The sequence below is a fragment of the Diuraphis noxia genome, unplaced genomic scaffold (assembly GCF_037042655.1).
Source record: "Diuraphis noxia isolate RWA-SAM2 unplaced genomic scaffold, SU_Dnox_SAM2 contig0003, whole genome shotgun sequence".
NCBI classification, from domain to species: domain Eukaryota; kingdom Metazoa; phylum Arthropoda; class Insecta; order Hemiptera; family Aphididae; genus Diuraphis; species Diuraphis noxia.
Window position 1 is genome coordinate 1 of NW_028301713.1, and position 72,089 is coordinate 72,089.

The following is a 72,089-nucleotide window of genomic DNA, read 5'->3' on the forward strand; positions in this document are numbered from 1 at the left end:
AACCTAACCTAACCTAACCTAACCTAACCTAACCTAACCTAACCTAACCTAACCTAACCTAACCTAACCTAACCTAACCTAACCTAACCTAACCTAACCTAACCTAACCTAACCTAACCTAACCTAACCTAACCTAACCTAACCTAACCTAACCTAACCTAACCTAACCTAACCTAACCTAACCTAACCTAACCTAACCTACCTAACCTAACCTAACCTAACCTAACTAACCTAACCTAACCTAACCTAACCTAACCTAACCTAACCTAACCTAACCTAACCTAACCTAACCTAACCTAACCTAACCTAACCTAACCTAACTAACCTAACCTAACCTAACCTAACCTAACCTAACCTAACCTAACCTAACCTAACCTAACCTAACCTAACCTAACCTAACCTAACCTAACCTAACCTAACCTAACCTAACCTAACCTAACCTAACCTAACCTAACCTAACCTAACCTAACCTAACCTAACCTAACCTAACCTAACCTAACCTAACCTAACCTAACCTAACCTAACCTAACCTAACCTAACCTAACCTAACCTAACCTAACCTTTCCCGATCGCCTGGAAGAGGGCTCGGCTCGTGCTGCTAAGGAAGGGAGACAAACCACTGCACGACCCATCATCCTACCGACCGCTCTGTCTGCTGGATAGCACGACAAAACTATTTGAGAAGATCATCGACCACCGGATTAGGAATCACTTAGACAACACTAACGGTCTCAGCGACCGTCAGTTTGGCTTTCGCAGCGGCAGATCCACCACCGATGCCGTGAGTCTGCTTATGTCTATCGCGCAGGGCAGTGGCCCAAAGAGCATGACAGGGGTCCTCACACTAGACATAAAAAATGCATTCAACTCAGCACCCTGGGCCAAGATACTTGATGCCCTCCGCGAAAAGGACACACCCGTGTACCTATGCAAATTGATTGATAGCTACTTGTCTGGGCGATCCATCACGTACACCACCACAGGAGGACAGACGATCACGGAGCTGTCCAGTGGCGTTCCACAGGGATCGGTTCTCGGACCCACCTTGTGGAACGTTCTTTATGACGATCTCCTGAACGTCAGACTCCCACGCTCCGTCACTCCCATCGCTTTCGCTGACGACATCGCCCTTGTGTCCAAGGCCAACGATAACTACACCATTGAGAGCGACCTGACGGAAGCAGCCAAACGATCCTGCAGCTGGCTGAAGGACGTAGGACTCCGGATCGCTGCTCAGAAATCCGAAGCACTGGTCATCACGACCAGAAGAACCCACACCGAAGTGAACGTTGCGGTAGAAGATTCCTTCGTGCAAGCTAAAAAGAGTATTAGATACCTGGGTATTCAAATTGACTCCAAGCTTTGCTTTACTGAGCACGCTATAAATGCCTCAGCAAAAGCCAGCATGGCTTGCCAGAAGCTCAGCAGAATCATGCCGAACATTAGCGCTGCCACGGCCAGAAAGAGGAGACTACTCGGAAACGTAGTCCACTCACTACTACTTTTTGGCGCCCCAACCTGGGCAGATCGCATGAGTGCCAAAGGTACAGCGGAGATGGCTAAAGTTCAGCGGAAAACGGCGCTCAGGGTGGCGTCCGCATACTGCACCGTCTCGACGAGCGCGGCACTCGTTGTGGCTTCCATGCCGCCGATCGACTTACTCGCCAAAGAACGCCTTTTCATCTTTTCGTGCAAGGACGACCCAGAAGCCAGAGGAAAGGCCAGATACGGCACCCTCGAGTCATGGCAAACGCGGTGGGATCAACCCGGTCCAGGAAGATGGACTCATCGTCTGATACCGTCTATCACTCATTGGATGAACAGGAGGCACGGCGACGTTGACTTCCACCTCACGCAATTTCTAACCGGCCACGGATGTTTCCCGGAGTACTTACACAGGTTTGGAAAGTTAGGCTCTCCCGAGTGTTGGTACTGCGGTCACGCGGTAGACGATGCACTGCACACCATCTTTAAATGCGACGCCTGGGAAATCAAACCTAACCTAACCTAACCTAACCTAACCTAACCTAACCTAACCTAACCTAACCTAACCTAACCTAACCTAACCTAACCTAACCTAACCTAACCTAACCTAACCTAACCTAACCTAACCTAACCTAACCTAACCTAACCTAACCTAACCTAACCTAACCTAACCTAACCTAACCTAACCTAACCTAACCTAACCTAACCTAACCTAACCTAACCTAACCTAACCTAACCTAACCTAACCTAACCTAACCTAACCTAACCTAACCTAACCTAACCTAACCTAACCTAACCTAACCTAACCTAACCTAACCTAACCTAACCTAACCTAACCTAACCTAACCTAACCTAACCTAACCTAACCTAACCTAACCTAACCTAACCTAACCTAACCTAACCTAACCTAACCTAACCTAACCTAACCTAACCTAACCTAACCTAACCTAACCTAACCTAACCTAACCTAACCTAACCTAACCTAACCTAACCTAACCTAACCTAACCTAACCTAACCTAACCTAACCTAACCTAACCTAACCTAACCATTTATATAAAATATATATATATATTTGCTATTATAAATAATAATGTATAATTTTTTAAAAAATGCGATCAATATATTGAAAGATCTCAATATAAAACTTTTTTACCTGTGAATAATTCACAACTTAATACACCTAATAAAACTACAATTTTTAGAATATATAAATACGGATGATTTTCTGAGCATTAAAGATGCAAAGTTTTATATTTATGGTAGATATTTGCAAAAAGATGGAAAAGATTATCCTAAAGAATCAAAAATACAACTAATTGATAATTTTCCTGCATTTTTATTTACTAGAATTGAAGTTAAAAAACATGGTAAAGTCTTGGATGAAATCGAAAATCCAGGAGTTGCTAGTACAATCCAAACGGACTAATTATAAACTCAGGATTTTCAAGCAAATATAAAGGTGGAGGTCGTTTTAATGTTATGGGTAAATTATCACAATTCGGATTAGGATGGTTTAAAGACCAAATATATCCTGTTTTCCAAGGTGATATTAATACAATATCTATTACATTTTTCACAATATATTCTATTTTTCGTACTACTCAAATGTTCAAATCTCGTACCAAAATCTGTACATAATTTACATACATTGTATTCTTTAACACATTTATGTTTATCTTTATTTTTATATGGTTCATCACACTTTTCACAATAATAAGAAGATCCGTAGAATCCTTTAGCTGATGTAATAACACCAAAATGATTACCATTTTTATACAAATAAATTTTAGTTTATTTATCATCGCCCTTATAAATTAAAGTATTTAAATTTTCAGCACAAATAACATTTATTTGTATATCTAGTGCAAGTTCCACATTCTTAATATCATTCAATGTAAAACCTTCTTCGTTATATTCTGTTAACATATTACATAATTCTAATGCTAAATCTTTTTGAATTTTTCTATCCATCTTCAATTGTTTAATTTTATTGGAATCGAATTCATATCCTAAAATATTATTTGTTTGAGTAGATAATGCAACAACAATAGCTCTGGGACAACATAAATTATCATTGTTCTTAATCTGAATACTACTATTTTTCGTTTTTATATTTTCTGATAAATTTATTATTTAAGTTCGATTTGAACCTCTTGGTATTTTTACTAATTGAACTTGAAAAGTAGTTTCTGTAATATCAATTGTTTCAGCTGAAGTTAATATGTCACCGATTATTTTTTTTAAGTTTGATAAAAAATTGTCAGATTTCATTCCAGTAGAAATAGTATTATATAAATTTGGATTCATTACTATAATATTTATTTGATCACCTTTTTCGTAATTTGAATTTTTTTGGACAAGGTTTAACATCTCCTCTAGAGCTTTAACCTAACCTAACCTACGGAACGTCCCCCCTAACTTTTAATGAAAAAGCTACAATTTATATAAATGAATGTGGGATATTTAATTTAAATAATTCTACTCAAAATGGCTCTCATTGAGTTGCATGGAAAAAAATAAAAAATTATAAAATATATTTTGATTCATTTTCGAGTACTCCTCCTCCTGAAATTTTAAATTATTTAGGTGATGATAATCTGTGGTATAACAATGACAAGTTTCAAAACTATAATGATCCTCCTATATGTGGTCATTTGTGTTTAGAATTTATTGAAAATTATAAAAAATGCATTTAAATATATCTAATATATTAAAATATTTTTAATAGAAATATTTCTATTAAATATAATGATTATTAAAATGTTACACATACTTAAAACAATTGTATTTCACGTTCTTTGATTTGATTTTCTAACAGTTTAAAAAATTCACCATCGTTATTACCTTGTATCCAAAAACTATCATCAAATTTTCCAAATTTCCTAATAAAACTTTTAGCATCTGTATACGCTCTAACTAAAGGCTAATTCGAAGGACCACTCGAAACATTTGAGAACAATTTTACCAATGAGTTCGCCACAGTAGTAACCAATCAACGCTGCAAAAGAAACGGATAGGCAAACAAACGCTTTCGCCCGAAATGTGGCGTGTAGGCAAATTCATACACACTAACGACGACTTACGGGAACAACCCTGGTAGGAATTTGGATGTGCAAGTTAGTTATGGGGAGGGTGCGCTGTGGTCGAGTCGGTGTGGTGCAATGATCACAGAGTCTACAAATGCCGGGACAAGACTTAAGCTTAAAACTTAAGCTACGGAAGTCCGGTTACGATGGTGATCAGCCGCAGACGTGGAATACTCTCGACGACCTGGGCGGCCTCTCACACAACGATCGGTTGCTGGCGGACTTACGCAACGGATGGCTCAATCGCTGATGCAAAAGGGGCCTGACAGCTGCGATAATGCGACACCCAATACTCGGTTAGGTACATATATTATGCACTTAATGCAACTTATCATGACAACAAATTATACATATGCGCTTAATGCGACTTACAATAAAATCATCGAACGAAGTATAATATAAAAAAGATACGAAACCGCTGCAATAGCGGAAGAAAAAATAACTTACGTACAAAATATTCGTTGTCGCTTTAATAGCGAACAACACCGACGGCAAAAAACGACACAACGGCAGACAGTTTGACGCCAACAACAAAAAAAAAAAAACAACAACGATAAATAGGGCGTTGGCCGCATAATAAAAACAATAATAATAATAATCATAATAATTAATACGGCAACAAAACTGTCCAATAATTTACATAGATAACATATAAACCAAAGAAAACAAATGAACAAATAATTCAACAATTAATGACGGAGTGGTGCATGAAGGAGAAGGGAAACGATTAAGAAGGTAGGTAAGATAAGTAGATTGGTTGTCGTGCACATCAGCGTATAATTTGTTTGGCGCGAACAGCATCATTTTTATCATCCATAAATGTACGTAATGTCAATACATTTTTAGAAGATTCCGAGAAAATTTAGAAAATTCCGAGACAACTAACATAAATGTGGAGCCTTCAAAGTACTCCAATAATGATTTTGTGTATAATGTGTTCTATTTAATGCATAATATGACACACATAATATTACTTAATAATATGAACTAGGTACTATATAATAATATAATATAATATTGAATGCAATATTTATTAAATACTCAATTATACACTTAGTAAAATATTTGAATTACCATTATTATTAGTTTAACAATTTGTAGGATTCTTCGTTATTTATTAATACTTACTACCTATATAAAATAGGTTGTAATGTTGTATAACAAATAATAATTAGTATTAATTACAATATATAAGAAAAAAAGCGTAACGTTATTAAGTAGTAAGTACTTATTATCATTAATGGTGAAGATAAAAGTAATCTAAATATATCTTAAAATAATTAAAATAATAATAATAATTATTATTATTATTAGCGGAAATTATCATCGTTAATGGTTATAATAAAATAATTGTAATAATAGGCCCCTTTTTCTTGGGGATGATGAGACTATATAAATTGACTATGATGTGAAAAAATTAAATTATAAAATAAAATAAAATATATATAATATATATAAATATATTATAAAATAACTTAGCACAAAGTGTCGCTAATAATCAAGCAAACGCTAAATGTCATTAGACAAACAAATTTAATAACTATTAAATATACCTACCTATATTCCAGTTTCATGTTCACCTACTTAAAATTTTTTATTTGAAATATAAAACAAAATGCTAATAACAAGTTTTGTATTTTTAATAATTTGTTAACAATTTATTGAACTTTTAAAGTGAGTATATAATATATTATGTATATTGTATTCCATTGTAATAATACGCCCCTTTTTCTTGGGGTTAATGAATTTATAGTAAATAATGAATTTATAATAAATAAAAAATTTCAATTCAATTCAAAAACGTACCTACATTTGAAAAATACGCGGCCAGGCTTAGGCAAGCGAGTCAGCGCAGAGATCACTCATCATGTCGACTATATAGTAGGAAAATTTAGTCCTTGATACAATATATTATGACGTGTGAAGGTGATGTTCGCTCTGATGTGATACAATAGTCGAGCGAGGCTCCAGACTGGCAGCGCGTAGCTACTGCCGGTGTACCTACACGTTGAAAATACACGGGTTATTAATTCCAAATACATGGTTAGTAGCTAAGTCCAAGTAAAAACATAATGAATATTTATTTTTATGTTTTTAGAATAAATGTTAACTACATTTTTTATCGAATTTTATCCATTCCTAAATAAAAATAATTTAAAAGCATAATAATGCACTAAACATCGTCAAAAAACGCTCTTAAAAAGTAAATATAATATATAAATTATACCCCTTCCACAATCTGAATTTTGCAATTTTTTGGGCCAATAATAAATTAGTATTCAGTTTATGTGAATTCCTGACCAGCTTTTTATAATTCCTGTCTGATAAATTTCCCGGAAATTCGATTTTCCCCTAGGTGTGGCTGGGATAGCGTTACACGAGGGCATTATATTATAAAATAATATAAGTAATAAAATACATACCAACCTAAAGGCCTATCTAATAATTTAATATTTTTAGAGTGGGCAACGATTGGGCTTAGGGAGAGCAATTCTCCCTATGCCGACTGTTGGTGACACGAAAAGTAACCCCTCTTTACCACGACACGCTACTGCTACCCTACCCGATAGCCATTGGTTCTAAACCACATAGCGCGTGGCTATCGCAGTGCTGCTCATAATGTATAACATTACTAACCCCCGCACCGCGGTGAACTGGCGCTAGATTCGTGGCGGCCAGTGGATGCTTCTCGTGTCGCTGACTTTAAACAGTAATTTTGTTATATTATCAGCTATCGCTTATGTGCTGTGACAACAATCATTATGTAATCAACAAGAATAACTCCTAAATACAATTTCTCATGAAAAAAAAAATATATATTTATTTATTTAATAAATTATTTATATAACACATAACTTTTTTTCCATATTGTTTCATTGAAAACGACCTAAGGTCTTTGCCATTGCGTATCTTAAATGAATAGTAAGGAGATTATGTGATCTATTTATATATGTATATATCATTATCCCTAACCTATATATATTACTCCCTAACTCCAAGAGGTGACATATGCGGTCTTTACTTATAGTGGAGTGGAACCTAGTTGGAAACTGGATGACGCAATCGGACGGTATCATGGGAAATTTGTGATCGCGTAAAACCACGCAATTTTTTTAAAACTTTTCTATGACTCAATCGATGACTGTGTGAGTCACAATCAACTACGCTACTCCGGTCCCACTTATAATTTAAGTATTTAACCCAAATAAGTTCAAAAAAAAAAATAAGATTTTCAAACATATCTTGGGGGGTTATCATCCACCAAATAGACCACTGGTAGAGTCCGGGGTATCATAATATTGTATTGAGCGTCATTTGAGCATCATGTGCTTTAATAAAATTTATCAAAATTGAGAAATTTAGTGATATTAATACCTATAAATTGTATTTTATTCTATAATCTAAAAGTACCAAATACATTTTTAAATATTATTTGCTGGTTTATGATTGTTGAAAATGTGAATATTGTCATTTATAAAATAATAACAATCAGTTTGTTAAACCTAATACACTCAATCACAAAATGTAATATGCATTTATTTTTCAGAATCCCCTCAAGATGAACCAGTTAAACACTTCTGTGAAAATATGGTTACCAAAAAAGATTTCAAATCTTTTTTTGAAAGCATATTAAATCTTACAACAATATTAAGCGATTCTGATATTGATATATAATCAATTAAGAAATATTTAAATTTGATTCTTGTTATATTGTTAAGTTTTTGTAAACTCCCAATGGATATGTATTTTAAGTTGTGGCTAAAATTAATTTACACGTTTATAGCATTAATATTTTGAATTTTAATGATTATAATACAATGGATTTTTTTTGTTCCACAATGTTTTACAACAAAACATAATATACATTTATGACGAGGGAGAAAAACTGTTTTATTTTTTCCCGATAATTATCATTTATGTCCAGGTCGTAACCTATATTTATATTAATCTTTAAAATATTTCTTTATAATGTACGTTTCTTAATTAAAATTAAAATTTATAAGATGCAATCTATAAAATCTATCAAATTTATATATTAAAAACAAATTGTACATTTAAAATGTTTAAAATTATACAACTATTTTATAATTTTCAAATTCTATAACTATTAATAAATTTATTGGGTTTTAAAATTATTTATATAATTTATTTAATTTTTTTAAGTTATACTTCTAATGTAAAAGTGAATTTATTTTAAAGTCCATCATAATTGTTTTTGTCCCAATTTAAATATAACACAATGCGTACTTCCAATTTTTACACTCCAAATTTCTAAAAGCTACACCTATATATATATATATATATATATATATATATATAGTGACATTTTTTATAAATATAATATACAGTTTTTATTGGTTATTGGTCTCTATTTCTTTAAACTTTATAGTTTCTAATCTATATGATTATATCTATACACTATACAGTCTTGCACATCCAACCACCCTGGACTTTGATTTTGGTTGAGGCATGGACCAACAAATAGAGCATGATGAACTGATGTATATAGTCAATGAGTACCACTCGTGTTTCACCAAAAGGCTGTTGGAACTAGGATGCCGATGATGAATGATTATTATATTATTATATTACTAGCTGCTTGTGTAATTCGATTCCGGGCATTGTGGAAGCCGCCTCCGGTGCCTTCGTGGTGGTCAAGCGAAAATAGTTTCACCAGAAATTCAAAATGAAACCGAAAACTGTGACTTTGAGTGTCTAGCGGTCTTTCCTCTTCTGGTATAATACACTTATCCTGTCGCATGCCCGGTTCTGTTTTGACTGTATAAGCAACTAGGAAATGCGAATAATTGTAATATAAAGTCTAGCTATCAATCATCACTGTATGCAAATAACTGCGGGATATGGCATCCACGTATGGCGGATTGCATGTATATATATATATATCCCGTCGCATGCAAGATGTAAGTGAAAATCGGGGGCCTGTGGCTTTGAGTGGGTACCAATAGGGTATAGACACTGTATGTAATGGCAAAATCTGGTGACTGTGGCCTTGAACACGGTCTTCAGGAGAGCGTGGCATGCATTATCACTTAAATAAATAATATCATTATTATTGTGGTGATACGGCGTAGTATCACCACTTGCAACATTGTACCAACGTTACCACCTGTCCTCTTGCTTTGTATATATTTTTCGATGTATCTGCTTTCGCGAGCAGCCGTGAGTAATATTTATGTTCCTTGCACCGACCGACCGAACTCGCGTCAGGTCCCCTTCACGTCCCGCCAGCTCGACCCGCGCGGCGCAACGGGGTGCATATCACCAAAGTGTACATGGTCTCAGCACTAGCTACAAAATAAATCATTTTCATTGGCCCGTTCAAAATATTATATTTACCACGCTTTCCGTCACCGATATTTTGATAATACGTCATAATAATAAATAATCATAGACTTTATACACATAGACGGAACAAGCTAGTAGTTCCCGCGGTAAACGGTTGCTGTGCTGCACATGTTGTTCCATACTTCTTCAACTGTAACTTTCAAAATAATGATTTGTGAGAATTTTGGAATAAGACTTTTGTGTTCAGTGCTTTAAACACACACACACATTTTGGAGGGGATAAAAATCGAAAACATCGCGTGGGAACTAAACTGCATTTAAACAGACTGAAAATTTTGTTACGTTTGTCTGCTGCTTTTGGTTGTCAAAAATTGTAGAGCGATAGCTGTATTTGATTGTCTAGCTATCAGTCATCAAATCACTTAGGTAGGCAATCCGACTGCGATGGATTGCGGACCCCGTTACGTGCGTAGGTATAAGTGAAGGAAGGAAATAAAGTTTATGGTCAATATATATATTATGTACCTAATAATAATGATAAAATCCGCGTGAAAACACGAAAAGTGATAGCGGTAAGAGGGAGAAAAGAGAGCGACGTCGCGAATATAGTCGTGGTGGTCAAGTGAAAATCGATTCACCGGAAATTCAAAAATTTAAGTCATACCGAAAACTGTGACTTTGAGTGTCTAACGGTCTTTCCTCATCTGGTGTAATGCCGTGTCCTGCTACATGCCCAGTTCTTTTTTGAATGTATATACAATAAGGAAATACGAATAATTCAAATAATTTTAATCGAATGTCTAGCTATCAATCATCACTGTATGCAAATCTGTGCGGGATAGAACATCCGCGTATGGATTGGATGCATATAACGTCGCATGTCCGGTTCTTTGTGCGTGCAAAATGAATAAACGCATAACGTAAAGTATAATTGTGTGTCTAGCTTTCAGTTCTCAACCGGTAAAAATTAATACGTGTGCTGGGCATACCTCCTAACGTCGATAGTTTGATATTGTATTATTATAGGAGAAACTGTTAAAGCCGAATCTCAATTGAATAAAAAGGTTAAGGCAACCAGGTATTTAGGTGTCTGGTTGCGAACGACGTGTGCGTAGTAAGTGTAATTGAAATGTTCCATAAACTTGATAATAAATGCTATACATTATTTATATAGACACCTGGTTAGGTGTATCACAACATTATTATTGTTTATAGGTAATTAAGTACATAGTTGTTAGATGCATATTGCATATAATATGTGTAGCCTATAAAACATCAATTAAATGTAATGTATCCTATTATATATTATAATATAATATGTGTGTTGTACACATGCTTATAGTTTTTGGTTTTAATATTATCAATCACAATCTTTTACAATTTTAGTTTTAATAAGTAGTACCTAATAAAATAATAATAATAATAATAATAATAATGATTGATAAATATGATCATTGATGATTTGATAGACATTTTGAACAATATTAAAATACATAAATTAAACACTGTACTTAACGTTGCAATTCTTATAGTCATTAGTTAGGTACCTATATTTAAAAAAATAAAAATAATAATTCTAATTAATTAACCAACTTGTGCGTTGACAGCAATACATAGATATCAAACATAATATTATACATATACAACGAAATTGAAAATCAGTTACAAACATTGGCCATAGTAGGTATGTGCTTTTGAAATTATAATAATTTGTGTATGAAACTTACTATATTTTAAGATCACAAAAATAAATTATTTAATCAATTTAAATTTATATATATATGCATGTGTGATATCAGTTAGAAATTCAGAATGAATAATAATAAAGTATTAAGTGAATTAAGAAATTAATGAATATAACAAATAAAATGGTGTGCATGCCGTGTAGAAATTCTTATGATTAATAGAGTATGGTTTAGTCACAAATTAGTAATAAGTATTAGTATAGTATAGATGTACCATTCCTGGCGCACTTTTATTATATCAGTAAAAGATCACAAAGAAAACAATGTGCAAAAAGATCAGACAATTGAAATGCAATAATTATTAAAATATTTTCCATAGAACTTATAATATTAATAATTGAAAATTTAAATGCAATATACATTCGTAAAATATTTTTTATTTTTTTTACAAAACTTATGATATTAATAATTAAAAAGCGGGTAAGTCGTGTATGTCGCTTTGATGTACAGTAGGTTACAAGTGGGTTACTGTAATGGATGGAATTAAATTTGAATCCAATGATATTGTTCGCACTAGGAGCTCCTGTCTCTGCGGTTAGCACCTAGAACTCGCACACCCTGGACTAGATACAATGAGCTAATAAATATAATAAATGTACAAGATAATTATAACAACAATATACAAATGGTTTATTACACATGAATAACAATATTAATTTAACCGAGGTGATCAGTCCCAGTTAAATAATACAAATTAATAATGACAACAAATATTCTGTCCCATACCAGAATATTGATTTATTTACATATGGCCAATGCCAAAGATAACGAACAACTAAACAGTACAATATATATATATACAAGGGAGAAGATGTTGAACGTTGTCTTGAGTTGACCGGAACAAAGATTATGTTTTCCACTAGATATGCAAACTGCAATCAATAATGAACAGTGAACTGCTGGAGCGAAGCGAGCTGCTGATGGTCAACAGACCAACAACTAAATATAATAATATTTATTTGTTATGAACTGGTAAAGGAACCACGAGGTTTAGATCCGAGCTGGACGGTGTGAATAGGATCCGCCTTCACGCTGCGAACTGCAGTATGTGCACGAGCGGACTAACACCGAACGTGCGTTATGGTCAACGAGACCGACAACACTTGAACTAGAACGAGTTCGCAAGTGGACCTAGCAATTTTGCACGGACCAAAAATGACTATTAAATCAAAAATGTAATACAAAAGCAGTTGCGAACGGCAACGAGCATGGAGACTTGCGTGCTACAACAGTAAAAGAACGACGACGCACACACACCCGGTCGAAAACACACCCGCGACCGTTGCGAGTTGCAGACCGGCGACCGGGGTGGAGAGGAGCGTCTCTCCGGCAGTGTTACCAACCTGGGGCAGAGGGACATAACAGCGTGAACAGGTTGACGAAGTCCGAACATACTCCCCCTTGGGATACGCAGCGTGTATCACAACATGATCTTCGGACTGATGGTCATGAGGTTGGAACTTGCGAGCTGCTGGAACTGGAGCTTTAATCGAACTGATTGTAGCCGAACTGGAACCGTAGCCGAATCCGAACTATCCAAACGATGATAGAACTTATCTTGAGCTGCAGGGGAGGGAATACATTTTTTTTTTTTTTAACAATTGAACAGCTGTCCGTAACTATACAAAACAAAGTGGCATTTTATAATACAAAAGAATAAACAACATGAGACATATCATATTAACATAACAAAATGAATATAATAATAAAAAAAATGAATAAAATAGCAAACATTGTCCTGGCCCAAGGACGACCGAATTAAGAACCAACCCGAGCCCAAGGAGTCCTAGCACGACATTATATAAACACCATACAAAAAAAATTAAAAAAAAAATATCAATTATGCGGAATTATGTGTATACAAGAAAATTGAATGTGTTATTAATGAGCAATTATAACATTATGCAAGTAAACCTTAATGGTAATAATTTTAGAAAATTTAATTATTGATTAACATAGCACTAAAATATAAATATCTAACTACATATTAAAAAAAAGGAAAAATAGAAAAGTGAATGTATACTGAAATAAAAACTACTGAGTAGGGAGCGGAACTAATTTCACTACGGGTCTTGTAGTGATACCTTGCTTAGTAAGCAACTTGACTACTCTCACGATCCCGTCTGGACCGGGTAACAGTTCTTGGACTCGACCTAGTCTCCAAACTAACGGCGAGGAACAATTCTCCCTAATTATTACCCATATTATTGTAAAATCCCGCAATACGCCTACCCTGACCTTCCCTACTACGACATCAATTGCGACAACAACGGCCAGCGACCGGACACCATTCGCCAGCCATCTTCACTTTTTAAACCAACGTATTCCCGTCAAGACGTAACGAACACCACCGGCCCACTCATTCTGCGGTCCGATCATCCTCGTGGTCAATAGTCCACTTATAGTTTTTTGCATTGTCATCCATACTCATAATGTACGAAATGATGGGCTAAGCGACGACGTCGGGCCCGATGTCGGGCGAAGCCTCCGTTTTCCCAATGACCGACGCCGATGGGCCATGTCGACCACGTGTCTTGGGGGTCGACGGCCAACTGGCCAGCCTATCCCAGCCGTCGGTCATCCACACTTTCGTCATCCAGCCACAACTCAAGTCATCATCATTTGTGTAATGTACAAAACTATTCCCCCCTTTTCATTTTGATTATGTATCACAACTTTTTCTTTTCTTTTTTCATTTTGATTATGTATCACTACAACGTATTTCTATTTATACTCCATTTTTTCCTCATCGGAGCCCCAGTAACCGTCATGCGGAGCCGTGGGTATTTTCCTTTAACACATGTAATAGTATAATGTGTCATACCGACGTATGATGATTATTCCGTGCCGGTAACCGCTTGTCGGAGCCGTAGCATTATATTATTCTCCCTGTATTTTGTGCATGTTGCCATGTGCATTATATTATATTCTTTTCCCTGTAATTTGTGCATTTTGCCATGTGCATTATATTATATACTTCTCCCTGTATTTTGTGCATGTTGCCATGTGCATTATATTATATTCTTTTCCCTGTAATTTGTGTATTTTGCCATGTGCATTATATTATATACTTCTCCCTGTATTTTGTGCATTTTGCCATGTGCATTATATTATATACTTCTCCCTGTAATTTGTGTATTTTGCCATGTGCATTATATTATATACTTCTCCCTGTATTTTGTGCATTTTGCCATGTGCATTATATTATATATTATTTATTACAACCATGTAAAATATATCCCCATAGTTATCCTAAGACTTTACGCCTATTATTTTATTAATATAAAATTTTTTGTTTGTTTTCCCCCCTCTAAATAAATCTTTGGCGTTCATTCGCCACTGCGTGTATCAAAGCCTGCGAGTTCCACCGACTTGACCCTCGGGTCTCACGCGGTGCGGCTCACAGGTCACGAGGAAAGTGTTCCCCTTTGCTCGTGGGTGGTTTACGGAGCCCTAAAAAGCTCCGTAATCTCACAAATAACAGGATCAAACAAACCAATTTTTAATACATAATGTTTTTAAAAAAATATAAACGGTGTTATATTTAGCCAAACAAAAAAATTTGATAAAATATATAAAACTGAAATTGAAGGTAACTTCAATTGATCAATTGAATAGTTTATTACCTTCAAATATCAAATTACAAAATGATAATAATTTTATTAAATTAACTTCAAAAAATACTTGTTTGATAGACGAAAATTTAAAATTAAGTTTAGGGATTGATAAAAATGTTTATATAAACATGTAGGAGATTCTGAAAAATTATATAATAATATAAATAAACAACTATTAGAAGTACATTGCAACATAATTTATTGAAAACTCTGTTTCATCTATTGATGAAAAAGTTATCGAAGAGAAACATTTGTTTGTTTTTTATTATGATTCAAATAATCTTTTTATAAGATGTAATCCAATAATGTACAGACAAGTAAATGTAAGAACAATTCAAAAGATAAATATATATATTCTTGATCAAAATGGTGATATTGTTAATTTTGGTGATGATTTTATTGTTTATCTTGATCTAATTGAAGAAAAACAAAATAAATATTAAAATTATTTTTCAATAGAAATATTTCTATTGAAAACACAAAAATTTATTCCAGAAAGAGGTGGAGTACTATTATTGTTGTCAGAAAGACATGAAAATAATTGTCCTAAAAGAAGTGTAAATCTATTATCTAATTTAATCAGTAATAGATCCTTCAATTGTTCCTTTTTCAATATCAAATAAAAATTCATCATTTCTGACGATAAATACAAATTGTACTTTTAGGTAAATCTTCATTGAAATCCACATGTAAAATAATATTTTGTTTAGTTACAGAAATATTTGTTGGTTGTCTATCATGTTTACAAGATAGTAAAGAAAAATCTTTATTTGAAATACCTTCACGAGTTTTAGTGGTAGGAGCATCTGGCTGTGGTAAAACAACTTTGTTGTATAATATGATTATAAGTTATTGGATTCCATATAAAAATCTATATATTTTTATAAAAAATATTGATCAGCCAGTTTATAAAAAATTAAAAAAAATATTTGATGGAATATCTTCTATAAACATTCATTTTTCTAATGGTGATATAATATCTGTTGATGATTGTGAACCTAATAGTGTAGTGGTTATTGATGATTTTCTTTTAGAAGATCAAAAGTTGATAATAGAATATTTTATAAGATCGAGATCAAAGACTATTAGTGTTATTTATTTAACACAAAGCTATACTTCAGTAGATATAAAAACAATAAGAAATAATATAACTGTTATAATTGTTTTTAATCAGTCAAATTATTATATTGAAAAAATATGGTCCGATTTTATTAGCAAAATTATACCATTAGACAAATTTAAAGACATTTTTAGAACTTATTGTAAAACATATGATAAAAAAAATAAAATAAAAACATATGGTTTCATAACAATAGACATAATAAAAAATTTTATCTATGACAATAGAGGTAATGATATTTTAAGTATTGATGAACGATGAAAATTATTTTTTATGTAATAAATGGATATCAAACAAATTCAAAATGAATTAAAAAATAAAATTAAAAAAAATATAACATTTGAAGACCAAAACAATTCCAAGGTCGGAAATAACTTAGAAAACGAAACAGAAAAAATGAAACAATTAATTCATCTTAGACAAAATTTACAAAAAACTTTAAAAAAATCAAATTTTAAAATTTAAAATTTAATAAAAAAAGATGAAGATGAAGATGAAGGTGAAGATGAAGGTGACAACAATAACGCGTCCCCTATTCAGGGACACGTTGAATATACACCAAAAAATATCCAAAAAATAATTAATGTTAAAAAAAATTTACAAAATAACTATAGAAAAACAGTTTGAAACGATAAATATACATCAGAAGAAAAAGTAAAACATTATGAACCAATATTAAAAGCCTTATCAAATGTTGAATCATCTGTTAATGATGTTAAAGAGGTTGCTATTAAAACCGATAATGATATTCAAAAGATGATAATACCTACTCCTTATAAACCTACTTATACAACTTAAAGGTGTATATTAATAAGCAAATTAAAGGTGGATTTTTACCATTAATTTTACCTTTTCTAGAAGCTGCAGCAGTAGCTACTCCAGCTTTAATTGCATTGTATGATAGTTATAAAGATAGTAAACATAAGAAAAAAATAGAAGAGTAAATAATTCGACACAATAAAGAAATGGAAAAAAATAAAGGTTCTGGATTGAAGACAAATAAAAAAAAAAATCGAAAAAATGATTAATTTCGATATACCTATCAACATTTAGAAAAAAATTAAAAATTATCCAGGTTGTTATACAACTTTTTGGGGTAAAGTTAAAAATATAAATATCGAACCGTTTAGTAATTTTGATATAATAAAATTTGGAAATAATATAAAAAAATTTAGAGGTTGTTTCATGATAAATGGGTACCTGAAAACTCTTGGTTAAATGAATGTGGGATATTTAATTTAAATAATTCTACTCAAAATGGTTCTCATTGGGTTGCATGGAAAAAAATAAAAAATTATAAAATATATTTTTATGTAATTCGTTTTTTTGTTAATATAGAAATTATATAATTCAAAGTAATTTTTCAATTGCATCAAAAAAACCAAGCAGTAATAATTTATTATCATATTTTACAACAAATAAAAAAGCACGCACAGATTCATATGAAAATAATGAGGTAAGTCTAATTTATTAAATTTTAAATGCATACATTTACATTGCAATATAATAAAATATATTTTAATTGTATGTAACAAATACACTTGCTAAATAATATTTTTGTATAGTTCAATTTATTATATAGTTATTAAAAATATTTTGAGTTGTTGGAAACATGTTTCTTCTGAAATCTTTTTTTTTATAAGCTTTAAAATATATTTTAATTGTATGTAACAAATACACTTGCTAAATAATATATTTGTATAGTTCAATTTATTATTTAGTTATTAAAAATATTTTAAGTTGTTGGAAACATGTTTCTTCTGAAATCTTTTTTTTTATAAGCTTTTAATTTATGCTATTTCTATATTCATGCTATTTCTTACATTTTAATTATTAATTAAGGCTGATTTTGGTTGTGGAAGTAAAGATGAAAAAACACTAGCCAGTCCCAATAATGATATTGGATTTATAGTGGATAAAGTAGTATTGACAGATGCTGATAAAAAGCTTGTAAGTTCATTCTTGAAGCAAATTTACAAAGTACTGTAATTATTTAAATACATTTCGAGTTTTCACTAATATACTACATTTTTACCTCATTTAGGTGCTTTCTAATTTGTGGGTACCAGATGATTTTTACAAATTCCCATTACTGGAAAAAAATAAGGAACGTGGCCTACGGTTTCAACATAAGTGGCTGAAAGAGTTTAATTGGTTGGCATATTCTAATGTAAAAAATGGTACTTTTTGTAAATACTGTATCCTGTTCGCCAGAAATGGTGGGATTGGAAGTCAACCTTTAGGAAATCTTGTTACTGTCGCATTCACTAACTGGAAGAAAGCAAAAGAGGTTTATAATTTATTCATATTATCATACATAACTTTTTTGTTTTAATTTTAATTACAAATATTCCAGGTATATAGAGTTCATTCCAATTTAAAATATCATATTTCATCTGTACTAGATTCTGAGCAATTTTTGAAAATAATGGAAAAAAAGAACCTTCTATAATCGAACGTTTAGATAAAAATAGGTAATTTAAAGTAGTAGTTTTATGTAATAGTAGTTATATCTCTTTAAACTATATAAATTTATAAATTTAATGTTATTTTAGAGCACTACAAATAGAAGAAAATAGATAAAGAATTAAACCAATTATTGAATGAATTATATTATGTGGTAAAGAAGAATTGGCTCTAAGAGGTAGTAAAGATTTTGGTCCAATCAATGTTGATGGTTAGTAAAAATGTTAAGCAAAGTAACTTGTTAATTAGCACTTATGGTATTTTGAATTTTTAGATGATATAAGACAAGGTCATTTTCGTGCCTTATTGAAGTATAGAGCCAAAGGAGACGACTTTCTACGTACTGTTCTGGAAGGTTCAGGTAAACGTAATAAGTACACTAGTCCAGTCATTCAAAACGAAATAATCCAGGTGTGCAATACAATATTACTACGAAAAATAGTAAATAAAGTTAACAAATCAAAATGTTTCTCGGTTCTCGCCGATGAAACAACGGATATATCCACAAAAGAGCAGCTCTCTATTTGTGTCCGTTATATTGATGAACAAAATATGCTACATGAGGACTTTTTACAGTTCTTTGAAATTAAAAGTTTGACTGGTGATGCCTTGGCAAACTCTATATTAAATGGTAACTTTAAATTAGTAATTAACTTATTTAGTTTATTTTATGTATTATGTGTATTGGTATTTTAGGTTTAATTCAATGTGGTCTAGGTTGTAATTATTTATATGGTCAGGGCTATTATGGGGCCAGTAATATGGCTGGCCAATTTAAAGGAGTCCAAACTCTTGTACGGTTTAAATATCCCAAAGCTCTGTATGTGCACTGTGCTGCACATTCTTTGAATTTGGCAGTTTCAACAGCAAGTGGAATAAAACCTATAAAAAATTGTTTAGGATTAATTGAAAAAGCATACATGTTTTTTAACACCCCCAAAAGGAATTCTGTTCTTTTACATGTAATTGAAAATTCTGATGATGAACCTAGCACAAAACAATTAAAACGACTTTGTGCCACACGCTGGATTCAACGCTATGATTCAGTAAAAGATTTTTCAGAGCTATTCCCATTTGTTCTTTCAGCATTAGAAATTATTTCTGATTGGAAAGATCCAAGTGAGGCTCTCATGATAAAAAAGTCAATGGAATATACAGAGTTTATAATTTCTTTCAATGTTATTAAGGTATATTTAATTTAGTTTATTTATTTATTATTTTAATTGAGTTTTTACTGACATTTTTGAAATTTTATTTCAGTTGTTATTTTCATTTGGTCTTCCATTGTGTAAGCAACTACAAAAAGTACAAATTGATCTTGGAAGAACTATATACATAGTAGAAAACGTGATAGCCACTTTAAAGTCTATTCGAGAAAATAATGAAATAGAATTTAGTATAGTCTACAATAACGTTAAAGTAAATAGTTACATAGTATTAAAAATCAATTAAATTTTACAAATTATCGATAGGTTAGGTTAGGTTAGGTTAGGGTAGATTAGAAATGGCACTAAGGTCTTGGATGTCGTTTGTCAATGAGCTACATTTTTTATCCGCGATTCGGGTACCGAGGTTCGTTGGTACATCCGAAGATTCCCATTATGAGTTGTGTGGTTTTGCAGATGCGTCGACTAAAGGTTATGCGGCCGTTGTTTATTTGCGTGTGTCAGATCGTCACCACCAAGTTTCGGTGTTCTTGCTAGGTAGTTGGCCCCCACCAAACCCATGTCCATACCTCGTCTCGAATTATGTGCTGCTGGTTTACTTGCTCGTTGGTTAAGTCGTATCCAGATCACCTTGTCGTCTCAGCTCGTTATCGACAATGTTTTCGCTTGGTCAGACTCGTCAGTAGCGTTGTCGTGGTTAAACACACCACATCAGTCTTATAAGATCTTTGTATCGAATCGCGTTAGCAAGGTTTTGGATTTATTACCGTCTTGTCGTTGGTTTCATGTCAGTACGGATATGAATCCAGCTGATTGTGTCTCCAGAGGGTTACGTCCTGGGGAATTAGCTCAGCATGATCTCTATTGGTCGGGGCCTGCTTTTCTTCGCCAGTTCGGTGAAAGTTGGTCGCCAGAGGTTACATTGATTCCGTTAGACCAGTTACCTGAGGTCTCCGGACCTGTGTCCTGTGTTGTTGAGACAACGGGGGAGGCCGTTGAGTGGTTCTCACGCTTTTCCTCGTTGAATCGTATGTTGAGGGTTGTTAGTCGTTTACAACGTTTTGCAAAACTGTGTCGCAAGGTGCCAGTAGATACAAGTATGTTTTCGTATCAAGATTATAGCGATGCGCTATTGGCGGTTGTAAAATGTTCTCAGGCTACATACCTGAAAACTTTACTTCAAGAACTCTCCTCTGGCAAGGATATTTCTTCTCGCCCACTAGCTCGACTGTCGCCGTTTATTGATAGTTATGGTGTCATTCGAGTAGGAGGTCGGCTTCGGCATTCCTTGTTGTCAGATCGGCGTAAGTATCCAGTTCTGTTGTCCAAGTCCTCTCATTTGTCGTTACTCGTTGCTCGGCATTGGCATAAGTTTGCTTGTCACGCAGGTCCTCGTCTCATATCAGATCTGATATGCCGACAATATTGGATCGTTGGTGATCGGTATGTTATTCGTCGTGCAATTGGCGAATGCACCATTTGCGTTAAGTTATCTGCTCGAAACATTCAGCCAATCATGTCCGATCTACCTGATGTTAGAGTTCAACAATTCCATCCATTTTCTAGTGTGGGTATCGATTATGCTGGTCCTCTTCTCGTGAAGGAGACGAGTTTGAGAAAGGCACGACAATGTAAGGTCTACATTGCGGTGTTCGTCTGCATGAGCGTCAAGGCAGTTCACCTTGAACTTGTCTCAGATCTGACGACAGATGCATTTCTGGCGGCGTTCGACCGCTTCGTAGCTCGGCGAGGAATGCCAGCGGCAGTTTACTCAGACTGCGGCACTAATTTTGTTGGTGCGTCGAAAAAATTATTTGATCTAGTTAATGATCCAAGGAACCGCGAACAGTTCAGTTCGGTGGTTCCATGCTCGTGGCATTTTAACCCCCCTAGTGCGCCCCCTTTTGGTGGGCTCTGGGAGGCCGCCGTTCGCTCCACAAAGCTCTTGTTGGTGCGAGTGGTCGGCAACCAGGTGTTGTCATATGAGGAGTTCACGACAGTGTTGTGTAGGATAGAATCAGTTCTAAATTCTAGGCCACTCACACCGTCATCCAATGACCCGAATGATCTAGATTGTCTTTCTCCCGGTCATTTCATTATCGGTCGACCCTTGTGCGCAGTTCCAGAGCCAGAGATCCCTACCAGTTCAACGAATCTGAGAAACCGTTGGAAGCTCCTCCATCAGGTTTTTCAAGCATTTTGGCGCCGTTGGTCTAATGAGTATTTACATACTCTACAGACCAAAGGGCGGTGGTTAGTAGGTGAAGAAAATATAAAACTTGGCGAGTTGGTAATAATTAGGGAGAATTGTTCCTCGCCGTTAGTTTGGAGACTAGGTCGAGTCCAAGAACTGTTACCCGGTCCAGACGGGATCGTGAGAGTAGTCAAGTTGCTTACTAAGCAAGGTATCACTACAAGACCCGTAGTGAAATTAGTTCCGCTCCCTACTCAGTAGTTTTTATTTCAGTATACATTCACTTTTCTATTTTTCCTTTTTTTTAATATGTAGTTAGATATTTATATTTTAGTGCTATGTTAATCAATAATTAAATTTTCTAAAATTATTACCATTAAGGTTTACTTGCATAATGTTATAATTGCTCATTAATAACACATTCAATTTTCTTGTATACACATAATTCCGCATAATTGATATTTTTTTTTTAATTTTTTTTGTATGGTGTTTATATAATGTCGTGCTAGGACTCCTTGGGCTCGGGTTGGTTCTTAATTCGGTCGTCCTTGGGCCAGGACAATGTTTGCTATTTTATTCATTTTTTTTATTATTATATTCATTTTGTTATGTTAATATGATATGTCTCATGTTGTTTATTCTTTTGTATTATAAAATGCCACTTTGTTTTGTATAGTTACGGACAGCTGTTCAATTGTTAAAAAAAAAAAAAATGTATTCCCTCCCCTGCAGCTCAAGATAAGTTCTATCATCGTTTGGATAGTTCGGATTCGGCTACGGTTCCAGTTCGGCTACAATCAGTTCGATTAAAGCTCCAGTTCCAGCAGCTCGCAAGTTCCAACCTCATGACCATCAGTCCGAAGATCATGTTGTGATACACGCTGCGTATCCCAAGGGGGAGTATGTTCGGACTTCGTCAACCTGTTCACGCTGTTATGTCCCTCTGCCCCAGGTTGGTAACACTGCCGGAGAGACGCTCCTCTCCACCCCGGTCGCCGGTCTGCAACTCGCAACGGTCGCGGGTGTGTTTTCGACCGGGTGTGTGTGCGTCGTCGTTCTTTTACTGTTGTAGCACGCAAGTCTCCATGCTCGTTGCCGTTCGCAACTGCTTTTGTATTACATTTTTGATTTAATAGTCATTTTTGGTCCGTGCAAAATTGCTAGGTCCACTTGCGAACTCGTTCTAGTTCAAGTGTTGTCGGTCTCGTTGACCATAACGCACGTTCGGTGTTAGTCCGCTCGTGCACATACTGCAGTTCGCAGCGTGAAGGCGGATCCTATTCACACCGTCCAGCTCGGATCTAAACCTCGTGGTTCCTTTACCAGTTCATAACAAATAAATATTATTATATTTAGTTGTTGGTCTGTTGACCATCAGCAGCTCGCTTCGCTCCAGCAGTTCACTGTTCATTATTGATTGCAGTTTGCATATCTAGTGGAAAACATAATCTTTGTTCCGGTCAACTCAAGACAACGTTCAACATCTTCTCCCTTGTATATATATATATTGTACTGTTTAGTTGTTCGTTATCTTTGGCATTGGCCATATGTAAATAAATCAATATTCTGGTATGGGACAGAATATTTGTTGTCATTATTAATTTGTATTATTTAACTGGGACTGATCACCTCGGTTAAATTAATATTGTTATTCATGTGTAATAAACCATTTGTATATTGTTGTTATAATTATCTTGTACATTTATTATATTTATTAGCTCATTGTATCTAGTCCAGGGTGTGCGAGTTCTAGGTGCTAACCGCAGAGACAGGAGCTCCTAGTGCGAACAATATCATTGGATTCAAATTTAATTCCATCCATTACAGTAACCCACTTGTAACCTACTGTACATCAAAGCGACATACACGACTTACCCGCTTTTTAATTATTAATATCATAAGTTTTGTAAAAAAAATAAAAAATATTTTACGAATGTATATTGCATTTAAATTTTCAATTATTAATATTATAAGTTCTATGGAAAATATTTTAATAATTATTGCATTTCAATTGTCTGATCTTTTTGCACATTGTTTTCTTTGTGATCTTTTACTGATATAATAAAAGTGCGCCAGGAATGGTACATCTATACTATACTAATACTTATTACTAATTTGTGACTAAACCATACTCTATTAATCATAAGAATTTCTACACGGCATGCACACCATTTTATTTGTTATATTCATTAATTTCTTAATTCACTTAATACTTTATTATTATTCATTCTGAATTTCTAACTGATATCACACATGCATATATATATAAATTTAAATTGATTAAATAATTTATTTTTGTGATCTTAAAATATAGTAAGTTTCATACACAAATTATTATAATTTCAAAAGCACATACCTACTATGGCCAATGTTTGTAACTGATTTTCAATTTCGTTGTATATGTATAATATTATGTTTGATATCTATGTATTGCTGTCAACGCACAAGTTGGTTAATTAATTAGAATTATTATTTTTATTTTTTTAAATATAGGTACCTAACTAATGACTATAAGAATTGCAACGTTAAGTACAGTGTTTAATTTATGTATTTTAATATTGTTCAAAATGTCTATCAAATCATCAATGATCATATTTATCAATCATTATTATTATTATTATTATTATTATTTTATTAGGTACTACTTATTAAAACTAAAATTGTAAAAGATTGTGATTGATAATATTAAAACCAAAAACTATAAGCATGTGTACAACACACATATTATATTATAATATATAATAGGATACATTACATTTAATTGATGTTTTATAGGCTACACATATTATATGCAATATGCATCTAACAACTATGTACTTAATTACCTATAAACAATAATAATGTTGTGATACACCTAACCAGGTGTCTATATAAATAATGTATAGCATTTATTATCAAGTTTATGGAACATTTCAATTACACTTACTACGCACACGTCGTTCGCAACCAGACACCTAAATACCTGGTTGCCTTAACCTTTTTATTCAATTGAGATTCGGCTTTAACAGTTTCTCCTATAATAATACAATATCAAACTATCGACGTTAGGAGGTATGCCCAGCACACGTATTAATTTTTACCGGTTGAGAACTGAAAGCTAGACACACAATTATACTTTACGTTATGCGTTTATTCATTTTGCACGCACAAAGAACCGGACATGCGACGTTATATGCATCCAATCCATACGCGGATGTTCTATCCCGCACAGATTTGCATACAGTGATGATTGATAGCTAGACATTCGATTAAAATTATTTGAATTATTCGTATTTCCTTATTGTATATACATTCAAAAAAGAACTGGGCATGTAGCAGGACACGGCATTACACCAGATGAGGAAAGACCGTTAGACACTCAAAGTCACAGTTTTCGGTATGACTTAAATTTTTGAATTTCCGGTGAATCGATTTTCACTTGACCACCACGACTATATTCGCGACGTCGCTCTCTTTTCTCCCTCTTACCGCTATCACTTTTCGTGTTTTCACGCGGATTTTATCATTATTATTAGGTACATAATATATATATTGACCATAAACTTTATTTCCTTCCTTCACTTATACCTACGCACGTAACGGGGTCCGCAATCCATCGCAGTCGGATTGCCTACCTAAGTGATTTGATGACTGATAGCTAGACAATCAAATACAGCTATCGCTCTACAATTTTTGACAACCAAAAGCAGCAGACAAACGTAACAAAATTTTCAGTCTGTTTAAATGCAGTTTAGTTCCCACGCGATGTTTTCGATTTTTATCCCCTCCAAAATGTGTGTGTGTGTTTAAAGCACTGAACACAAAAGTCTTATTCCAAAATTCTCACAAATCATTATTTTGAAAGTTACAGTTGAAGAAGTATGGAACAACATGTGCAGCACAGCAACCGTTTACCGCGGGAACTACTAGCTTGTTCCGTCTATGTGTATAAAGTCTATGATTATTTATTATTATGACGTATTATCAAAATATCGGTGACGGAAAGCGTGGTAAATATAATATTTTGAACGGGCCAATGAAAATGATTTATTTTGTAGCTAGTGCTGAGACCATGTACACTTTGGTGATATGCACCCCGTTGCGCCGCGCGGGTCGAGCTGGCGGGACGTGAAGGGGACCTGACGCGAGTTCGGTCGGTCGGTGCAAGGAACATAAATATTACTCACGGCTGCTCGCGAAAGCAGATACATCGAAAAATATATACAAAGCAAGAGGACAGGTGGTAACGTTGGTACAATGTTGCAAGTGGTGATACTACGCCGTATCACCACAATAATAATGATATTATTTATTTAAGTGATAATGCATGCCACGCTCTCCTGAAGACCGTGTTCAAGGCCACAGTCACCAGATTTTGCCATTACATACAGTGTCTATACCCTATTGGTACCCACTCAAAGCCACAGGCCCCCGATTTTCACTTACATCTTGCATGCGACGGGATATATATATATATACATGCAATCCGCCATACGTGGATGCCATATCCCGCAGTTATTTGCATACAGTGATGATTGATAGCTAGACTTTATATTACAATTATTCGCATTTCCTAGTTGCTTATACAGTCAAAACAGAACCGGGCATGCGACAGGATAAGTGTATTATACCAGAAGAGGAAAGACCGCTAGACACTCAAAGTCACAGTTTTCGGTTTCATTTTGAATTTCTGGTGAAACTATTTTCGCTTGACCACCACGAAGGCACCGGAGGCGGCTTCCACAATGCCCGGAATCGAATTACACAAGCAGCTAGTAATATAATAATATAATAATCATTCATCATCGGCATCCTAGTTCCAACAGCCTTTTGGTGAAACACGAGTGGTACTCATTGACTATATACATCAGTTCATCATGCTCTATTTGTTGGTCCATGCCTCAACCAAAATCAAAGTCCAGGGTGGTTGGATGTGCAAGACTGTATAGTGTATAGATATAATCATATAGATTAGAAACTATAAAGTTTAAAGAAATAGAGACCAATAACCAATAAAAACTGTATATTATATTTATAAAAAATGTCACTATATATATATATATATATATATATATATATATAGGTGTAGCTTTTAGAAATTTGGAGTGTAAAAATTGGAAGTACGCATTGTGTTATATTTAAATTGGGACAAAAACAATTATGATGGACTTTAAAATAAATTCACTTTTACATTAGAAGTATAACTTAAAAAAATTAAATAAATTATATAAATAATTTTAAAACCCAATAAATTTATTAATAGTTATAGAATTTGAAAATTATAAAATAGTTGTATAATTTTAAACATTTTAAATGTACAATTTGTTTTTAATATATAAATTTGATAGATTTTATAGATTGCATCTTATAAATTTTAATTTTAATTAAGAAACGTACATTATAAAGAAATATTTTAAAGATTAATATAAATATAGGTTACGACCTGGACATAAATGATAATTATCGGGAAAAAATAAAACAGTTTTTCTCCCTCGTCATAAATGTATATTATGTTTTGTTGTAAAACATTGTGGAACAAAAAAAATCCATTGTATTATAATCATTAAAATTCAAAATATTAATGCTATAAACGTGTAAATTAATTTTAGCCACAACTTAAAATACATATCCATTGGGAGTTTACAAAAACTTAACAATATAACAAGAATCAAATTTAAATATTTCTTAATTGATTATATATCAATATCAGAATCGCTTAATATTGTTGTAAGATTTAATATGCTTTCAAAAAAAGATTTGAAATCTTTTTTGGTAACCATATTTTCACAGAAGTGTTTAACTGGTTCATCTTGAGGGGATTCTGAAAAATAAATGCATATTACATTTTGTGATTGAGTGTATTAGGTTTAACAAACTGATTGTTATTATTTTATAAATGACAATATTCACATTTTCAACAATCATAAACCAGCAAATAATATTTAAAAATGTATTTGGTACTTTTAGATTATAGAATAAAATACAATTTATAGGTATTAATATCACTAAATTTCTCAATTTTGATAAATTTTATTAAAGCACATGATGCTCAAATGACGCTCAATACAATATTATGATACCCCGGACTCTACCAGTGGTCTATTTGGTGGATGATAACCCCCCAAGATATGTTTGAAAATCTTATTTTTTTTTTTGAACTTATTTGGGTTAAATACTTAAATTATAAGTGGGACCGGAGTAGCGTAGTTGATTGTGACTCACACAGTCATCGATTGAGTCATAGAAAAGTTTTAAAAAAATTGCGTGGTTTTACGCGATCACAAATTTCCCATGATACCGTCCGATTGCGTCATCCAGTTTCCAACTAGGTTCCACTCCACTATAAGTAAAGACCGCATATGTCACCTCTTGGAGTTAGGGAGTAATATATATAGGTTAGGGATAATGATATATACATATATAAATAGATCACATAATCTCCTTACTATTCATTTAAGATACGCAATGGCAAAGACCTTAGGTCGTTTTCAATGAAACAATATGGAAAAAAAGTTATGTGTTATATAAATAATTTATTAAATAAATAAATATATATTTTTTTTTTCATGAGAAATTGTATTTAGGAGTTATTCTTGTTGATTACATAATGATTGTTGTCACAGCACATAAGCGATAGCTGATAATATAACAAAATTACTGTTTAAAGTCAGCGACACGAGAAGCATCCACTGGCCGCCACGAATCTAGCGCCAGTTCACCGCGGTGCGGGGGTTAGTAATGTTATACATTATGAGCAGCACTGCGATAGCCACGCGCTATGTGGTTTAGAACCAATGGCTATCGGGTAGGGTAGCAGTAGCGTGTCGTGGTAAAGAGGGGTTACTTTTCGTGTCACCAACAGTCGGCATAGGGAGAATTGCTCTCCCTAAGCCCAATCGTTGCCCACTCTAAAAATATTAAATTATTAGATAGGCCTTTAGGTTGGTATGTATTTTATTACTTATATTATTTTATAATATAATGCCCTCGTGTAACGCTATCCCAGCCACACCTAGGGGAAAATCGAATTTCCGGGAAATTTATCAGACAGGAATTATAAAAAGCTGGTCAGGAATTCACATAAACTGAATACTAATTTATTATTGGCCCAAAAAATTGCAAAATTCAGATTGTGGAAGGGGTATAATTTATATATTATATTTACTTTTTAAGAGCGTTTTTTGACGATGTTTAGTGCATTATTATGCTTTTAAATTATTTTTATTTAGGAATGGATAAAATTCGATAAAAAATGTAGTTAACATTTATTCTAAAAACATAAAAATAAATATTCATTATGTTTTTACTTGGACTTAGCTACTAACCATGTATTTGGAATTAATAACCCGTGTATTTTCAACGTGTAGGTACACCGGCAGTAGCTACGCGCTGCCAGTCTGGAGCCTCGCTCGACTATTGTATCACATCAGAGCGAACATCACCTTCACACGTCATAATATATTGTATCAAGGACTAAATTTTCCTACTATATAGTCGACATGATGAGTGATCTCTGCGCTGACTCGCTTGCCTAAGCCTGGCCGCGTATTTTTCAAATGTAGGTACGTTTTTGAATTGAATTGAAATTTTTTATTTATTATAAATTCATTATTTACTATAAATTCATTAACCCCAAGAAAAAGGGGCGTATTATTACAATGGAATACAATATACATAATATATTATATACTCACTTTAAAAGTTCAATAAATTGTTAACAAATTATTAAAAATACAAAACTTGTTATTAGCATTTTGTTTTATATTTCAAATAAAAAATTTTAAGTAGGTGAACATGAAACTGGAATATAGGTAGGTATATTTAATAGTTATTAAATTTGTTTGTCTAATGACATTTAGCGTTTGCTTGATTATTAGCGACACTTTGTGCTAAGTTATTTTATAATATATTTATATATATTATATATATTTTATTTTATTTTATAATTTAATTTTTTCACATCATAGTCAATTTATATAGTCTCATCATCCCCAAGAAAAAGGGGCCTATTATTACAATTATTTTATTATAACCATTAACGATGATAATTTCCGCTAATAATAATAATAATTATTATTATTATTTTAATTATTTTAAGATATATTTAGATTACTTTTATCTTCACCATTAATGATAATAAGTACTTACTACTTAATAACGTTACGCTTTTTTTCTTATATATTGTAATTAATACTAATTATTATTTGTTATACAACATTACAACCTATTTTATATAGGTAGTAAGTATTAATAAATAACGAAGAATCCTACAAATTGTTAAACTAATAATAATGGTAATTCAAATATTTTACTAAGTGTATAATTGAGTATTTAATAAATATTGCATTCAATATTATATTATATTATTATATAGTACCTAGTTCATATTATTAAGTAATATTATGTGTGTCATATTATGCATTAAATAGAACACATTATACACAAAATCATTATTGGAGTACTTTGAAGGCTCCACATTTATGTTAGTTGTCTCGGAATTTTCTAAATTTTCTCGGAATCTTCTAAAAATGTATTGACATTACGTACATTTATGGATGATAAAAATGATGCTGTTCGCGCCAAACAAATTATACGCTGATGTGCACGACAACCAATCTACTTATCTTACCTACCTTCTTAATCGTTTCCCTTCTCCTTCATGCACCACTCCGTCATTAATTGTTGAATTATTTGTTCATTTGTTTTCTTTGGTTTATATGTTATCTATGTAAATTATTGGACAGTTTTGTTGCCGTATTAATTATTATGATTATTATTATTATTGTTTTTATTATGCGGCCAACGCCCTATTTATCGTTGTTGTTTTTTTTTTTTTGTTGTTGGCGTCAAACTGTCTGCCGTTGTGTCGTTTTTTGCCGTCGGTGTTGTTCGCTATTAAAGCGACAACGAATATTTTGTACGTAAGTTATTTTTTCTTCCGCTATTGCAGCGGTTTCGTATCTTTTTTATATTATACTTCGTTCGATGATTTTATTGTAAGTCGCATTAAGCGCATATGTATAATTTGTTGTCATGATAAGTTGCATTAAGTGCATAATATATGTACCTAACCGAGTATTGGGTGTCGCATTATCGCAGCTGTCAGGCCCCTTTTGCATCAGCGATTGAGCCATCCGTTGCGTAAGTCCGCCAGCAACCGATCGTTGTGTGAGAGGCCGCCCAGGTCGTCGAGAGTATTCCACGTCTGCGGCTGATCACCATCGTAACCGGACTTCCGTAGCTTAAGTTTTAAGCTTAAGTCTTGTCCCGGCATTTGTAGACTCTGTGATCATTGCACCACACCGACTCGACCACAGCGCACCCTCCCCATAACTAACTTGCACATCCAAATTCCTACCAGGGTTGTTCCCGTAAGTCGTCGTTAGTGTGTATGAATTTGCCTACACGCCACATTTCGGGCGAAAGCGTTTGTTTGCCTATCCGTTTCTTTTGCAGCGTTGATTGGTTACTACTGTGGCGAACTCATTGGTAAAATTGTTCTCAAATGTTTCGAGTGGTCCTTCGAATTAGCCTTTAGTTAGAGCGTATACAGATGCTAAAAGTTTTATTAGGAAATTTGGAAAATTTGATGATAGTTTTTGGATACAAGGTAATAACGATGGTGAATTTTTTAAACTGTTAGAAAATCAAATCAAAGAACGTGAAATACAATTGTTTTAAGTATGTGTAACATTTTAATAATCATTATATTTAATAGAAATATTTCTATTAAAAATATTTTAATATATTAGATATATTTAAATGCATTTTTTATAATTTTCAATAAATTCTAAACACAAATGACCACATATAGGAGGATCATTATAGTTTTGAAACTTGTCATTGTTATACCACAGATTATCATCACCTAAATAATTTAAAATTTCAGGAGGAGGAGTACTCGAAAATGAATCAAAATATATTTTATAATTTTTTATTTTTTTCCATGCAACTCAATGAGAGCCATTTTGAGTAGAATTATTTAAATTAAATATCCCACATTCATTTATATAAATTGTAGCTTTTTCATTAAAAGTTAGGGGGGACGTTCCGTAGGTTAGGTTAGGTTAAAGCTCTAGAGGAGATGTTAAACCTTGTCCAAAAAAATTCAAATTACGAAAAAGGTGATCAAATAAATATTATAGTAATGAATCCAAATTTATATAATACTATTTCTACTGGAATGAAATCTGACAATTTTTTATCAAACTTAAAAAAAATAATCGGTGACATATTAACTTCAGCTGAAACAATTGATATTACAGAAACTACTTTTCAAGTTCAATTAGTAAAAATACCAAGAGGTTCAAATCGAACTTAAATAATAAATTTATCAGAAAATATAAAAACGAAAAATAGTAGTATTCAGATTAAGAACAATGATAATTTATGTTGTCCCAGAGCTATTGTTGTTGCATTATCTACTCAAACAAATAATATTTTAGGATATGAATTCGATTCCAATAAAATTAAACAATTGAAGATGGATAGAAAAATTCAAAAAGATTTAGCATTAGAATTATGTAATATGTTAACAGAATATAACGAAGAAGGTTTTACATTGAATGATATTAAGAATGTGGAACTTGCACTAGATATACAAATAAATGTTATTTGTGCTGAAAATTTAAATACTTTAATTTATAAGGGCGATGATAAATAAACTAAAATTTATTTGTATAAAAATGGTAATCATTTTGGTGTTATTACATCAGCTAAAGGATTCTACGGATCTTCTTATTATTGTGAAAAGTGTGATGAACCATATAAAAATAAAGATAAACATAAATGTGTTAAAGAATACAATGTATGTAAATTATGTACAGATTTTGGTACGAGATTTGAACATTTGAGTAGTACGAAAAATAGAATATATTGTGAAAAATGTAATAGATATTGTATTAATATCACCTTGGAAAACAGGATATATTTGGTCTTTAAACCATCCTAATCCGAATTGTGATAATTTACCCATAACATTAAAACGACCTCCACCTTTATATTTGCTTGAAAATCCTGAGTTTATAATTAGTCCGTTTGGATTGTACTAGCAACTCCTGGATTTTCGATTTCATCCAAGACTTTACCATGTTTTTTAACTTCAATTCTAGTAAATAAAAATGCAGGAAAATTATCAATTAGTTGTATTTTTGATTCTTTAGGATAATCTTTTCCATCTTTTTGCAAATATCTACCATAAATATAAAACTTTGCATCTTTAATGCTCAGAAAATCATCCGTATTTATATATTCTAAAAATTGTAGTTTTATTAGGTGTATTAAGTTGTGAATTATTCACAGGTAAAAAAGTTTTATATTGAGATCTTTCAATATATTGATCGCATTTTTTAAAAAATTATACATTATTATTTATAATAGCAAATATATATATATATTTTATATAAATGGATAAATTAATGGTAAAAAAATATATTGAAGATGATAGTAAAGAAAAATCTTTCATTGAAATACCTTCACGAGTTTTAGTGGTAGGAGCATCTGGCTGTGGTAAAACAACTTTGTTGTATAATATGATTATAAGTTATTGGATTCCATATAAAAATCTATATATTTTTACAAAAAATATTGATAAGCCAGTTTATAAAAAATTTAAAAAAATATTTGATGGAATATCTTCTATAAACATTCATTTTTCTGATGGTGATATAATATCTGTTGATGATTGTGAACCTAATAGTGTAGTGGTTATTGATGATTTTCTTTTAGAAGATCAAAAGTTGATAATGGAATATTTTATAAGATCGAGATCAAAGAATATTAGTGTTATTTATTTAACACAAAGCTATACTTCAGTAGATATAAAAACAATAAGAAATAATATAACTGTTATAATTGTTTTTAATCAGTCAAATTATTATATTGAAAAAATATGGTCCGATTTTATTAGCAAAATTATACCATTAGACAAATTTAAAGACATTTTTAGAACTTATTGTAAAACATATGATAAAAAAAATAAAATAAAAACATATGGTTTCATAACAATAGACATAATAAAAAATTTTATCTATGACAATAGAGGTAATGATATTTTAAGTATTGATGAACGATGAAAATTATTTTTTATGTAATAAATGGATATCAAATAAATTCAAAATGAATTAAAAAAAAAAATTTAAAAAAATATAACATTTGAAGACCAAAACAATTCCAAGGTCGGAAATAAGTTAGAAAACGAAACAGAAAAAATGAAACAATTAATTCATCTTAGACAAAATTTACAAAAAACTTTTAAAAAATCAGATTTTAAATTTTATAAAAAAGATAAGGTGAAGATGAAGGTGACAACAATAACGCGCCCCCTATTCAGGGACACGTTGAATATACACCAAAAAATATCCAAAAAATAATTAATCTTAAAAAAAATTTACAAAATAACTATGGAAAAACAGTTTGAAACGATAAATATACATCAGAAGAAAAAGTAAAACATTATGAACCAATATTAAAAGCCTTATCAAATGTTGAATCATCTGTCAATGATGTTAAAGAGGTTGCTATTAAAACCGATAATGATATTCAAAAGATGATAATACCTACTCCTTATAAACCTCGTAATCCAGAATTATTACGATTAACAGAAGATCAAGATAATATGAAAACACCTAAAAGTTCTCCACGAATAACAACAAATAAATCTCCTATGCCTAAAAATATAATAATATTAGGTGAAAATGCACAAAAATATTTACCAACTTTACCAAATGAATAGCTAAAGGTGTTAATCCATTTAGAATATATCATATTAGTAAAACTGATGAATTCATGATCGGAAAATACCCTATAATTTTTGACTTTGATGATATAATTTTAAATGGAAAAAACATATACTAACCCCAGGTATGTGGAGATTATTAACTCATACAGATGTTACAAAACCAGAATTTTATACAAAAGAAGATTTTGAAAATTATGAAAAAATATTAATTGAAACAGATTCAATATACCAAAATAATGATATTAACACAGGAAAACCTAAATCAAGTGGAAGTGCTAAATATAATGAAATGGTTAAACCTATTTGGGAAAAAATTAAACTAACATCAACAAAAACTAAAGAAAGTAAACCAAAAACATTAAAAAAAGATAAATCACCAACACTGAAAAAATCATAAAGTTTACCCAAAGGAGAAGGTTTAATAAAATATACAAATAATCCTATTGAATTAATTTATATCGATAATATAATAAAAATAATTGACAGACTATATTTTATATTAGCAGAAGAAATAGCGGGAAATTATGGTTTTCATAATGAAAAACTTGGTATTGTTCATTTGTTTAAACGAAACATGGAAACACTGATTGATACTCCCAAAAAAGGTGTTGAATATTTACTACAATCTTTGTTAAATTTACCAAAAGAAACAACAAATAAGTTAAAATATAATATTAAACAATTAATTGACAGACTACATGTTATATCATCTGCAGAAAGATCTGGAAAAAACACTTATCATATTGAAAAACTTGAAATTCTTAATTTTTGTATTAAAAAAATAGAAAAGATAATTGATATTCCCGTTAAAGGTGTAGAATACTTAATGTCGTATATTTCACATTTACCAAAGGATATTATAAAAGGTTCAGGGTTTTTTAATGATTTTTTAAATTGTCCAAAATTACCTCCGATACATTGACCTGGATATAATTATCTAAGACCATTTACAAATTTAGATGAAAATATTCCCCCGATTAACAAGTTAGACGAATATGCAAGAGAACATGATTGTTTTTATAAAGATACTAAAACAAGACATGTCGCTGATAAAAATTTACAACAAAAAGCAATGGAAAGATTTTATGCTTCTGATAGTTCTTTGAATGAAAAAATAGCTGCTTTGACAACTGCAAATGTAATGAAAACAAAAAGATATTTAGGAATGAATTTAATATTTGAAAAAAATTTAATATTTTTTAAATAAATATTTTGTGTAATAAAATACATTTTAAATTAACTGAAAACCATAAAAAAAAGTTGGCTGAAGCTCATAAAAAAAATTTTAATGTAACAATTGATATTGCTAGTGATAAAATATATAAAGGAGAAAATAAATATTGTTTAGATCAAAATCAAATAGATAAATTAAAAATGCCAAGAAAAAAAATTCTGGAGTAAGGTTGGAGATTACATCGAAGCAAATTAAAGGTGGATTTTTACCATTCATTTTACATTATCTAGAAGCTGCAGCAGTAGCTACTCCATCTTTAATTGCATTGTATGATAGTTCTAAAGATAGTAAACATAAGAAAAAAATAGAAGAGGAAATAATTCGACACAATAAAGAAATGGAAAAAAATTAAGGTTCTGGATTGAAGACAAATAAAAAAAAAAAATCGAAAAAATGATTAATTTTGATATATCAACATTTAGAAAAAACATTAAAAATTATCCAGGTTGTTATACAACTTTTTTGAGTAAAATAAAAAATATAAATATTGAACCGTTAAGTAATTTTGATATACTAAAATTTGGAAATAATATAAAAAAATTTAGAGGTTGTTTCATAATAAATGAATTACCTGAAAAACCCTGGTTAAATGAATGTGGGATATTTAATTTAAATAATTCTACTCAAAATGGCTCTCATTGGGTTGCATGGAAAAAAATAAAAAATTATAAAATATATTTTGATTCATTTTCGAGTACTCCTCCTCCTGAAATTTTAAATTATTTAGGTGATGATAATCTGTGGTATAACAATGACAAGTTTCAAAACTATAATGATCCTCCTATATGTGGTCATTTGTGTTTAGAATTTATTGAAAATTATAAAAAATGTATTTAAATATATCTAATATATTAAAATATTTTTAATAGAAATATGATTATTAAAATGTTACACATACTTAAAATAATTGTATTTCACGTTCTTTGATTTGATTTTCTAACAGTTTTTAAAAATTCACAATCGTTATTATTTTCCATTTCTATTATTTATGATAATAGAAATATTGTTTTTTTCAAACATCGATAATAATAATAAATATATCAATAACAGATTATTCATAGTCTAAAATCATTTCCAAAGATTTTTTTGACTAACATCTTCAATTTTCTTTTGAAAGATTTGAATTTGTGATCTATTTGTGTTTAGAATTTATTTTAATATAATATATTAATATTTTTTAATAGAAATATTTCTAGTAAAAAATGACGATTATTTAGTTATATTCTAATCATTTTGTTTTCACTGGGTGTACCTCCCATACCAAGGCAGCATATTTTAATATTTCTTTAATCTTGAACAACACAAATATCATGAAGATATTTGAAAAAAAAGTACCTGTTGTAATTATTAAATCATTAGCTACTTTACAAACGTCGAGTCATGTTGGTGATTATAGTATTTTAGAAGCATAAGGCTTCCCATTTCCAGAAATATTGTGTCCATGATCGACAATTAAAATATTTTCTTGAATTGGAATTTTATGTAGATTATATTTCATTATTTTAATATTTTCATAGTATTCATAATTACTAAAGATCACATGGATTTTATCATTTAATATAAAATTTTTTATTTCGTTTTGCATTTCAATTTCTTGTAATTTATTAAAATGTTTTATAGATTCCATTGTTTATTATAATTTTTTATTTTTTTTTAATAACATATTCAATTTCTTTTTAAAGATTTTGCATTTGAGGATTTTATTTCATTTTTGTGATCTATTTGTGATTTAATCAATTTTACTGATCTTTTTATGTTTAATTACAGTTTACTGATCTTTTTATGTTTAATTACATTTTACTGATTTTTTTTTATGTTTAATTACAGTTTACTGATCTTTTTATGTTTAATTACAGTTTACTGATCTTTTTATGTTTTATTTCATTTTGTGTTCTATTTCTGATTAAGCGAGCGTTTCTGATAAAGTTTACTGTTTGTGATGATTTTCTGATTAAAATCAATCTTGTGATCTTTTACTGATATTTTTAGGAAAAGTGTGCTCAAGTGCCCCCTATACTACTATCCTAATACCTATAGGTAAAAATAAAATATTAAATTAAAAAAAAAATAAAATTATTTATTCTAAGTGGAATGATAAATGAATATTATTTTGAAATTATATTATTTTTTTTCGTCAGTCTTCAAATTGCTTCAAAAGTTAAATCTTTCATTTTTTATGTTATTTTTCTTATATTGTCTAATGAGATATAAAAATCAAAATTTGAAGGGCCAAAAGTCAAAAGTCCTTAGTACCTATTTTTTTTTATTTTAAGTCATCCAACAATGTATTGACTTTTATAGGTTGTAATGCATAACAAATGAGTATGCAGTTTTAGTTCACATATTAAAGTGGAAAACAGTAAAAAAAACCAAAAATGTAATGTATTTATTGATATTTTGATAAAAATCGTGACAAAAGGATCTAAGAAAAATGATGAATACTTAAAAGGAGACTCTCCTCTAAACACTGTTATCAAAATAAATCCTTTTCTTAGCCATTACTGTGGTAGTTCTAATGCTCTAAAGCGATTATTTATTGATCCAGAAGTATAATCTGTTTTTCTAAAATATTTTGCTGATGGACTTTCTCCTAATCAAGCAATGAAACAGAATATATCTAGACTTTGTACCCTTCCAAATTATATAGTTTCATTGGCTAATGGTGCAATAAACCCAAGACCTTGGACTATATATTATAGACTGTGGCACAAGTATTTGGAAGAAAACTATGGAAGTTTTAAGGAACTTATTGAGAGATTGGAAGAAAAAAAAATCCCAGATTATTTAAACCAAGGTATTATTTTGAATATATAAAAATGGCTAAGTATCATAATTAGGTAGTATAATAACATTGTTTTACATTATTTGTTTTACATATTATAATATATTTATATACTATAATATGTAATGTGTAATAGGTTTAATCTTATTTTATTTGGCATTTAAATAAGGAATTTAAACACATAGAAATATTATTATTAGATTAATGGTATTTTTTTAAATTATATTTTTAAAGTAAGTTTCTATGAAAAAATAGTACATAAATGATTTGTTTACTTTTATATTTTATAAATTGTACCTGAAGAGATTATTATTCAATATTTTTTTCAAATGTGTTGAATTTTTAATACTATCTTTAGATAATATTATATAAAAAAATATTAATTTACAATACATATTTAAAAAGTACTAAACTACTTTAAATACTTACAAATATATTGAACATTTTCATTACAAGACTGATAGAAACATATTATTTTTTATAATTTAATGATAACTGTATAATATATTTAATTCATTAGTATTGTGCGTCAGTTGCGTTTTGCTTGCTAAACGAGCAACACGTATGTTTCCGCTCTCGGGTTGCGTACACGCATGTTTAATTTTCAGCATTTCAAACATCATCAAAAATTCTTACCACGCAGACGGAGTCATTGGTAAGTGTTTAAATAATATATAATAAAGTAGGTCACACGTGCTACGGTGAACCGGTGGTTCCCACCGCCATGAACACTACACAGAACATACAGCCGACGTATGCACAAATGCAAAATGCAATATTGGAATTAATGCGAACTAACGAACAACTCCGCCGTGAAGTGGCAGAGCTACAGGCATCTCATCGTTTATAACAACTTAAAAACGATGAACTGTCGTTGGAAACTAAAAGGTTACACTTAAAATCTGACATTCATAATGCGACAGTGTCAAATAATGTTAACGTAGATGCAAAACCTACACATAAAAACATAAAAAACCCAACTAATATCAATACTAAAAATGTATATAAACCTCCACCAATAACTATCAAAGGTGTGAAACATTTTGATAAATTAAAACAATTACTAATACGTGAAGAACCAACAGGTAATAAACAGAAATTTAAAATTGTTTCAAATAACGAGACGAAAATAATGACAACAAATGAGAGTCAATTCAGAAGCACGATAAAAACGCTTGAAGAAAATAATATTGAATACTATCGGTATCAATTAAAAAGTAAAAAACCATTTCGAGTTGTGTTACGAGGTATAAATCATTACTCAGATCCTGGAATAATAAAAAGCGAATTATATGACCAAGGTTATGAGATAATCAAAATAACCAATATTCAGATCAAGAAAAAATCTGACCCTAAAAACAAAAACAGTGAATGGACTCATATAAGTTTACCATTATTTTTTGTAGATTTAAAACCACAGGAGAATAATAAAGATATATACAACATAAAATTACTATGCCATCAGGTAATAAAAATTGAACCACCACGGAAAAATAAAGAAGTGCCGCAGTGCAAAAACTGTCAAGCATTCGGACACACACAAAATTACTGTCACAGAACTGCTGTATGCGTAAAGTGTGGTCAATGTCATAGAACTATAGATTGCCCTAAGCCTAAAAAGGCAAAAGCAAAATGTGCTAATTGTGATGAAAATCACACAGCCAACTGGAAGGGGTGCTCTGCATATAAAAAAGAAATTGAAAGAGCACACCTGAAACAAGTCACTGCTGTGCGAAGAATACAACAGAAATCAACTCAGAATGTCACAGAAAATGTTTCATGCGCGCAGATTGCTAGTACTTCAAGTACTTTAAATACTTCGAGAGTTAATCAAACTTCATCGCAAACAGCATTACAACAACCAAAGGAACACATTAACCCTAGGCTCAATGACATTTTAGTCGCTCTAACCAATGTAACACAAACACTAGCAAATATTACAGCGAGAATGGACAAGTTAGAAACAAAACAGACTAAGTCCAAAAACACCAAACAGAAAAAGAAATGAACCCTACATTTAGGATCATAACATGGAACGCCAACCGGTTAGTACAACGCAAACAAGAGCTCGAAGACCTCTTACACAGAGACAACATTGATATAGCTCTTATATCAGAAATCCAATTTACAGCGTGGACCTTTCTAAAAATAAGAAACTTTAGAACGTATATTACTTTACATCCCAGTGGTAAAGCTCAGGGTGGTACTGCTGTTATAATAAAGGAATCCATAAAGCACCATGAACACGAAAAATACTCCAAAAATCATATACAAGCTACCAGTGTCGTCGTAAATGACGGGATAAACAACCTCTTAGTCACTGCAATTTACTGTCCACCGCAAGGGGGTGCAGATAAAATAAAGTTCACTGAATTTTTCCATACCTTGGGCCACTAGGTTCGTAGCTGGAGGAGATTATAACTCCAAACATACTCATTGGGGATCGAGAATTATCACCCCAAAAGGACCTGCTCTGTTAAAAGCCGCGAACAATATCAATGCTGAAATAATTTCTACAAGGAAAGCAACGTATTGGCCAACTGACCAGAACAAGATTCCAGATTTACTTAACTTTTTCGTAATGAAAGGTATATCCTCTAATTATGTCGAAATAAAAGAACTCATAGAATTAACGTCTGATCACATACCAGTGATTCTCACATTAAGTTCAAATGTCATAAAAAAAAACAATACAAGGTGTTGCTTACCAATAAAAAAACTGACTGGGACCTTTTCCGGGCTAATTTAGACGGAATGATAACCCTTTCTGTAAGGCTTAGAACACCAATTGAAATTGATAGCGCAGTTGAACAGCTAATTAACAATATTGTCAAGGCAGCGCAATTGGCTACACCAAAATACCAGCAAGTAGAAACTATGAAATCACCTACCCAATAGAAGTCAGAGAACTAGTAAAAGAAAAACGATAAGCACGGAAAAATGGCACCGAACAAGAGATCTTTCATATAAAACTATTTGGAACCACACTAGCAGACTCTTACATGATAAAATAAAAGAAGTCAAAAACGAAACATTTAAATCTTACTTGAGTAATCTTTCTGCACCGATTATTCGTTGTGGAAGTCTACAAAACAAATGAAAAGGCCTAGAGCCTATGTACCACCAATTCGTCAGGAAGATGGATCATTGGCAAGACAAAGCTGAAACGTACGTACGTCACCTGAAACGTGTATTTCAGCCGAACAATATCATCTCTGAACTTGACACAGAACAGTGTCAACCATTGTATGAAATATGCGAAAAGATAAAGCACTTCACACAAATTTAAATTTCAAAAGAAATCGATATGAATATCAATTTAAAAAAAGCACCTGGCTATGACCAAATAAACCCAAAAATATTGAAAGAATTACCCAAAAAGGCTATGATTCACCTAACACATATCTTCAATGCCATCCTGCGTACAGAATACGTTCCTAAACATTGGAAACGAGCTCAAGTAATAATGCTACTTAAACCAGGGAAGCCACCTGAACAAGTAACTTCATACAGACCGATATCGCTTCTCCCAAGCTTATCAAAATTATTCGAAAAATTACTTTTAAAGCGATTAAAACCGATAATAGAAGCAAGACAGCTCATTCCTGAACACCAGTTTGGATCCGGAATAAACACTCAACAATCGAACAAGTACATCGTGTCACCAACACGATTAACAAGGCACTAGAAGAAAAAATATATTGTTTTAGAGTCTTCCTTGATGTTACACAAGTTTTTGATAAAGTTTGGCACAAAGGACTACTTATTAAGCTACGAGAACAGATGCCGCATACTTGGTGCACACTCATCGAATCTTACCTATCTGAACGTCAGTTCAGAATCATTCACGAAGAAGCAATAACTGATTGGAAAAACATATCAGCTGGAGTACCACAAGGCAGTGTCCTCGAACCTATCTTGTACTTACTCTACACACTGCAGATATTCCAACTAACAACTATTCAATGATAGCCATGTTTGCCGATGATACAGCAATATTGGCAACTGATGAAGACCAGCAGACTGCGACTGATCAACTTCAACGGACAATCAACAACGTCTCCAACTGGACTAAACGTTGGAAAATCAAAATTAACAGTGACAAATCGCTGCACGTAAATTACACTTTGCGTAAATGTGTCAATATCCCAGTATTTTTGAATCAACAGATCATCCCACAGAACGATTCTGCAAAATATCTAGGAATGCACCTTGACACACGATTAAACTGGAAACATCACGTTCGCCAGAAAAAAACTGCAAATTAAAGAGAAATTAAGGAAACTTTATTGGTTGATTGGAAGACATTCTGATCTAGACCTTACAAGCAAACGCCTTTTGTACGTAACGATAATTAAACCAATATGGACCTATGGAATACAACTGTGGGGTTGTGCCAGCAAGTCCAATATTGAGATAATTCAACGTTGCCAAAACATTGCTCTTCGTACTATTGTCGCAGCATACCAGTACGACAGAAATTACATTATCCACCGCGATCTGATGATGACCTCCGTCTAGGACAAGATTACCAAGTTTGCCCGAAAACACGAGATACGCCTAGATCAACACACCAATCCAGCTGCAATTCAATTACTTGACAACTCTCAAGACATAAGGCGTCTCAAACGTCGAAGACCATATGACTTAGTATAAAATATTAGACTAAGACCGGGATCTCTCCACTGGGAGTGATAACCTAAACACGTTATTGTATATTTACCAAAATATTATTCATTAATATTTAGCATGTACCTTTGAAATGTATTGTTAAAGATCACTGATCGTTCTAATAAAAGCCTTCTTGCAGTTTGCAAAAAAAAAAAAAAAAAATTATTGTGCAAATAATAAAAAAATAAGGTAATACTCCAAGGTAAGGTAATATTATATACTAGACATCATATAAACTAATAATTTATCAAATTGTAATAGTTTATTCTTTCTAGTCAATATTTATAAACTTTATAGGCATACATGTTGTAATGGATAAAACAGATCCATGGGGATAAAAAATAATAATAATAATAGCGGCAATTCAAATTGGACCAATCAGAGCGTACCAACATTTGCAAAATACGCAGCCTGGCCAACGCAACCGTAACCATAAGGTAATAGTGTAATACCACAAATACTTGTTTATTATTTTTTACATGGGACGGCTGGTTTATTAGAAAACATAGCCTAATAGAAATAGATGGAAAATTGGCCCGAGGACCGTGAGGTGTGGTATGAGTATGACGAAAATTGATATTAGACATATTAGGCAGTTTAGACAATTAGTATAATAAAGTAATTATTAAAAATTTAATTTTTACACTAACGATTGACAATTAATAATAGAACTTAATTGTATTCTTATTATATTATGGAAATTAAATACCATTACTGAACAGTAATTTTAAAAATTCGATCATTCAATAATACTCCTGTGTTACCGTGACAGCACTAGAATATTCTAGACGCGGCAACCCTCCTCCTTCTGCTGAGCTATCCACGAACGGTTACTATATATACGGCTCGCCACTACCGTCTGACAGGTTTTTTTAATCACCGTGTCTTATTGCGTTGGTAAGTTCCGCGTAATTTCTTGTGTGATCTTTTATTTAAGTTGATTTTTGTCACGTAAACCTTATTATCGGCTGTTGCAGTGGCGCAGTACGCGGTAAGAGTTTTGTTAATTATAATTTGCTTATTGTTTGGTTAATTTCTAATATTATAATATTGTATTGTAATTTCGTACAATTATATTTTTGATGTATTTGATAACTTCTATTGGCTTGGTTATATTTCAATGCATCTCTTTGTATATAATATGTTATATGTATATTTTATTACACACATGCAGTCCACTTGTCGTTAGACATATTCACAATTCCACATATCCTTTAAAAGCGTGGTTACCCCGAACAACGATTTGCTAGGGACATCGCTTACAGCAATAGATAAAATAAATGAGCTTAGAAAGACAGCCCTTCAGAATCCATTAATTGATGCTACAGATAAATACAAGATACAAAGAAATACTACTAACGAGATTTTAAAAAGAGAAAAGCCTAGTTCTTGAAAAATAGCAAGAGATATCCATGAATAATGACAAATAGAGATAATTGGAGAATCAGTGATGTTGGCTTACGCAGATGATATTTTAGTGATGGGATATACTAGGGAGGAAGTTGCCCAGACAACCGAGAGACTACTTAAGGCAATCCTATCAATGAGCTTAAATGTAAATTAAAAATAAATTAAATACATGGTGATGTCAAGGACCAATCTAAACATAAACGACCTATTGGTAGACAATTGGATATTTGAAGCAGTAGACAACTTCAAGTATTTAGGAGTAATCGTCAAGAACAAGAACAATATGCACCAAGAAATAAATGAAAGAATCATGAGTGAGAGCAGGTGTTACTATACTATAATCATTGATTATAAATGCTATAATTTATAATCAATGGTATAATGAAGCTCCTAAAATCAAAATTAATATCATGTACATCAAAGATACGCTTATACCTGACACGGTCCACTACGGCAACCAGTACAAAGTACAGGTGCCGCAGCGACCTGTCTACGCTCTTGTCAACCGACACCACGGGATACGACCGCGCGACAGTCGACTCTCCCGCCGCGCCGCAACGGCACAAAGCGGGACGGGAAGACAAGTCGCGCCGGACGCGTACCGGCCGCCGCCGGCCTCTCTCTCGTTCACCGACCCCCGTTTCAGACACGCTGATACATACATATACACCGATATACGTACGCTGACACGCACTCTCTTTGTTTTTTTTGCAAAGCTTTAATTTATTGTTCAACGAATAAACGTGGCACATCCACATTCATCTGACCGTCGGTGTTCTTTTTGGTTACACCGTCACATCAACCTAACCTCCCGACATAAGACCCCTATGAATATCCAGGACCCGGTGGATCGATGTAGTTGCCTAGGATTTGAAAGCCATATACCAGAATGTGATATATGAGGCGACTTACGATTGCTATGGACTAGCGTCCCGCATTGTCTAGTTCACAGTCAACTAGGTACCAGCCGAACAAAGCTAACCTAACCTAACACAAATCAATACACAACATTATTGTTACAAATAACAGGGGCTTTCTAACCCCGCATAAACGGCCTTCGGGACACAACAGAAACAACTTAAATAAATTAACCAATTTCCTCAATGTTGCGCCCCGCTCTTTCTCTTCCTCTTTCTGCTTCTTCCTTGGTCACCATAACGGCCCTAGTGAAGTCACTCGCTGCCTGCCACACGTCGGGGGATCGAAGCATTGCCGGAACGAGGTTTTCCACCGTGAAGTCCTCACCAATTGCGCACCGCAGCCATTGCCGTTCCTCCTCCCAGGCCAGGCACTCAATCAATGTGTGTTCGGCACTGTCCGCTATCCCTTGACAGTGGTGACACTTGCCGGACTCTTCCTTCCCTATCTTCTGAAGGTATACGCCAAAGCATCCGTGACCCGAAAGGACTTGGGTAAGATGGAAGTCCAGTTCCCCATGCTTCCTATTACACCACGCTTCAATGTCCCCGACAAGCCGTTTGGTCCACTCACCAGTTGACGCCTTTGCTATCCTGGCGCGCCATGCTGCAAACGTCCTTGCCCTCGGTGGAAGCCCTGTCGCTTCGCCAGCCCTCTTCTCGTCGAATACTAAGCTGCGCTCTCTAGCAAGAAGGTCTGCAAGAGGTACCATGGCCAGGATATTTGCTGCCGTTTCAGATACAGTTCTGTATGCGCATATACTCCTAAGAAGTGATGTCCTCTGCGTTCTATTCAGTTGGACTACGCTAGCTGGAGCATAATCCAATGTATGAGCCCACGAAGGGGCACCATACAATAACACGGACTGCACTACTGCGACATATAGTCTCCTGCGTAACTGCTTCGGTCCTCCGATGTTTGGCATGAGCCGTGCTAATTGATTCGCCGTCCTTCCGGCTTTCGCTGCAGCCTCAGCTATGTGTTCCTTAAACAACAATCTGCGGTCCACCACCATCCCGAGGTACCTCATTTGGTGTTTGATTTCCAGCGGGTGACCATCCAGCACGACTGCAAGAGTTGTGAACTTGTACTTGTTGGTGAACAACACTGCCTCTGTTTTGTTCACCGCTAAAGAGAGGCCAATCGTTCTAATCTCCTCCGACACAACAACAAGAGCCTCGTTTGCCTTTTGCTCTAGCTCGGAGATCGTTACACCAGACACCAGGATCATTGTGTCGTCAGCAAAACCTAGGATCTTTGTCCCCACTGGGAGCTGCAGGCGAAGTACTCTATCGTATGCAATGTTCCACAGCAGTGGGCCGACGACCGACCCTTGCGGGACGCCGCACGTCACCCGTACTTCAGCGATGTTTTTGCCCGCCTGCGTTTCCGCCGTCCTTCCTTGGAAGTAATCCCCCAATATGCGCCTAAGGAAAGGTTAGGTTGAAACCTAACCTAACCTAACCTAACCTAACCTTTTTTTTTTTTTTTTTTTTTTTTTTTTTTGCGTGGTATCGAGGACCGGAGTGGGGACTGCGTTAGCATTACGTCCACTCCGGCCCCCATCGTTTATTGTAATAAAGCAATAAATTACAATGGCTACAAAAGTATCAACAAGTACAAAATCATTACATTGCCCCCGCGGCCAGACAGACTTTCACCCGCGAGGGTGTTTCTCATCTGTCTGGGAGCCAGGCTCGAGGGGCTTACAAACATAGAACAAAAAATATATACAATATTAGTTTACAATCTCAAGGTTACAAATCAGAATTTTGTCAAACTTGCAGACGTTGAAAAGGTGCATCAGCTTCGAGTGTCGGGACATCGTCATCTCCCGTCAGCGGCCTGCCTTCTCCTTTCCTCTTCCTCTTTGAGAGACATGATTGACTCCACCATCCTGTACAGTAGCCGAAAATCTTCCTCGGCGTTTGACAACACCAAACTCCTCTCAGTCGTGTCCGCTGGAAGGCTGTCAAAATCAGGGCCACACAAAATCTCAGAGAAATCTTCAACACTTGGATGGCGTCCAAGCCGACTGGTGAGCTCCTCCCTGGAGCCACTGAAGAATACACAGCTCACCAAAGTGTGTTCGGCGGTGTCTGAGTCGTGACCACACAAGGTGCATTGGGGCGAGTTGGCCCTTCCCATTTTGTGCAGGTAATGTTGGAAGCAACCGTGACCGGTGAGTGCTTGCGTCATGTGGAACGTTAGTGGCATCCTCGGCACGGTTCTTCCAACCCACCTGTTAAGGTCGGGCAACAACCTCCTGGTCCATGACGCCTTAGGTGTAGACGCCCACCTAGCCTGCCATTGGGTGATGGTGACACTGCGTTCTAGCCTCTTGATTGCCGGCTTGGAGATCGGTATTGCGTCCGGGATCGGTGGGGCAGCGGTTCTGGTCCTAATCCGTTTTCTTTCCTTGGCGAGGAGGTCCGCCGGTGGCATCCCTGCGAGCACCAGCGCTGCCTCATCAGACACTGTACGGTATGCTCTAATTATCCGAAGCGCTATTGCCCTCTGCGGACGCACGAGATTCTTCACTGTTCTTGCCGAGGAGGTAGCCGAGTCAACCCAGGTTGGCGCCGCGTACAATAGTTGGCTCTCCACGACTGACGCCAGGAGTCTTCTCCTGGATTGACAGGGTCCCCCGATGTTCGGCATAAGTCTTGACAAGGCTACGGCTGACTTGGTCGCTTTCTTAGCGACGGTGATTACATGGGTCGAAAATGTCATTCTCTGGTCGATGAACACCCCGAGGTATCTCAGGAAGGGCCTAATTACTATCCGGTGGCCTCCGATGACCAGATTTGGTGCGGTATAGGCCCATCTTCTCGTGAGCATGACCGCCTCGCTTTTATGGTGAGCTAGTTCTAGACCCTTACCCCGCATCCAAGCGTCGATGGACTCTAGGGTGGGATTCACCGAGTCCTCGAGCAGTCCGCCAGTCTTTGCGACCCCGATAACCGCGAGGTCGTCGGCAAAACCTACCAGGTGTACTCCGGGGGGAACGTCCATGTCCAGGAGTGAGTCGTAAGCCACATTCCATAATGCGGGGCCCAGCACGGAACCTTGGGGGACGCCGCAGGTCACTGGCCTCGGAGTGAGTTCGTCGCCGGTCAGTAGAAGGCGGTCGGAGAGCCATGACCTAATCATCTCGACCAGATACTCTGGCACCTTCTTCTTTCTCATCGCGTCGTCGATAACAGTCCATCTCAGCGAATTGAAGGCGTTTTTTACGTCTAAAGTGATCAACACGCACAGGTCCTTCTTACCTGGACCGGATGCCGCTTGTCTGGCAATGTTCAAGACGTGGTCTATAGCCGACTCCGTGCTGACCCCCTTGCGGAAGCCAAACTGATTGCCGGACCTCCTCCGGCCGCCGTGGGCGTCGAGATGCGACTCCAACCTTTGGAGCAGGAGTCTCTCGAGGATCTTACCGGAGTGGTCCAGCATGCAGATTGGCCGGAAACTGGACGGCTGATCAATTGGCTTGTCGGGGCCCTTCCTGATCAGCACGAGTCGTGCTCTCTTCCACCGAGGCGGAAAGGTGAGTGCCGAGAGGCAGTTGTTGAAAACCTGGAGGGCCTTGCGGTGGTGACGTGCGACGACCATCTTAATAACTTCATTGGGTATTCCGGACGGGCCTGGAGCCTTGCCGGGCGCGAGCCTCTTGACGGCCCTGAGCAGCTCCGGTGGTGTGAATGGTGGTATGACTCTTGTGAATTCAAACGTGTTACTGACCGGGTCGAAAGCCTCAAAGATGTTGTACACCGCGGGCGAAGGGGCTTCGTCCCAGTTTGTCACGGCGTCCGCCGGGAACAGATGGTCAGCGATAGCAGACTCCTTTCCTTTGGAGTCTGATCCGGGAGGCCTGCGTCCGAACTTTTTCATTACGATACGATAGGGCTTGCCCCAAGGATCGTGGTCCACCTGATCACACAGGTCGGACCAGCATTTCGCCTTGGCGGTTTTGATCGAGGTGCGAAGTACCTTTCTGGCGGTGGTGAACGCGATCCTGCTCTCTTCAACACCAGGTTGACCGGGTTGACTAAGACGCGCCTGGTACCGACGGCGTAGAGTCAGGCAGTTCCGGCGCAGGTCAGCAATCTCGTCCGACCACCAGTGGACAGGAGTCTTGCCCGGAGGACCTCGCCGCCTTCTGGGCATGGATGCCTCACATGCTCCGATCAGATAGTCATCGAGTGCGTCAGCCGAGGCCAAGGCATTGGCCGCAGTCGAATCACCCGTGGGAACTTCAAGGCGGGATCCCGTGAGGTAGTCGGCCAGGGCATCGTCGTCACGCTTCCTCACAGCCCAGCCGCGAAGTTCGTTTGACGGTGGCTCGACGGGATCAGCGGCTAGCATCCGTGGTTCGGATCGGAACGACACTAACATGTGGTCACTCAGGGAGTCGGCCTCCAGGACTCTCCAGTCGGTTACGTTCGTGTTCTTCGAGAAAGTAACGTCGATGATCGATGTGGCCTCAGCTCTGCGGAAGGTCGGAGTGGAGCCAACATTGGCAACAGTGAGCCCCAAACTGTTAACCATATCCGATAGTAGTTGGCCTCTGGGGTTGTTGGTCCTCGACCCCCACTCAACACTCCACGCGTTAAAATCGCCGGCTACGATCAGTTCGCAGACTCCTCTTCCGCGGATGGCAGCTTCAAGCTCGCTCAGGAAGAGCGCGTATTCGTTTATGGTGGTGCCCGGTCTGCAGTAGCAGCTGAAGATCGTCAGGTTTTGGAAGGACATCCAGGCGAATCCGCCTCCGTGGCCCTGGCCGTCGTGGGTCATGGCTGTGCGGGTTGTGGATGCCACCGCCGCCATCCGATCTTCGCTGAAGCACCACCTGATCTCGTCTCCACAGCGCCTGAACGGCTCACTGACGATGAGAATATCCGCTTCTGTTTCGATCGCTGTCTGGAACATAAGCTGCTCCGCAGCCCAGTTCCTATTCAGGTTAATTTGGAGGAAATTAACCATCCTATGAACTGGACTTCCAACCGGCGGCTCGCTTCCTGGCTGCACAGGCGCCCGATCCGGGCCTGTGGCTTACCTTAGGGTGACCGGCGAGCTCGCAGGCCAAGCAGCTATCGTCAGACGCCTGACAATTCTTGAGTAAATGATCAGTGAGGCCACATTTCCAGCAGGCCCCCGTCCTGTCTGGCCCGGTGCAATTCCTCGCATTGTGCCCGAAGTTCTGGCATCGGAAGCACCTCTCCGGAGGTAACGTCCTAGCCCGAACCCGGCACATTGTCCAACCAACTGCTATTCTAGTTATTAGCGATGCGGCGTGCTTGGACATCTTGGCCGTCGCTATCTGTTGGCCCGATCGTGTTGGCCAGATGTGGATGTCCCCGATGCTGTTTCTATCGGCTTGGGCCGCGGGATCGTCTTGTCCGGGGATGGCGGAGCGCAGAGCATCAAGTACCTCAGCTGCGGTGGAAACAGCGTCCAAGTCGAGGATCTCCACCTCAGTCTGGACGCCAAGTTGGGACACCTTCCCAACAGAATCCCCGAGCTGAGTACTAATAGCTGAGAAAATGGTCTTGGCAGCGGTCGCAGACTTGGCCCCCTTGGCCAGCTCCAGTAGCAGTGAACCGTCGCGTGTCTCGCGCATCGTTACGTTTGCCCCAATGTCCGATGCCGAGAGACCGCATGCCCGCACCGATCGTACCGTGTCGGTGTACGTCTTGCCCTCAGCCAGTCTGACGAGAATCGCCGGCGGCCTGTTTAGTTTGGCTGGCGGCTTCGGTAGTGCTGTAGCAGCGGGTGGGCTAGGAACTGTTGTGACGGCCGCTCGCTTCTTCGCGCCCCTCTTGACTACGCCAGACCACGGGGCTTCCGCGTCGGTATCGGCCGACTCCACCTCCGTGTCTCTGGTCTGAGCGATCCTGTTAGATGTACCCGCGACGCGGGTCTCGCGAACTGTGCTGATCTTCCGCGTTTTCGCCTCGAACGCGGCGTCACTGTCCCACCAGCTTGGGGTAAGGACCGTATCGGTTGAGGCGTCAACCAACACCGGTTTGTCGGGGAGGTCACACTTCGGTTTTTTGGGCTGCTGTGATGGTGGAGAGGTAGCTAGACGCAGTTTCCCCTTTTTGCTGATCAGGCTGGTTAACGTCTTATTGATGTCGTCGATGAGGCCAGCAATGCGCTTGATCGCTGGTGACTCCTCCTTCGTACGCGCAAGCTTAGCCTCGTGCGCAGCGGACTTGAGAGCAGAACGAATGTATTGAAGTCCGACCTCTAGCTCGCATGTTCCGGGGTCTGATGCGGTTGGCGGAGATTCATCGATCTTCCTCTTGGAGCTTTCCACCCATAGCGTCATCGGAGATCGTTCTCGCGTCGGGCTGTAGTCTGCCACTTCTTCGGGTCCGTATTCGTTATCCCAACGCCGTGTAGTATCTCGCACCTGCGGCGTGGCCGGCGTCGTTGAATCGTTGTCCATGTTGTGGTGGGAGGGGGGGGGGGCGCTTGGGCCCGATCTAGGACCTTACCTAGCTTGGCCGTATCCTGGTTTCGGTGTCCTGTAGGTCTTTCGTGTTGTGCCCGGGTACCGTGTAAGGGTGCCGTATCTCGGCCCCTGGGGGGGGTAGAGGGTCGGGGTCTTCGGTTACTTATTCGTACGGTCCGTGGTAGGTCAGGGGTTTTGGGGGGGCAAATTTTTGCTCCCGAGCCGCTCAGACCACTCCTTACCGAGTTATCAGCCAAAAACCGATTTTGGTCCTTTTAGGCCCGTTTCCTCTGTCTCCGCTTCTGGTAGGGTTAGAGTGTTGGGGTCTTCGGGATCTTCGCTGGCGTGACCGTGGTGGGTCCGTGACGTAGGAGGGGGGCAAGTTTTGCTCCCGAGCCGCTGCGGGCACTCCCTACCGAGATATCGGCTAAAAGCCGCTTAGAGGGGGGTCCGCTGGCTTGGGTGATGGCCGAGTCGCGCGAGCGCGCGTGGCGGATCTGTGACCTTCGCCGGTCGGGTCGGCACGTGCCGGAGCTCTGGTCGATGAACCGGCGCGCGTGGCAACGGAAATAGAAATCGGATTACTTACCGAAATCGGGCGGCCGTGTTCGCCTTATGGAGAAATCTCCAGCGTCGCCCCACGGGGGAATTTTATTCAGGCCGACTCGAAAACGACACCGGCCTGATCGCGCACTTGTTATTAGGGTTCGGTGGTGCTGTCACAACTTAAGACTCGCTTGGAACCGTAGGTGTCCAAAACAAAAAACTGCCACTGGGGGCGGGCTTCGGAGCGGTGCACTGCGAGGAACGTGTGTCTAGATGACTACCGACGCGCTAACTGACTACCGACGCGCTAACTAAACTACCGACGCGCTAACTGACTACCGACGCGCTAACTGAACCTAACCTAACCTATAGATCACTGACAGTCCTAAGTCTGTAAAAATGAGAAGGAAAATATTTTTTTTGCATGGACCCAACTAGTGTAACACCCGAAAAAATCCCGGACCCAACTAATGTGGTACCTGAAAAACACCGGGACCTAACTAGGTTAAATAAGGGTATTTCGGACCCAACTAGTAAACGCCGATTTTTACAACGCCTTAGTCTTTGGACCGTTTTCTTCATTGTGGCTACAGAAGGTAAAGCGCCAGAAATTGCTTGAGATGATATAGTAGAAATAGTATTAGTAACTATTATGAGGATTTGAAGTTACTTGTCTTTTTCAACTCGTTAATAATAGTTTTAGTACTAATTTCTGTTATGTTAGGTGTGTGGTTGTGAGTGTTTTTATGCAGAATAACTTCATCATTTACTGTATGTGCCCGTCCACGACACTTGTACATATTATATTTGATGCATTTCCAATATGTTTTTTCATTTTTCGTATAGTCCTTTTCAAAAATATATTCCGAATGTACTAATAAATTTTTTCCTTTGGTACTTTTTACGTAATTAATTTTAATATAATAATAAAAAAATAGGTTTACTGAAAAATCGAATGTACGTATTAAGAATGTGACGGCGTATAACGAAAATAATATAACGACGCGACAGTTATTGAGACACTGTTAAACTATTTCAATTTGTTAGTTTTACTAATGCATACCGGACCCGTTTAATATCTTTTCGATTGATATCGTACATCTATAACGTGCCAATATCTTTATAGGTAATTTATATTTGATAAAACCTATAAGAATAAATATATATCTAAGTTAATTTGTCCGTACAAGGTGCAATATAAACTATATAAACATTTATACTATCTTTATTTGTTATATATTACATATATATCCTTTTTTTGACGGAGAAATGTCCAACGTGGAAAATCGCTGGACGGGGAAATATTGGACGGAGAAACGGTAACGGGGAAATATATTACGGGGATCTGTCCATGAATCATCAGATTACGGATACGGTACAATTTCCAATACTTCAGCCGTAGAGATACAGTAACCCGATTAGCTGATCGAGTGTCTATTCTAGATTGTTCTGTGCACCTAGTATACCACACTGCTGCAGACGCGACGCTCTGCCGTCTTCAACGTTGGCTATACTGTAAGTGCCGCCGCCGCCAGTTCTCGGCACGTTGTCCGTTGTTTTTACTGGTCGTTATTATACTGCGTGTTGCTGTCCAATATATTGCTCGTTACAAGTTATTGTACTTTTTTGCTGCTCGTGTGTCCGTCCTTACATCACGAAGGTTTTAATATCCGTTGTTCATCGGTCATCTTGCAGTATCGCCGTATACACTAACATTCTCTCGTGCTCACCATCGTTGCTCTACGCAATATTGCTCGCTCGCGAAGACTGTTATCGTCAGTCTTTTGTTCCAGCATCCGCTCCATTTTCTCGGAACGTGTGTTACATTTCATCGCTTCACGTGTTATTATGGACTTATTGCTCAGGTCCGTAACGCTCTTAACGCCGCTCTGCAGCTCAGCAAGGATCGGACCAAGACATCACCTGCTTCGGTTAGCCTATGGTGCTCCCTTTTCCTCTAATATTACAATACAACCACATGTTCTTGTAATTTGTATATTGGTTCATACCACTAATATATTACATTATGCTCTCAATAAGACCGGAATTGTTGTAATCATTAAAATATTCCCACTCACAAAGGTCCGGAGGCCTTAGCGCCCAGCATACGTCCTAATAAGGCCCGTTGGCGTCAACAAATATATTTATAATTCAGATCACTTACATCTACACGTTTAATATTTAATTTATTAAACCATATAAACAATATCTAATAGAATATACTTAACACATTTTTAAAATTATCCTATTAGTCCACCCCACTCCACCAAAATTTGTTTTTAGTTGTGTTTGGTCGAAGCTCACTTAGATGTTAATAATGTTAGTTCCTTGGATCTTGTAATGGATGCCTACGAGTACTACCTACACTTATCATAATGAAAAATGTTGTAAGAGTAAAAATCATAAAACAAACAACATGTTTTACAAAATAAAATAAATTAATGATACGTATTACCAAGTCCTAAAAAAATTTAATTATTAATAATGATAACAAGCTGTAACAACTGAAAAGACTTTTCTCAAATTTTTTCTCTTATGTTAAAACATTACACTTTTATTTCAATAATGGAATGATACCACCAATCCCTGCACATTTTCTACTGCATTGATGCAGTAATCTATAGACATCTTGAACTAGCATCACTTATCCAAATCTGTTAGTACCTACTTATTTATTTAATTTTTTTTTTTTTATTGAGATTGGGGCTACAACAGCAAGGATCATTAGTCTGTGGAACTGTGGGGGAGGAACTATTGGTTTGGAACTCATGGATGTTTTTGGCAGAATTTCAAAATGAGCACCCGTAGGTTTCTGCCATGCCCGGGTTTGGGACGGTGGCCTCTTTTTCCAGACAGCGTGAACTGCCTGGAAAGCGATGACGCCCATGACCGGGATTTGATTCGGCGATGGTGCGCATCGCAACCGACGCCTTAATCCACCCGACCACTACACCCCAACACTTATTTATTTATTATCGTGTAAATATTGTATTATATATGAAAAATTATAACATCGTTCTAACACCAGATTATTATTTTACAAATTGTACATACTTTTTATAAAACCTATATATTCATTTCCTAGATCTGTAATAATAAACTCATTAGAATTTAATCTATTTAATCGATTTAACCATTTATTCATCATTTATGAAACATTTTAATTAAATCTCCATATCTATTTGAACCCCACAGAGCTTATTTTAATAAGCTACGCATATTTTCTTAATATTCAAGTATAAATAAGATGTCAATGAAAAAAAGAAAATAATATGCTTCGATATTTCATCCACAATCTAAACAGTTTTGTTTTTTAACATAGCAAGGTAGCTTTTTTCAATGGAATTTAATTGTACTTATTTTAACTATCCTTAATTTAGTTGCTTCAATATTTAATACGCCATAAGCATGTATTTAGTTACCATTATTGTAATCAAGCATATCAAATTATGTTGTTGGGCCTTACCTAACCTAACCTTGAAAATTATGAACGTAGATACTAGTTTTACTCAAAGACGGAGCATGATGGTAGTTTTCGCGAGAAAAATAGGGTGCATTGTACAGTGGAATTGTCTTCTGCACGTGTCCAAAAACACAACAAGGTTTGCTTCAATAGTAAAATTTATCATATCGTAATATTATGGTATATGCATCGTCGGAGAATATATCAATAGACTTTAATACTAGTTATTTACATAACTGTGTTATTATTATTATTATTATTACTAAGTTATTTCGATTTGTTATAATATCACCATATAATAATATTATATGGCAAATGTTAATAACAATGTTTTTGGTCGCAATGAATGGCATCACTGCAGGCATGTGAGGAATGACCACACAACTAACCCTCATCCCAGTGAATGCTCCGTCTATGAGTATAAAGTCTATTGTTTTACTATGACTTATTTTTCATCATTATAAATGATTGAATCAGCAACGCTCAGAGCAGATCCTGGTAGAAATTGGGATTTATTAGATAATCATTGGGGGTCGTTAAGAAAATCGGGCGAAAACGGCCTGATCCGTAAATTATATTCTACAATGTCTGTTCGGTATAAATGTATGAATAGCGTTATTTTGTTATCTTTATTGTCAAAAAAAATATATACATTTGCTTACGTTGTTGAATATTAGATTGTAAAATTAATCATACCTATATTAAGCTTTATTGTATTATAATAAACTATATACTCTACTATTATAAATTATATTTTATATTAGTCTTTAATAAATTTAAAAACCTAAATAAATTATAGATGAGTACACTAAACATTAATAAAATTAAAATTTGTTTTAATATTGTTGAAAAATTAAACTCATGCTATAAATACATTTTACATATTATAATTTAAATTGAATATATTACACATACGATTAATCATCTCTAAAAAAGAAAAAATAATTATTTGTTATTTATGCGATATTATTAGTTGACCTACCGTAATATCTTAGATACAGATTGATTAAAACATATAAACGCTTTTAAAATTGTGAGATTTTGGTCTTTTTAGGGACTTACTTTCCACCCATGTGCTCAGCGGAACACTGACCACATGACCTATAAACCGCACCGGGTGTTGGCTCAGGAGTCAGGTTGGTGGAACTTATAGGTTTTTGTACACGCAGTGGTTAATGAAAACCAAAGATTTAAAAAAAACAAAAGGGAAAATAAATATTTTAAATAACAAAATTAGAAATTTAAAGGTAATTATAAGATTTATTTTAAACGGGGCACTAAATTTGCATAGCAAATAATACAAAAAAAAAAATAATAATAATATCAAAAGGCACGTGGCAGTTACATTTTAAATATAATATACAATTTTGCACGTGCCAGAATTATAAGAAAAGTAATAGGGAAAAAAACGAGAAATAATGCTACGGCTCAGACAAGCGGTTACCCCGCACGGAATGGTAATCATACGCCGACAGCGCAGGTAACCACAGCTGCTGAGCCAGGTCGCCGGACACTACGTCGAAGAGTGATTGTGGGACAGTGATTATATAACATGACTATTGTTCGTCTTAATCGCAATGCGCTATTGTAATAATAAGAATACCATTAAAGTAATGGTCACAGACCGATAATATAATAATATAATTATTGTGGGGAAAGGTGTGTTCTATGAATAATGATATTAATGGAGGCCTAAAATTCTGTGACGTTACAAAATATAAAGTTAATTGATTTATTTGAAATCAAGCAAAATATAGTTTTTTTATAGTTCATGAATCGAGAGTAAAAATATTGTTAAATAAGGGGAATAGCCTAACTGAATGGATTCATAACAACAATAGTACACATCAAGTAAGTAAAGATTTGAGGGTGGTAATCTTTACAAAAGTTATCAAACACAAATCACATAAATTGAATTTCAGAATTAAAATTTAAAAAAAATATCACAATATTCACATACTAGTTGAATCTGCTGACTCCACTAGAAAGAAAATAATAAACATCTTATTTAATAAATCACAATACACAAAAATATATTATATGGATGACCTAATATGACCTTCTACAAAAAATTTAATTTCGTAGAATTTTTAACGATCAAATGATGGAAGTCAAGCAAACGCATGATTTAAATTTAGGTTTACAGTGTAAGTATTATATTGATATAAACAATTTAAGATTAGGTTATTCATAACTTATTAGTTAATTACAGAAAATAAATATGAACAAAATTAAAACACTTAGTTCATAATAGTATTTGTTTCACTAAAACTCATATTCAATTAGAAGATAAACATCAATGGCTCCTTAATTTTATAGGCATTGCATGCAATATTACGCTTATACGATAAAATCTATCTTGTACCTTTATATCTAGGTATTGGTTTTTAATTTGAACATTCGACAGTATAAACAATCGAAAATGTAGTTAGCAATAAGAGCATTTCTTAATTCTCATCAAAGTTAACTAGTCATTGTAGATATATATTAGGGGGAGCTAATTCATTGATGTTTAAATTGCATATACACTTTATAAACACTAAAATTAAGGTTAATATTTAATTATAATAGATTAAAACTAACAGCTTTTTTTCAAATCGGAAAATTGAATGCAGATATTTAAAAAATTAAAATCACACTTTGTATCTAAATTATGTTGAATATCATATAAACATAAGATTAAACTTTAAATATATTTAAGGTGCATATTACAAATTATGTAAAATTAAATAATTATTTAAATTTAAATCAACTTACCTATTTCTATAATCGACAGAGAATATCCGATAATAATTAATAAGTGTATAATATATTTTATAATTATATAATATTCATCAAATGTTATTATTAAAATGGAAAATCAAGTGATTTATTTGAAATGTTTGAAATGAATTTTTAAGTTTTTTGGTAGTGCTATGTACTGACGTCCCGCTGAGACATCTAAACACGCATATACACGTAGATATGTATACGTGACCCTGGGGCGTATGATTTCGCCAACCAATTATATTGTGTAGGACCTCAATAGTTATATCGAAGGCCAAACTTCTAGCCTTTCCAAAATATTACCATAATTGGAATTAAATATACGAAATATTAAATATGAAATCGTAGTCTTGGCAGGCGTATCTAGAGATATGATTAATGTCGTCGGGTTATGGAGATTACGTGTCGCGAATAACCAGGATGTGGCCGACCGGTCGCATGGGCGTGGGAAGCGGCGATATTAAAATAATACACGCGCACGCTTTTGCACGACTCGGCCATGGACACATACGTATCTTATCGATAGGAGAGGAAATGCAGAGAGTAGGACTATCGGGACTATATAGGAGAGCCCCGATTAGACCCAATTCAGACGTGAGCCACCAGAGTCAGAACAAGCACCTTCACGCCGGACACCAGTCCAATTTAATTATTCGGACTTAGAATATTTTACAACCAAATCATTTTGTGCAGTAAAAGTGTTTTATTTACATAGTAACCAAATAAATATCTAATAAATTAATCACAAATTAAGTTGTTATACTTATTACACCCAATCCATCTACCTCAACACCAGTCGTTTGTCCTCCTGTATGCTGGGACGCTACAAATTTGGCGCAGTCGGTAGGATTTTCCATCAACGGGAAGCTGAAAATTTTTTGTTTTCAACTTCACGGAGGCAACTCACCCAAGAGTCACGTTTGGAGGACTGATCACCTTCCAGCAACTCCGGGAAAAAGAGAATCTACGTAGCAAGCAGCTAGAGCAGTCAGGACAACAACAAGAGCAACAATGGAAGCAACTCAAGCAGTGACAGTATTGTGAGTTGTAATTTTAGTTTTCGGGTATTTATTTATGTAGGAATTTTAATTATAAGGCTCTGTCACGTCTCCTTTGGATCTGTTAGGACCATCGTGTAAAATTTATTGTGAAGGTGTATATATATATATTATCTACTTAAAGAAATAATATGGTAGGTAATGTATAAAAGTGTAGGAAAATTTTGAGATATATATATATATGTTATCTACTTAAAGAAATAATATGGTAGGTAATGTATAAAAGTGTAGGATAATTTTGAGTATATAAAGGGTATATGTACCGATAAAAGTGTTATAAAGAGAATAAATGAGTATAAAGTGAATTTAAATAAATGTTATATGAGAATAATTTTGTGGTATAAATTAATATGAAATGAATATAAGTGAAAATAAATGAGAATAATTTTGAGATATAAAAGTGAATATAATATAATTGAGAAAATAATAAAGAGTATATATATAATTGGAATTACGCGCGTAATGTCTATAATGCAATGTCATATAATAGATTGAATTGAAATAAAGAGAATTGAGTTAAAAAAATAATTGAGAGTTTATTAAATGGTAGTTAAACCATAATTTTTGTGATTTGGAGAAATATTGATATAAATGGATAATTGAGTTTTAAAAAGAAGAAATAAATAAGTGAATAAATATTTGAAATAAATGTGCGCACATACATATATAAGTTGAATTAAAAGAGAAATACTAAAGAGTAAAATTGAATAAAGTGTAATTGAGAAAAGATATATAATAGAGTAGCTTAGGGGCCCTAGAATAAGCATTATATTAAATAAATTAGTGAGAAATAAATCGTAGTGAATATTGGAGTATTGGGTAATAAATATTATAGTTACTTTTAGTAGGTAATTAAATTAAGAATTTCAAAATAAATATTTTGAACAGTTATAGAATTAATAATAAATAGTGGTTATTAAATAAATAGTGATAGAATAGTTAGCGAAATTAGAATACAACTTAGGTATTTAAATTTTAGGTACATAAAATAAATAAATAATTTTATTTAAATAATTCTACTAAATGAATAAAATATACATTGATGAATAAAAATTTGGGAGATACGTCAGAGAATCCGACAGGGAATTTAACGGAAATAAATAACGATAGTACTGCGGACATAGGCGTACAGGTAGGAGAGGCAAGCGGTACTAGCGTAGTAGCTGCCGAAACAAATATTGTAAAAATCGAAGAGTTAATCGATTTGAATAAAACAATTGAATACCTGAGTCCACAATATTCTGACCAAGATAGGTATTTAAGAACAGCTAAGGGAATAGCTCGGGTAGATTTAATTGAAACACCGAGTAGTTTACCTAGAAGAGGAGGAACTCGATCTGATCCGGGGGTAGTACACACGGAATTAGTCGCAGAAAAACGAACCAGAAAAGTTAGTAACGCTACACTAGAAATGGAATTCGATAAAGCTACGTCCCTTATACCGATATGTACGGGCGCGAATAATGTCGCGGAATTTATTAATACGTGTGATATTGTTGTAAAAGCAGTAGATAAGGATAAATTAGACTTGTTAGTTAAAGTAATAAATTCGAAGTTAGCCGGAAATGCTCTAGAAGCATGTAAATACCGCGAGACTAGTACATGGAATAGTATAAAGTCAATTTTAAAGGGAGCTTTTGAACATAAGTCATCTGAGAGGACACTGACTTTAGGGTTACACTTTGCGCGTATGAAAGAAAATGAGTGCGTCGCGGAGTACGCGAGTCGAATCGAAGAAATCTATTATAAATTAGGTACAATTGCAACAGAGAAATTAAATGAAGCCGAAGCCAAAATCTATAAAAGTCAACTTAAAAATCAGGCATTAATAATTTTTGTTAACGGGTTACCGAAACATTTAAATCTTGCACTAAAAGCTAGGGATCCAAAAACTTTAGAGGATGCTATGCAGGTAGCGAAAGACGAAGAAACCGAATATAACGCTAATTTAGATGTAGAAAAATTACGGAAAAACTTGGAAAGACAAGATTTAAACGGGGGAAATGTACTTGAAAATAAGTTTAGGAAACAAGGAAATGATAATAATAGTAACAAACAAAATTTTAATCGCGGAAATAATAGATACAATAATTATAACAACGGGTATAACGATTCTAATAGGCGAACTAATAATAACGTATATAATAATACATTCGATAAAAATTTTAATCGGAACGGATATAATAACGGAAGACAAAACCAGAGCAATTTTAATCAGCGTAATAATAATCAAAACAGGATATCGCCAAATAACGCAGGATGTTATATCTGTGGCGGCACAAATCATTTCGCACGAGACTGTAGGCAGGCAGGTCAAAATCTGAGACAAAACATTAATATGAATAGACAACAAATTCCAAATTTCAATCCGCGTAGAAACAACAATAGTAATAATAACGTAGTGGAACCACTGAGTTGCACCTATTGCAATAAAAGAGGACACGAAATTTCGAGTTGTTACACAAAACAGCGAAACGATAGGAATAACGCAAATTCGTCGGGAAACGCTCAGATGCCAACCTCGAGTGGGGTGAGATTGGTACATCAAATAATCGATTCAGAACCCTCACAGAGCGATGCTTACGCATTTCAACAGCTATAATTCAAAATCATATAATGTTACAATCACCTAGTTTTAATACAGAAAACGTTCAATTACTATTAGACACGGGTAGCGATTTAAATTTAATAAAAATAAATAAATTAGCTAATAACACGATAATAAATGAAAATGAAAAAATTTATCTAAAAGGCATAAACGAAAAAATAGTTCCTACAATTGGACGTACAATAATTACATTAATAATAGATAAAAACGAATTTAAAACTGACTTTTTTGTAGTAGATAAACAGTTTCCGGTCGATAAGGACGGAATACTAGGACAGAAATTTCTGATAGAAAATAACGCTATAATCGATATCGCAAATAGTACATTAACAATAAAAGATAAAAATGACTTTAACGAAAATAAAATATGTTTCACATTAAAACCGCGAACGGAAACGGTGGTTTGCATACCGATTGCAGATCCCGATATGGAAAATAAAAATATTTTAATAAATAAACAACAATTATCAGAGGATGTGTATTGCGCAAATATATATAATACGGTTAAAAATGGCAAGATTACAGTTAGTGTATTAAACATATCAGAAGTAGCACAGGAAGTGAAATTAGCGCAGATTAATAAAATATCATATGAATATGTCGTGGATACAGATAATCACGAAATAAAAAATATAGTTCATGATAATGCACGCGTAGATAAAATAAAAAGTCTTATTAGGAGTGGCCATTTAAATACAGAAGAACGCGAAACGATAATAAACATTTGTGAGCAATATGCCGACATATTTTATTTAGAGAACGATTATTTAACTATGACAACAGCGGCAGAACACGTAATTAAATTACCTGTTGACCAAGCCCCAGTTCATCGAAAACCATATAGGCTACCGCATGCGCAGTTACCTATAATTGAGGCAGAACTTGCGAAAATGAAAGAAAACGATATCATAGAACGGAGTATGAGTCCGTTTAACGCACCACTCTTATTAGTGAAAAAGAAGGCAGACGCGTCAGGGAAGGAGAAGTTTCGAGTAGTTATAGATTTCAGGGCATTAAATAATGTTACCTTAAACGAATTCCACCCTTTACCGAATATCACAGAGATTCTAGACCAACTAGGTCAATGTCAGCTTTTCACTCTACTCGACCTTCGAGCGGGATACCATCAGGTACCTTTAGCAAAAGATTCTAGAGAGCTTACGGCCTTTTCAACAGGTCAAGGTCATTACCATTTTAAGCGATTAGTGATGGGATTGGCGTCAGCACCCAGTACGTTCGCACGTATGATGGCAAACGTTTTATCAGGACTAATTGGAGTAAAGTGTTTAGTTTATTTAGATGACATAATAATATACGCGAAAAACTTAAGTGACCATAACAATAAGTTAATTAGCGTATTCGAAAGATTACGTATACATAATCTAAAAATAGAACCAGACAAATGTGAATTTCTAAAACGAGAATGCCTGTTCCTAGGACATATAATTTCGGAACATGGAATTAAACCAGACCCAAAGAAAGTTACTGCAGTTCTAGATTTTCCAATACCAAAGAATGTAAAGCAAATAAAAAGTTTTCTAGGACTTAGTGGATATTACCGGAAGTTTATAGAAAATTATAGTTCGATAGCTAGACCGATGACTAGGTTGTTAAAGAAAGATGTAAAGTTCGATTGGGACGATGATTGTCAACAAGCGTTTGATAAATTAAAAACATTACTTTGTTCAGAACCAATTTTGCAATACCCAGATTTTACGAAAGAATTTATACTTACGACCGACGCGAGTGGGAAAGCGCTAGGGGCAATATTATCACAAGGAAAGATAGGGAGCGATCTACCTATCTCATACGCGTCTAGGACGTTGAGTCAGTCGGAAGCGAATTATTCAACAACGGAATTAGAATGTTTAGCAATTATATTTGGGGTTAAACATTTCAGACCATATCTCTACGGTAGAAAGTTCACGATTCTTACAGATCATCGACCATTATCTTGGTTGTTTAACTTAAAAGATCCTTTATCTAAATTAGCAAGGTGGAGAATCGAATTGGAACAATATACATATGAAATTAGGTATAAACCAGGTGTACAAAACGCGAATGTAGACGCGTTAAGTCGGATGTATAATATTAAAGAAATAAAAGATGAAAGTTACGCAAACTTTCTTGAAAAATCGGAAACTATGATAATAACCAATAGAAACGTGAAAGAGGTACACGGTGAACTAATAGAGTCACCAAATGAATACAATATAGTGTCAGAAATAGAAAGGTATTATAATTTTAGGTCAGGAATAAATTACGAACTAAAACAAAGATTCGGAAAGGATAAAACACTAAAATCGAATAAGGATATAGGGGGCGTTGTAAAATTTAAAACGAACGATAGATATATAATATTTTTGATAACGAAAAGTAAACAAAAGCAATTAGCGACGTATGAAAATATGCATCTGGCATTATTGAATTTAAAATATTTCTGCGAAAAACATTCATTAACTAAGTTAGCTAGAACCAGTTAGGGCGGAAAGACGGTTTAGATTGGGCAAAAGTTCGATCTATGATACGATATGTATTTCGTAACACAAACATCTAGATAATAATCTGTACTAAATTAGAATACAGTAAGGAGGAAAAATTAGTTATTTTTAAACAATTTCACGATTCTTTACTAGGAGGTCACGCAGGAATACATAGAACACATAAAAAAATTAAACGGCAATTTAACTGGCCAAATTTAAAACAGGAGGTAAAAGATTACATAAAAGGTTGTGCTTCATGTCAGGCGAATAAAACTACTAACAAACATCATAGAAGTCCCATGGTAATCACTACGACAAGTTCTAAACCATTCGAAAAATTATTTATGGACATTGTAGGACCATTAATAGAAACTGAGTCAGGTTTCAAGTACATACTTACTTTTCAAGACGATTTGACAAAATATTCGTTGGGAGTCCCGTTACATGACCACACGGCGAATACGGTAGCGAAAGAATTTGTTACTAAGTTCGTATGCGTGCATGGAATACCTCAAACGATTTTAACAGATCAGGGCACTGATTTTCTTAGCAAAATCTTTTCCGAAGTATGTAAATTACTAAAGATTAACAAAATAAATACAAGTCCTTATCATCCACAAACCAACGGTAGTTTAGAAAGGTCACATAGAACTTTAGCCGAATATCTAAGACATTACGTAGATAAAGATTTAAATAATTGGGATCAGTTACTGCCTTACGCACTATTCGTATATAACTCGACAGAACACACCGCGACTAATTACCAACCGTATGCGTTGTTATATGGAAGAGATTTAGATATACCAGTAAAATTAAAATGTAATCCAGACCTAGGTATAATTATGACGATTATGTATTCGATCTAAAACAGAAAATGCAAGAGTCGCATAAAATCGCGAGAGAAAGATTAATACAAAAGAAAATAAAATCTAAAAATCATTATGATAAAAAGGTTCACAGTGAGGACTTAAAGATAAAAGATCTAATATTACTTAAAGATAAAACCCAAAAGAATAAATTGAGCGCGTTATGGAAAGGACCATATGAAATTCTAGAAATACTAGATAGTGAAAACGTGGTAATAGCGCGAGGTAGACAGCAGGTCACCGTGCATAAGAACGATGTAAAGAAATATTATGAGACCATGGTATAAAGTAAATAAAAAAAAAAAAAAAATAATAGATAATTAAATATTGTATAAACAAAAAGTAATAGACGTAAGTAATAATAGAGTAGTACGCAATTAGCGAGATTAGATATAGATATAAGTAGTAAATAAGTGAAGAAATGGAATAATCATAAGAAGAAGATATTTGCATAAATAAATAGGTATAAATCCAAAATAGTAATAAGAAAATGTACTATTATAGATTAATGATCGTAATGGCAGCCCACGGGGACTCAGACATTCCGGACGAGTCAAGTGTGCAAACTAAAATATATTATAAATACACGGCGGGTAACGTAGTTATCAAAAATGTGACGGAAACTCAACATAATGATATATTAATACCTTATATGTATGGACGGAGGTGTAACTTAAACAAGTTGCGAATTAAGTGTACTACGTCAAGTGGCGATGACATGGAAGTAGGAGTAAGAGATCACCCAAGAATATTGGTGCTAGAAAGGAAGTGTGTGTTGGTTATAATGAGTTTAGATGGTAAAGAGGATACGACCGTTATTGCTAATAACCTTTACTTAATGCACCACATATTGGATTTGGAACCGGTAATGGAAATACAGACTACAGAAGCAACAGAAGTGGCACAAGGGGGAACTGAAGTGAAGAAGAGATCACTACCTGATAGTTTGAATTCTACCACCGCTACGAATAATATGAATGAAACAGCAAGGACAGAATCAATCATCAATTCGACATTATCAATAGCTGAAGCAACGAGACCAGTTAATGGAACGAGTTTGGTTAAGCAAGACAACGCGACGACCACTACTATGACGACACGAACGGATAATGCCACTAAACTTACGACCGATAATCCACCCACAACTAGAGTAAGGAGGGGGACCACGCAATATACGCCAAGTTTTATGATCAAGGTACCACAAAGAACCACGGACGCTGGACAGAACAGTCACAAGCATACTAAATTTTACGACGCATCTGATGATGAAATAATTAATAAATTGAATACGGACGACAACGGTATCAATAACACGAATAGTATATTCGAAACTGTGTATACAGAGAAAGAAAAGAGCGATAAAAAGGCAAAAACTAATGGGAATATAAATCTTTTAAACTACATGGTCTATGTTTTAACAGGATCATTGTTAATGACGACTATATTATTAGCACTTTTTATTAAATGTAATTATAGATGTGTACATAAAAGTAGGTACAGATATATGGTACAAACGCTAAGTGAAGGTCAGGAAATGAGACAAACAGAATGCTGAATAAAATATGAAAGTAACACGAAAGATAGTATAATATAAGAAATAAACTATAAATTAATCACGTAGATAAATAAATTAATAAAGGAAGTAGAATTAGTAAATATTGATAGAGATGTACAATAGGTACGCTGTAGGAAGTAATTGATTAAGTAGAAAAAAAAAGAGAAGTAATAAAGTAAATAAACAAATAAATAATAATGGCGGGAGTATAGGAATTAATTAAGTTACTAAATATAAGGTATATGTATATTAACATGTACTAATAAGTATATTATTACGTAGGTTAACACTAGTGACAATGAGTCAAGGACAACTTCCGTATACCATCGAAGAATTTAAAAATCAAACAACAATGTTTTGCGAAAATCGAGGGGTAGTTAGAATCGAAGGGGCTATGTGGGAGTTCGTAACATATGTACCATTAGAAAATTACGATGATAGGCATGATAAACTATATAATGAAATTATGTCAATGACCAGCCATTGCAAGGATAAGCTGATGGAATATGAAATCTGTTCACGGTTTGATAATATATTGAAAACGATGTTCCAAGAAATCTCTATACAACGAGAGCAAATGTATGAATCTATAGGCAGATATGTGTCCAATAGCAAGGGGGAGTCGACTACGAAAGGTTATAGGACTAAGCGAGGTTTAGTAAACTTTATAGGATCGGCTATGAAAACGTTATTCGGAGTATGCGATGACGACTGTACGAAGGAAACAACCGAACACATAGGTCAGATAGAACATAGTAATGAGAATATGATCCATATACTTAAAAATCAAACGACAGTAGTAAAATCAGCCATAATAGGTGTAAGTACGGCTGCGGTCGAAATAAATAAATTATATGGGGAGTTGGAAGAAAAACAAGGGATGTTATATAAAAAGATTAGCGAATTAGCAAACAATACACACACACTAGAAACTCTGATTCTCACGAATAGAATACACAGTATTTTCACGGCATTACTAACACAATACGCATACGAAACCACCACGATCAGTGCGATTATAAACGCAGCTAGAACGGGGGTACTTCATCCGTCGCTTATAACGCCACGGGAACTTGCAAAACATCTAACTGAAATTAAGTTAGTTTTACCACTCAATTTTAATTTACCAATGGGTACAAAACCGAGCGAGATATATGAACTAAGCAAAATTACTAAAATGGCAGTTTTTTATAGCGGTAATCAAATAGTTTTTCTAATTAGAATACCTTTGATCACGGAAATAGAATTAACATTATACAGGATTTTACCTATACCACACCCGATAGAAACACAATTAAACGAAAATATAGATTATAAACACAGTATTATTCTAAAACCAGAATTCTAATACATCGGTATTACTAGAAATCGTAGGCAATACACCACGTTTACGGAAACGCAATTACTTCAATGTAAGGAAACCGAAGTTTTTACAATTTGTCCAGAATTTCAACCTATTCAACATGAGTCGGAAAACCAACCATGTGAAATAACGTTATTTAAAAATCCGGATACTCTACCAAGCTCATGCGAGGCAGGTATTATCATATTATCTAAAAATATATTTCATAAATTAAAATATGCAAATGCATGGATCTATACAACTAGTGGGGAAACCTTAACAATAACATGCCAAGGAAATAGAGAACCATATATAGTAAAGCTAAAACATCAGGGGTTAATCAAACTAAATCAAGACTGTAGGGCATATGCCGAAGATATCATATTGAATCCAACTAGAGATATTAAATCTAAATACTACGTTAACTTTATACCACGAGTAGGGGAAGGGAAGTTAGTAGCAACGCTTCCTAGGCAAATTAAAAACTTGAATCTACCTAATATAAAGACCAGACATGATTCACATAAATTAGATAACGTAAACGATTTAACACATTCTTTAGACGACGTACAAAGTATGATCGATGACGAAATATTTAGGCAATCAGGACATGTGACCGATAATGAAAATAATAATTACTTGATATATATAATAATAGGATTGATGACCTTTGCGACAATACTATTGTTATTTATATATATAACGTATAAGTGTAGATTAAACACTTGGGAACCGATTAAACCACGATATAATATAACTCCACACCCTATACCAACAAGTCGAAGTACATTTTATGTTGATACACCGATAATTGCGGAAGAAAGACCTAAAAGTCCACTACTGGGGGATACACCGGACAGATTGTCCTTATCTCCACCAAGAATAAAAGATTAAATTACTGTAAGGGAAATGTAAAATAATTAATATTAGAAAGTAATAAAATTATAAAAAATAATAATTAAGTATAATTCGTAAATAAGATATAAGTATAATATAATAAAGTATAGTATAAAAGAGGGGGTAAAAATAGATTTAAAACTATACATATTAAAAGTAATGACCTATTAAATTAATCAACAGAAAAGAAACACACAAGTTTGTCATCATGGATTTTGAATTTTCGATGATAAATAGGACTGATATGGTTCTGATATCCGGGGCCATATCCAATAGTTTGGACAGATACAAAATAAGGAAATTGGAGGGAAGACCGTTAGTACTACCAACCAACACGGAGGTCAGACCTATATTGGACCGAGAGGTTGTGGTAGTAAGAAAAGAAATTAAACGTATTTTTAGATGTAAAGAAGTGTTAAGAGATACTTGTTTAGGACAGTTAGAGTTAAGTTTAAACACAGAATTAAATAATTTAGATAAGGAATATATAGAGGAATATTTAGCACATGGAGATAAAATTAATATAATCGTACTATGGAACGGACATTCGGATGTAAGAGTATTACATAAATTAAAAATAGACCAGGTTCCGATTCTTAACATTACTTGTTACGACACGAGGTTCGACCAAAATTTCAGCATAAGGTTAGAAAAACTAGCAAATAAAGAGATAATATTCGAAACCGATATCGGAAAGTTCGATAAAATAGGGAGATTGCTGAACCTCCAAGAAACGCATGATGCAGTTTGTAAAAAGACACATAATATAACACATGCCCACGATCCTCGGACGGATGTACAATTTACAAAATGTATATTTGACCACGTAATAAGAAAAATGGGGTATGATAATTTAATTAAACATTTTAGATAACTATAGGTAGAGATTAGAAAACTATGGATGGACCGCTACGACTTGAGACCTATGCAAAAGAGTCGTAACGGATATGTCCATAGGTTGGAATAGATAAAGAACACCGGAAAAACCGGATAGTACCTATACACTAGAATATATATATATACACTTAAAACATATAGGATGTATGGTTAAGGGAATTAAATTAAAGGGATAAGTTAGTTAGAGGAACTTTATTAATATTGTTATAAAAAAAAAAAATGAAAAAAAAATATAATGTAAACTATGGTTATGGGAAAATATTATTATTAGTATTATAGGACAATTATGTTAATCAAATAAATAAACAATTAATGGAATATACATGTACTACTAACACAATCTTTATTATTATATAAGTACAAACAAAAAAAAAAAAAGAAAAAAATATATTATTAATATAACTATTAACCAAAAATATATCATATTATATAAAACATTAATGTTATTGTAATCTAATTATTGTAAATGCGATAAGCATATAGATATATTTATACATTATAATCATTGCATGTAAAACTATGAAATTGTAAGAACTTGTAAAACATATAACATTTGAATTTGTACACAAGCTAAAGCTTGTAAATGTAAAAATGTAAAGTAACTGTTACAGATACTATTTAAAGATTTCTGTCTTGAGGACAGAAACCTTTTTTTTAGGGGGGAGGTGCTATGTACTGACGTCCCGCTGAGACATCTAAACACGCATATACACGTAGATATGTATACGTGACCCTGGGGCGTATGATTTCGCCAACCAATTATATTGTGTAGGACCTCAATAGTTATATCGAAGGCCAAACTTCTAGCCTTTCCAAAATATTACCATAATTGGAATTAAATATACGAAATATTAAATATGAAATCGTAGTCTTGGCAGGCGTATCTAGAGATATGATTAATGTCGTCGGGTTATGGAGATTACGTGTCGCGAATAACCAGGATGTGGCCGACCGGTCGCATGGGCGTGGGAAGCGGCGATATTAAAATAATACACGCGCACGCTTTTGCACGACTCGGCCATGGACACATACGTATCTTATCGATAGGAGAGGAAATGCAGAGAGTAGGACTATCGGGACTATATAGGAGAGCCCCGATTAGACCCAATTCAGACGTGAGCCACCAGAGTCAGAACAAGCACCTTCACGCCGGACACCAGTCCAATTTAATTATTCGGACTTAGAATATTTTACAACCAAATCATTTTGTGCAGTAAAAGTGTTTTATTTA

At 34.6% G+C, this 72,089-nt stretch overlaps 3 protein-coding genes and 1 pseudogene across 3 annotated transcripts in view; all 4 read left to right on the forward strand.

The window, feature by feature from the left end:
• The first annotated feature begins 793 nt into the window (after window positions 1-793).
• On the forward strand, window positions 794-20,279 carry LOC107171467 (uncharacterized; annotated as a pseudogene).
• Window positions 20,280-20,552: 273 nt separating this feature from the next.
• On the forward strand, window positions 20,553-22,448 carry LOC107171468 (uncharacterized). The gene has a single exon (XM_015521708.2). It carries the CDS (start codon window positions 20,553-20,555, stop codon window positions 22,446-22,448), a length of 1,896 nt encoding a protein of 631 aa, XP_015377194.2.
• Window positions 22,449-59,377: 36,929 nt separating this feature from the next.
• On the forward strand, window positions 59,378-69,677 carry LOC149056488 (uncharacterized). The gene is made up of 2 exons (XM_089223086.1): window positions 59,378-60,192; window positions 68,005-69,677. Exons 1-2 carry the CDS (start codon window positions 60,164-60,166, stop codon window positions 69,068-69,070), a joined length of 1,095 nt encoding a protein of 364 aa, XP_089079212.1. The 5' UTR covers window positions 59,378-60,163; the 3' UTR covers window positions 69,071-69,677.
• Window positions 69,678-70,151: 474 nt separating this feature from the next.
• LOC149056489 (uncharacterized) overlaps window positions 70,152-72,089 on the forward strand; it is a 1,941-nt gene continuing 3 nt past the window's right edge. The window contains exon 1 of the mRNA XM_089223106.1: window positions 70,152-72,089. This exon is cut by the window's right edge and continues 3 nt beyond it. Coding sequence (XP_089079232.1) covers window positions 70,170-70,835 — 666 coding nt within the window. The 5' untranslated portion in view covers window positions 70,152-70,169 and the 3' untranslated portion in view covers window positions 70,836-72,089.

Bases quoted from the DNA above. Each gene is read 5' to 3' on its own strand.
- LOC149056488 (XM_089223086.1), top strand. From the start codon at position 60,164: ATGGAAGCAACTCAAGCAGTGACAGTATT. The intron at 60,193-68,004 runs GTGAGTTGTAAT...ATTATTACGTAG, and splicing joins ACTCAAGCAGTGACAGTATT to GTTAACACTAGTGACAATGA.
- LOC107171468 (XM_015521708.2), top strand. From the start codon at position 20,553: ATGTCCATACCTCGTCTCGAATTATGTGCTGCTGGTTTACTTGCTCGT.